The following is a 60,948-nucleotide window of genomic DNA, read 5'->3' as shown; positions in this document are numbered from 1 at the left end:
CATCCGAAGGGAACGCTCACTGTGGAGTGGTTTGGAGACAACGTGGATGTTAAAATGTGCAGAGGAGGGAGAGTGCACATGCTGAAGGAAGGATACTGAAGATGGAGCTGCCAGTCAGGAGGAAAACAGGAAAACCACAAAGGTGCAGAGCAGGAGGACATGCAGAGGTGTGCTGTGGCAGAAGAGGACACTAGGTAGAGGCACGCAGTGGCGACCCCTACAGGAAACAGCTGGAAGGAGAATTTCATCCTTTTTGAGCATAGAGCAGGAATCGACCTGATAACTTCCCCAGTTTTTCATTTTTCATTTCATGATTGCTAGCAGCAATAACAGGGAGACTTTTTGTCTTCACTTAAACAAACGGTTTTTCTTCCTATTAATTATTTGACTTCATAAGCTTAAAGTTATTCAGGGTTTCTTCCATAAGAACTTCTCAGAGAATATTGGAGAATTTTTTCTGTAAATCTACAACTTTAGTTCAAGAAATGTTCATTTTTTTCTCAGTGTCCTTTTCACACCTGCTGCCCTACTGAAACTCATGGCGCTCGTCTTAAATGACTGTAATGTGCTAAAGCTGTGGTTTGGTATTGAATTGGTTTGAAATATTATCAGACGGATATTCGTGCCACCCTCTTATTCAAAACCCTACCAGTTTTGAATATTCTCCCACCTCTGAGCTGAGCTAAGCGTGCGTTACTGTTGTTTATGTCATCAGAATGACTGCAGAGGAGGCCGTTCATGACCACAGAAACCTGCTCTGGCCTGAAAATGGGCACATTGTGCGGACAGGGTCTGTGACCTCAGAGCGGTCTGCATACACAATGACACGGGCTGTTTGTCAGGACTGACAAAGCCAATCGCTCATGTCGCTCGCACTGTGGCCGCGCTCTGAGCCTTTAAAGGACAGGAATCAGCAGCGCTGCCAACATCGACTTCTAAAATGAAAGCTGCCTCTATTAATCTTGTTTATGTTTGCCGTCCTGAAATTAAAAAAACTCCCACACAGACGAGTCTAAAAGTCAGACGATAAATTTATTAACAGTTTATCATGAAAAACAATAGAAAAATCCCAAAATTAAGTGCTCAGTCAGTTCAGTAAAATAAATACATAAATATAAAAATGGTAATAAAAACAGTTAGAAATAAGTCATTTTGCAGACTTAGTGTCACAATGCTCCCCGCCATTACCAAAGGCTTACGCGCCACATCTGTGTTCAGTAGATGAGGCAGAAGAGCCACACAGATCAGCTGAACCTGTTTCCACTGGTTTTTTAAATTAGATGTCAGTCCTGTGATCCGTAGTTGTTCTGGTAACCAGGACTAAATCTGCTCAGTGCTTCCACAGACACAAACGTAACGCAAGCTTAATACACATCAACACAAAAACAGAGAACCAATCAGCGTGTGAGGAGTGTTAGGAAGGCCAGCTGGTTGGTGCAGTCTGGTGCTCCAAGAACGACAAAAACGACAAAACCTACGTGTAACACGTTATCCAGTGTAGAGTGCGCTCACTAAATTCAAGGCTGTTTTATGTCTGCAATGACAACACGTGGCGCTGACTTGGCTGTATCGGTGATTTAGGCACAGTACCGGTGGAGGCACAAGGGAGCAACGCTTCACTGTACACTGGATGAACTTATCAAAGTGGAAACCTGCTCTAAAAGGGCAAACGATGGAAAGAAAACTGTGTTAGCAGTTGGCACATGACATTTTCCCAAGCTATATTTCTCTCTCTCTTTTTAACAATACACCTCTTGTTAATTTGAATTTATTCAAAGATCAAAATACGCTACATGTTATCCAGGAGTTAATTCCTGCACTGTCGCAGCTCTGCTGCCACCGCCATTCGACCACAAAGCAGCAGTGCCGCCCATCTAAAGCTGTGCTGTACACAAACCAAGACAGTGTTCCTGCTTTAAAAAACAGACACCGGGAGGAGATTCTCCTTCTTCCAGGGATGGTTAGGTTGCTGTCACGATGGCAGGGACCCGGATGGTGCTCGGAGCTGCCTGATTTTCATTCTCCACCTGATAGGTGACATCAGGGCGAGCGGTCGCCGCCTCCTCCTCCACGCGGTCGGGCACAGTGATCGGCTCGTCCACCTCTTCCCGGGATCGTAGCTGTTCGAAGGATCTCTCAGCTTCTTCTGACAGACGGTTTTCCTCTTTCTCTTCCTCCCTCTGACCAAATGACACAAACATGTTTTTAAATTACACAGAATAATCATGAACATCGTCTCTGAATTAGACAGCTTCCTACCTCTTTCTTTATCCTGTAGTACTCATCAATGGCGTACTGATATTTGGCTGATGTTATCCCAAACAGGGAGGCCATCCTCTCCCCGAGGTAGTCGCAAGCTGTGGAAACAAAAGGAATACGTGGTTATAAAATACAAGCTGATCAAGTCACGCAGCAGTGAGTCAGGCAAGTGTTAGCCAGCTTTGGTCGGCCATTCACAGCTGGCTGTCAGCTTCGTCAAGCGGTGACCTCGAGCTGGCACGTCGCGCAGTTTGCAGCTGAGTGCAAATTGGCTAAGATGAGAATTAGCACCTCCGAGTCAGAGGTCACGGTCCTGTCAAACTGCCCGACGACAGCCGCCTCAAGTGAAAGAGTTCAAGAACCTCACAAGCAGGGGGTGGAGGGATGAAAAAGAGGATTGGCAGGTTGATGGTGATGCTGACGCCGTACCTGTCCGTTGTGATAAAGCTGGACTGTGTTAGACCCGCCCCTCCTATATCACTGGACAGTGTTGTGACAGGAGCTTGTCTGTGTTCGCTCTTCAGTCGTGAATCTGGTTTCTCCTACAGCAGAACGCAAAGCAAGCTTCTTTAATTTATCACTGCGTAGTACTGCCATATTTTGCACGCGTATAGTATTGATAGAGGAGCACCAAATACAGATATCTTATTAAATAAATGTCAATACTACGAAGAACACCACCATCCTGACATAATGTTAGCCGAGCCACTGAAACACCACAAAGCTACCTGCTGATTCAGAGCTCTGTCTCTCGCTGTCTGTTCATTTTCTGACATTCTGCAGCCGACTGCAACTTTTAAATGATTAAATGATTGGCCACAGTTTGAAGGTGTTGCTTTTGATGACAAGGCGAGGTAACTGCTGTATTATGATAAACATTTCACTGCCAACTTGACACCATAAATCACAGCGTGATAGCAGACTGACTCCATCGTATGGCAACATTTATGGCAGGTGTAGCGACAGTGCTGGCCTGCTTGACAATCTCATTCTGTAGCGAAAGAAAAAAAAAAACAAACTGGAGCAAAAGATACAGGCGACTGACAAATGACGTGATGGGTAATATAACAGAAGGTTACCCAATATCCACTAACAGTCAGATGCTAGCCACAGCGTCATCTGAAATAAGCGAGTGGCATCATGTGTGCAGAAACTGAGGCCGAGCCAGTGCATGTTGTAGAGATTAAGCTCTCAGCCAGGTTAGGAAGGCCTCGGTGTCCCGCCTGGAATACTGGATGTGGGGGAAGACTGCTAAATAAAACGGATCTTGGTTTAGAAACTGATGGCTTGTTGCTTGTTCTGTAACACTGTGGAGCTGAAACACATCTATAATGACCTGCGACTGGGTGAAAATGATGACATCCAAATATAAAATAACCGAGGACACTGCAGTAAATTTTATTTTTTATCAAGACTTCTTCTTCATTAAAACTTTAAATTGTGGCAGAACATCCATAATTGACTATTAGGACTAAAATTTCACATTTATGAATAAGCAAGTTAAGTAACTGCATCCTGGAGGTGATCTGAACCTGTGCAAAACCAATAATCTCCTAAAATTAAAAGATATATGCAAATCACTGCTTTTTTTATTATTTCTGTGAGAAATAAGAGGTAAATATTATCAGCAATATTACCGCTTTTCCAGTTTCTATTAAACCTCTGCAACATTTCCTAAAATAAGAGCCTAAGTGATGCGATGCATAGTAAAACTAAGATGACATATGCAGTTCCAAATATATATGAAGTCAGAAGTGTCCTAAAGAGTTTAATAAAGCATATGTAAAATAAATGTTGCTACACAAACCTGAGATGGTGGACGTAGCCGCTCTCCACATATGGAACCAGAAGTAAGGCCCCCAGGTCATCTTTGACTGCAGCACGAATCAAATGTAACAGTTACTTAAGAACAAAAAGAGACGACACAGTTTCTGTTATCAAATCTACTGTCCGCTCACTGGTCCTCACCCTCACCGCATCGACCGGGGAGGACAGCAGGTCCTTCCTCTCCTGCTCCTTCTCCTCTCCATCCTCCTCCTCGTCGGTGCTGTACTCCTCCATCGTCTCACCGCTGGAAAAATGGATGATCCGCCGGGGTGCCTTCTCCTTCTGCTGCACTCCTTTATCCAGCTCCTCCAGCTCCACACTCTCAAAGTCGTTGGGAGGGTTTGGACTGTGATTCTGGGGAGACATAGCAAGGAAGCAGAGATATTCAGACTAAACAGCCGGTCAGTGAAATAAGAGAAACCAGGAGCTGGAAGGTGCCTTTGTGAACAAACACACATCACAAACAAACAAAAACGACAAATATCTAATAGTAACATCTTCACCAAGGAGAACAACCATGACACAGCTGACAAGTGACAACAAGCTACACTTTCATCGTTAGCAAGGCTGCTATCACCTCGCTAACGGCGGTAATTATGGAGGCGAGACTACCGACCGGCCGCACGTCCATGTTCCGTCCTATCGACACATTAACGTTGGTGAGATAGAGGGATATATCGGCCATTGTTGCGTCTTCTTTGTATCTCGGGATGCTGCGCCCACAGCAACGTCGCGCCTCCGTACGGCCCGGCCCGGAAGTGCCGTCACGCGCCTCGTGCGCGTAACGGTCACGACGCTTTTCACGACAAATATCAAAATAAAACATAAAAAATACATAAAAAGAAAATAAAAGGCGTCTTTACTGTTTGACAAACAGATATGTAAATATTCTGAAATCTTTCTGTAAATTATTGTCAGACTTGTTATGTATTTGTTGTGATTTATTTTATTTATATTGAATGTTTATTGTTAGATTTCATTTATAGTTTCGGTGTAACATTATAAAAAATATACATTACAACTACACATGTTATTGTGTTATTTTAACAAGGCTTTCCCCGCTGCTACATCCAGCAGCAGCAGCAGCAGCAGCAGAGAAATCACAGGATTCAAATACAGGCGACTGTGATGAAGTTTCAGGGTCCTGGTTTTGTGCTCAGTGTCACGGAAACCAGAAAAGTGCGGACCTGCCATTAAACTGGGATATCCGTGGATCAACCTAAATATCTAGGGGACATGTCAAGCAGGAAGGCTTTTTAAATATTTTATTTTATTTCAGACAAATATTGTACGGTATGTGTCAATATCACATTTGCACTGTACTATAGTAGGTTTGCATTATTTACAGTTATACATAAATACATACATTTGATCTCCTATTTAAATTTCTGCTGACTGTGTGTCCTCACAAACACAGTGTTTATCAGCCACGCTGGTGGGACATCTGTGCTCACAGGCAGAGACACGTGCCCATGATGGCCATATTAAGGATATTCACTCCCACTGACATTATCGAGCCAAGAGTAGAAGAAACAGTCTGAGAATTTAGATCACGCTGGGTTTTAGGCTCACAGGCATACACTGACCTCTTACACTGTTTATGACATAAAAGAGACAAACGAAAAGCATAATTGGTCCCCTTTGAACTCACATTTAAAGCCTTGACGCGATAGTGTTCTTTTTTCCAATCCTGGAATCAAAAGAATTAGTTCATGTAATCACAGACAGTGGAAGAAGAGAACATGTCCATAATATAGGACTAAATCTCAGCTATAGTTAAGAGAAAAAGAACATTAAAAAAGCTTTAAACTAATGTTAACCCACGGTTTAACCATGAATGAATTATTGAACAGCCTGCTGGAATATTACAAGAGGCAAAGAAATCTGTTGAAGTGGCTGTAACATTTCATTTTGAACCTTATTTCATGTATAAGTACATTATTATGGCCTATTATTATAAATTATCTATATTATTACCCTGCTGTGCAAAAGTCCCAGACCAACTGTATTTAAAACAAATGTTTTGCTGGGAACATAAGAACCAGCTACAGTGATTTATTGAAATTGGTTTGTACAATTCTAAAAAGCTTGAAAGTCAATAGTTGGTAAGACCACCTTTATTCTTCAGCCTGAACTCTCTTAGTCAAGCTTTCGTGTAATGTATTTAGGTAGTCTTCAGGACTAGTTCTCCAGGCTTCTTGAAGGACATTCAAAGATCTTCTTTGGGTGCTGCTGCCCTTTGTTTTGTTTTCTGTCGAGGATCCCACGCTGCTTCAGTAATGATAAGATCTGAGTTCTGAGGAGGCCGATCCATGACTGATAGTTTTCCATTGTGTGGATTTTCTATCCTGATATGATTTTACTGCATTGACAGTGTGTTTGAGATCATTGTCATGATACAAAATGAAGCCACCTGCAATCAGATGCTCTCCTGATGGTGCTGCATGATGGATCAAAATCTGACTGTACCTTTCTGGGATCATACGTCCATCAGTCTCAAACCATGACAGAGCCTATACTGTGGTTTACAGATGGCTGTAGGCACTCAGTGTTGTACCTCTCGGCTGACCTCCTCTGGACATACTGATGACAATTTGAACCAAAAATGTCAAATTTGGATTCATCACTGCATTGTCACTCATTTTCAGTCTAGTTTTTGTGTATCTTGACATACACTCACCCCTTTGTCCCAGTTAACAATGGCCTCTTGACAGCCACCTTTCCACTGAGCCCATAAGGCTTCAGTGAACAGTAGATGGATAAAGTCTGCTGTAGATCGTTTTCTTTAGGCCTGACACTTCTGCTTTCGTCCCCCACCTGCCCTCCACACCATGCAGAGATGTTTCAAGTTGTCAGTTAATAGCTCTTTGACTGTGGGAAAAATACTATCTTATGTCTGTCAAACAGTTTTATCTTTGGCATTTTTCAATGACTTTGGAAAAAATGAAAACCAATGACATGTTTTTGTTACAGTAACATAGCGACAATTTAAAATTCTTCACTAAGTTATCTTTCATGTGTAGAAACAATGCTGGTTCATTCCTTGAGTTAGGCCCCTTTTTTATGCTTGAATGATTCACAGGTCAGTGGCAGTGGCTTACAAACAAAAAGACATTCCTCTGAAAATGATCGCGTACCAGGAGTGGCCTGAAATGTGTTAAAAAACAGCCGATATCCAAAGAAAAACTTTGAAAGACCTTCAGGAAGCCTCAAGAACTATTTACCACGAGCACTTTAACCCAAAAGTCTGTGTCTTTGCAAGAAAAATATAAAGACATGACTGGTGGCTTCTGCACAGCACTTTACACTGATGGCACTTTGAATATGTTTAACAGCTGATAGAACTCTGACTGCATCACCTCTGCTTGTGATTGGTCCCACTCATGAAATTACATTTTTAACCAGTAGATGTCAGTAGACATTCATCCAACTCTCTGAGGCAGCTGTGCAATTGAATCGGTGGTGAATTATTTGGGTCTGGGTGCCAATTTATACAAATCACGAGCAGGAACCTGAATATCTGCACATCGAATAATCACTCATCCTGTTTAGTCACGAATTCTCTCCCTGGGTAGCTGAAAAAAGAAATCACTTCAACAGGAAGGATTTGCTCAGGGGGCCAGCAGCCACTAACTCTCACAGCTATGATGTCATGAGATCTAAAAGCTAAAGTCACCCCATAAAAAATCCCTGTCTGCCTCATTTTGTGACTTCACAAAAATGTTTGCTTGAGGTCGGAAATCAGCTTCATTTAAAAACTGTTTTATTAGTTCTGAGCCAAACTAGACTACCTCATATCTAGAAAGTCCCTCGATCCTCTCACGCTAAGGTTCTTTTAACATCCTCCTCCTTTTCTGTGGATATTGCTTTTGCCCTCTCGCGGGATTCACAGCTTTACCTCTTCCCACCTAGTTTGCTTGAAATAGAGCAAATCATAAATTGTCTCGCTGTTTTTCATTTGTTCAGTCTTGTTTCCCATTAACAGCGGACAATAGCACTTAAACAGGCCATTTGTAATCTGTCACACGATTACTCAGGTCGGCTGCTGGAAATCAGATAAAACATTGTGGAAAATTATGGAAAAGGTCACTGCTGTTAGAAGTTGTTACATATTGTTTCACTGCAGATCCAAGAATCTGCTACCACACTAAGGATTTTTGTATTATACCTGCTCCAATAAAGCACTAATTAACAGAGGTGGGGGGATCAGTCCAAATATCGATAGCACTGATACCTACGCTGATACTAGCAGAATAGGATACTTTGTTTCTGTCCTTTAAGTTCAGTAAACAGCACAGTGAACTGTGCTAAATTATTCTTACTGTTGGAAATGAAAAATGACAACATAAACATGCAGCATGGAACATGTCGAACCTTTTTGTGTTGACTGTCATGTTTATTTTATTTATAGCTTATAGCACATTTGAACAACAGAAGCTGCGTTAGACACATTTACATTCCAGGGCTCCAAAAAACCCAGTTTCAAAATTAACAAAGGTGTGTTTAACTAATGTTAAATAAACTAAATGTGTCCAGAATTTCCAAATTAATGATGATTCATCTCGTGACCCTCATCTCCCTACATAAGCTGTATGAGCTCTTTAAAGACGGGATCTGTGTTTATAGCAAAATTTGCATTACTGCACAGCACTACTTATTAAATAAGTAGGTACAGTTTAAAAGTTATTTTCATTTTTTTTTTACTTTGTCTTTAAAACTTGAGAGAGATCGAGGCTTTGGATTTTCTACAGAGAGAGCACTTAAAAAATGGTTTTTTTTTGACTGGATCCTCACCTTAAATTGTCCTCTCCAGGATTCAGTTGGAAGTGGCATGAAATCACCTGTGTCGGGCTGGCTGGGGAGCTGTTGTTTCATGCTGATCTGATTTGATTGGCTCGTGCTCCACTCCTGCCGGGAGCCAACACCGAGAGGGTAAACAGTCCCGGATTTGATTCAGCTGCACCAAATAAGGTGTTAAAAAAACAGCAGCCAAATAACAACCTGCGTTTGTGGATGTGTTCACCTTTTCTGGCTTTGAGAGAAGCTGTTCGCGCTTTAAATAAGGACTCACTGATTTGACTTCCCGGACTGGATAAGAGCATATTTATGAAATCAGTTCCAGTATAATCGCAGATATTAGGACTGCGCCGAGCTATTATTCCTAAACCCTGAGCAAAGTTTATTCAGGTGTTCCGAGCAAACTCTGTGGAAATGATGTGTGTGTGCAGGACAATCCTGTGCTCTGCGCTGCACGGTATGTGTGCTCCTCGCTAAGGAGTGCATTGTCTCAGCTTTTCATGATGGCATCCATATTATGGCATGCTCTCTCTCAGCGATGTCCCTTTTACACCCGGAGTGATATGAGCTCTGCTGTCGAGATGAATCATCCCTCTCGCTGGCCCATTGCTTCCAGATAGTTATAGCTTTATACGGCCTCGCGTATACCTTTCATTGAGGTTGTAGGAGTGCCGTTAACGGCTCTGCAAAACACGGGAACAGACAAGGGAGATCTTGAGAGGTGATAATTCAACCAAGACAGCTGAAATAAAAATACGCTGTCTGACACATGGTTACGTGGCAGAAATGGCTTAAATCCACATGCAGAGTCTGGCTCACTGCTGGGACTCTCCAAACTCTGGCGTTAACAGCACATTCAGACTCTAACTTTTAGATTACTTAGACTTCTTTTATTCACTAATCGCATAAACTCCACAGTCCGTGTACCAAGGAGTGAGTGGCCAGGCTCACACTTACACATGTCAGGCCCAAAGTGTCTATTAAAGCTCCCCTACCATCTAAAAATGGAAGTAAATGAAACGGCACCTGTAAGCCTCAGAAATACATTTGGAAACCATTCTTTATTTAACACAGTTGCACTTTTTAAAACTGATATCTGAATTATTCCATAATTTAACCTCCGCAACACAAATGGATCTCCTTTTAACCCCCTTCTGTTTTCTAGCTTTTTGCACAGTGACACTATAAATACCCCCACGCTGCAATCATCTGCGCTCCCCTGGTTTGAAAATCAGAAAAGGGAAATGGTACATTTTTGTAGGAGTGACTTTGATTTTGTTTGGAAAATTATTTGCACTATATTATATAAACCAGCCAATAATAATCATAATACATAATGTAGGAGCTCAGTAGGATCCTAACAACAGCCTCATTAATATGGCTCCTTTTTGGTTTTTTGTAGTAAGTTGCAGCAGTTTTAAAGGTTGATCTCCAAACTTCTACACGGTGACAAATGTAAGGACGAGTTTAAAGCTTCACTCGACTGAGACAGAACTGTTGTTTCATGTGAATTTATGATCAGTTAAAATGTTACTGCATGACCTGAACTGGAAGTTAAAACACCATTTTTATATATAAAAAAGTCATAAATATAGTTTTCTTTTTGGGCTCCTGAACCCTCGAATATCTGTATGTGAGACTATAATAATATCACTTTGTCATTGTTGATGTTTAGTATATGAGGCAGGCGGTGGAAGGGTAGCTAAGCTGTTTCCATGTTCTCAAGATTTAAAGATATAAACAGAACATTATTAGGAAATTATGAATTGTTCTTGCTTAGCATATATATCATGTTTCATAATAATAAAACCAACCTTTATACGCCCTGTTGTCTTAACAACAGGGCGTATAAAGTATAAGGGCTCAATAAGCTGCTTATGTATACAGGACCACTTTGTGTCTCCCTCTTATATTTTATATTCCCCTTGCTATAAGAGCTGTGTAGCACCGAAATTTCTCATCTGTGGGATAATAAAGGTTTATTCTATTCTATTCTATTCTATTCTATTCTATACATGCGCCTGCACTACTAGACTGTTCATTTTGGATGTTTCAGATCATTTTTCAGATTTTTTTGACATTATTTAAAGACCAGCACACGTGAGTTTAGGAAGGGATGTGATCGTCCTCACAGCTTTGAATGTTACGCTGTGATTTCAATAAGAAAACCAGGCTGTGGTTTCTGACAGTGAAAAGTATGAGTAGCAGGTCTGATGCTTTTTTAATTTTATTTCTGCCATCATCTCATGTTAACTTGTTATTCGTCAGCTTAGCATGAGGATTCATATTTAGAAATGTGATGAGCTGCCACAGTCATCACCCATGTGGTTTGTAGCCGCCAGCGCGAGGCTAACCTTTCAGCATCTTTTAGCACTAAAGTAGAAGGTACATGAGCAGCTCACATTTTAGATCAGATGCATTTGTCCATTTGCATTTGCTGTGAAGCATTATATGATGATTTTTTTCTTTTTTTAGTTTAGAAGTCTTATTACGTCACAAAAAGCTCTTTTTGATATTTATCTGCCATTGTGGAAAGTTTTCTGGGGCTCAGTGAGGCAGCAACTGACCAGTGTTGCTTTCTCCATCAGTTCTGGTTATATGCTTATAGAGGCACTGCAGCAGAAACGTAGCCACCTTCTGAAAGGAAAAATATTTCATGAGTCTTTTCAGTCTGCTTTGACGCTCCATTCCCTTCACTAATGACAGTCACAGTAGTCAGCCAGCGAATGAATCACTCACTTTTCTTCAGCTCGCATTAACTCCTCGCTCATTGTCACACTTTAACAAATGTCTTAGCACCTCCCCGGCAGTTATTGTGCTCTGCCCGTATTTCAGCTCAAGGTTAGCCACACTGAAAGGCTGAAGTAGTGAACGGTGACATTCCCCGTCATACAGCCGAACTACTCCTTCCCACTGGATATAATACTAATCAACCACCAGAGTTATGTCCAAGAAATAATCCCTTCTTCTCTGTGAAAAAGGGAATTAAAAGATGTACTCAAAACTTCTGTAGCCATACGAGACAGACAGTCCAACTCAAGCATGCATTAAGCTTAATTCTGTGTGACCGCAATGCAGTGTTCAGTTAAGATTTATGAATAGTGCTGTCGCCTCTGTCGAGCTTCTTATTCCTGCTTACAGCAGTTTATTGTGACACATTTATTTGAAGGTTTGTTATCATTTCTGAAACACAATCAGTCATAAAAATATTTGCACAGCACGATCGTTAGCACAGTTTCCTCACAGCAAGAAGGTCCTGGGTTCAAATCCACCATCTGGCTTTTCTGTGGGAAATTTGCATGTTCTCCAGGTACTATGGCTTCAAAGACATGCAGTTACTGGGGTTAGGTTAATTGGTGAATCCAAGAATGTGAATATGAATGGTGGTCTGTCTCTGTGTTAGTCCTGCAATGGCCTGGTGACCTGTGCAGGGTGTACCCTCCCTCTCAGGTAGTTGGGATAGCCTGTAGCCCCGCCCATGACCCTGCAATGGATACGCACAAGAAGATGGAAGCTAAATATCGTAGGGAGAAAAGAAATGTTATGAAATTAAAAAAACAACAACAAAAGTTTATATTATAGAGTTTTTAAGAAGTAAAAATGGGAAGTTCACCAATCTGCAATTAACTCCACCTGGAAATTGTTGAACAACTTCAGAGTAACATTCCTCAATTTTAAATTATGAAAACTTTAATCTATAAAACATCATTCAGAGTCTGAGAATGTGGAGAAATCTCTGTGGGAAAAACACACAGCTTCTCTGGACCAAATCTAATTTAATATGGACCAAAGAGAAGTGGAAAACTGCTCTGTGGGCAGATAAATCCACATTTTAAGTTCTTTTTGGGAAGAGTGGACAGCACATTCAGTGCCTATGGAACTGGCAGCTTGCAAAAGGCACCAGTAATGCTGACAGTTATATACAGGTGTTACAGGAACATCTGTTCCCATTCAGATGATGTCTTTTTTCATGGAAGGCCTTGGCTTTGTAGTAGGAAAGTCCAGGTGCTGAACTGACCTGCCTGCAGTGCAGCGCATTCACCAATTCAAAGCATTTGGATCATCATGAAACAAAATATGCAACAAAGACGACCCTGGACTGTAGAGCAGCTTAGAACAGCGATAAGAGTGGGACAATATTCCTCTCCCAGAAATTCACCAAATCCCGTTTGCAGACTGTTAAATAAGGGGGATGCTACACTGTGGTGTTAGTAATGTTTTTCATACAACGGTCCATTATATGAAGTTTAAACATGTTTTCTATGCTCTATTCTGAATAAAATACAGATTTACAATATTTATTGCTTTTCATTTTTATTCCCATTTTTCACAGCATCTCAACTATTTTGGAATTGGGACGTATGTTAGGTATGATAAATTTAAGCAAAGCACCATGCTGGTACTAAAATACTGTTACCAGCTTACCAAATGACGAAACAGCATATGACTAAGGCACCAAATGCTCCCAAGGCACCTGGAATGCTATTCGGAGCATTTTATGCTTTGTGGTGTGTTGTTTCACATCATGCATTTGGGGCAAATGACATTCCCAGCCCTATTCTGAACCCTTGCATGTCATGTAACACTATGAAAAGTGATAAATGTGCAGATATAAGACACAAAAAACACTGGAGGAGGTGCAAAATTTGCTGACATCACATGGATCCCATAAGCCTATATCATCCACCGAATAACGGACTACAAAACTGTCTGATGACGCGCCAAAAAGTAGTCCACCCAGACCATCTTCCATTGTGTCCTGGATGTTTTGTGGTCTAGAGAAAAATAAGAGGCCAAGTGAGCTGAGTGCGCTCACAGAAATGCTTTCCTTCTGCTCAGCCTGAGTAACATTATTAAAAATAAAAGCAAACAATTATTTAAACATCAGCTGGAATCGCATACGACAGCTGCTTATTAAACATTTGCAGCTTTGATCACACTGGGGCTCCTGCTAAAAACGGCTATTTTTTAAAATGTATTTATTTTTGCTTTAATGGGATCATTTACAGCAAATATGTTACAGATTTGTACTTCATAGCACAGTCACATCTGCAGTTTGCGTCATGCTTTTGTAGGCGGATACAGTTCCACCAAAGTTATAAATGAACTCAGGTACACGCAGATGTGTGTTTAAAACATGTGTTTAACCGTAGAGATAGATTAAGGATATCGTGGCCGTCCATAAATAGCATTGTTGAGGAGTCTATGGCATAAAATACAATGAGATAATTAGAAAGATAATAGAAAATAATTCTGATAATTCTGGGCGTGAAATGTCTCCACAGCTGCCTGCACTTCTTTCCTATTTACTAGATTATGTATCATAGTAAATATGAGTGATATAGCACATATAGCACATGAGTGATTGAAGTGGGAGGACAGTGTGAGCGCAGCCACACACCCGTTCGTCTGGTAATCATCAGGAAGAAAGTTTGTGTGATTTTCAAATCAGGAATTTAAAATAGAAAAACTACAAATGACACGTGCACAACTTGCACATTGGTCACATTTAACATAATCATTATACGAAGAAAAAAAACATGTTTAAATAGCATCTCCTGATCATTTAATCAATGCAGGGCCCCGTACTATTCAGCTGCAGCTTCAGTACTGCTTTCAGGCTGTACGTGTTGCTCGTCTGCTTCTAAATGTTAAAAAACAAAAGGACGATTTCTAACTGACATGTAACACTAACACGCGGCTCGTGGTGAGGGCTAGCTGGCAGCAGCTTTCAGACAGCTTACCATCTCTGCTGCGATGCCACTTGGCAACTCGCAAGTTCTGTATTTTGAATGTGTGGCTTCGGGCTTCCTCCCATCCTACCAGCATGTGCGCACCACAGGTATCCACGCCCGCTCATCAGAACTAAACACACCGGTGGGGCGCTCAAGTGGATGGCGTTTAGCTACATTAACATGATCACTACCTTAGATGAGCACCTAAATGTCCTTAAAGCTACTTAGGAACAAGGACACTTGTTCACTCAAGAACTTGCTTGAGAATGAGCAATTTAGCAATTAGCAGTTTTTCCAAATGTGAATGTAGTTGATAGCACTTGGCTAGCTCGTCCAAATATAAAGAAATGTTGCCTGAAAAAGGTCCCGCAGCTATATCACGATACACAGGGCAATATTTAACTCCCTGCTTTATGTTAGAGGCAAACAAGCATAGCTATTAGAATCAGCATAAAGCTCGACAGTGCACATTATCATAACAGTACGCTAATAGGACCTTTAAAAGAGCTTACATCAGAGTAGCATATGACAAGCAGCAGGTAGGCGCAGGCAGGTCTGACTTTCTGTAATACAAGAGCACAAAGGAAATGAGGCAGCATCTCCTCAGTGAAAGAGGGGGAGAGAATATTAAATACTATTTCACGGGATATTTGGGCACCAGCTGTGCTGATAAAAAAAAAGGCTTTCATTGCTTACTCTGCTTTTGTGTGGATTTTGCAAGCAGTGAAACCACAGCAGAATGAAAAGCTAGAAAGAGTGTCACCGGGTTTATGTGCCTTTTACATTTTGGTGGCATTCGTGCTGCGGTAGATGCATTTGAATTGTTAATAGAGCGCAACCTATGATGCAAACCCTCCCAAAACATCCAACCAAGACACACAGGCGTGTTTCTTCCATCTCTAGGTGTCTGTAATGACCAAGCTTGGCTTAATCAACAACACCTCATCTAAAGGAGGAAAAAAATAAGGCAGCATTTGTGTGTCCTAATCACTGCCTCTGACTCTGAGGTGTTTATCAGCTCTGATCCATCTTCCTCTGAGGGAAACTGCCTATCACAGAAATTCATTTTCCCATGTTTGCATTCTGAGTCCACACATCAAAACATCCAGTTAACTCAGGGCCTCGCTGTTTGCATGGGCATATTAATGCAGCTCATTACATCTGAATCAACAGAGCAAAAGGCAAGGATATAAGATTATTCGCTAAAAGCAGAATAAAAAAAAAAAGTACTCAGAGGGAAGAAACTTATTTGTGAGCTAAGGCACTCTGATTCATCTTTATGCATTTGAAATATTTCCTAGTTCAAACACCTTAACTCAAAATACCTTTCAGGGCAAGCTCGAATACGTTTCATCTGTGCCCCAGGTGCTGATCGAGTTGCTGGCATTACAGACATCAAGTGATAAATGTGAAACGTGCAATATGTTAAAAAGACATCACTGTCTGGTTGGAATGATTTGCAGCTTTAGAAAAGATCCAGACGCCATAAATATGAAAACAAAGCACGACAGTGAAGGGGAGTATGAATCTGTTCTAGCATGTTTTAGTGCGCAGTCAGCCAGACACATTTAGGAAGAGTCGATTTAGCCATGTAGACATGGCCAAGATGACCTGCTGAAGTTCAGAGCATCAGAACGAGGAAGAAAGGTGACTTTAGGGACTTTGAATGTGAAGCGATCTGCTGGGATTTTCTCTCACAAACACCTCGAGGGTTTACAGAGGAAATATCCAGTGAGCATTTTTCCGGTGCCAGGTCAAGGGAGAGTGGCTTGAATGCTGATAAGAGGGCAACAGTAACTCAAATAACCACTTGCTACATCCAAGGTATGCAGAACAGCAACTCTGAATGCACAGCACATGTCAAATCTTTAAACAGATGGGCTACAGCAGCAGAAGACACTGGGCTGTCACTCCTGTCAGCTAGGAACAAGAAACCGAGGCTACAATTCACACTGACTCACCGAAACTGCTGAAAAGAAGATTGGAAAAATGTTTCCTAGTCTGACGAGTCTCGATTTCTGCTGCTGGTGTGATAGCGTGGGGGGAGAGTTTCTTGGCACACTTCGGGCACCTTAGTATCAACTGAACATTGTTTAAATGTCGCACCCGACTCGATAATTGTTGCTGACCATGTTCATCCCTTTAGACCGCTGTACCCATCTGCTGATGCCTGCTTCTAGCAGGATAACGCACAATGCCACAAAGCTCAAATCACCTCAAACTGCTTCCACAGTCACAGATCTCAAACCAACAGAGCACCTGTGGGATGTGGGTGTGAAGTAGTCAGACTTGAATGTCAAGGAAGGTGGTAGGGAAGCAGACATTTCAGGTTTCCACAGTGGACTCCATCATACGTGAAACTTAACAAAACTCCCCCCAAAGTACCTTAATCAACAAAACTCAAAAGTACATGGATGCGGTAACACAGCTCACCCCCTCCCCCTCATCTGTATCTGGCAGAGACTGGTTATATATAGGCCCATCAATTTCCCTTCAATGAGTGCAGCCAGTACCACTCACTTGAACTGAGGGACCTAAAACTCTACACAGATGACAAAAAATGACAAAAATCTGCTCTCACTTCTAATTAGCACATTTACACAACTAAACGGCTCTTTTTACAAAAAAAGGTTTAACAAATCCCTTTAGACCTTGAAACAAACAAAAGGAAGCATTTCTATGGTAGAACAAACCCCTCCTCCTGGTTCCACCTGCTGATGTCATGTTTGACAAATCAGGAAATGCTAGGCGGGCTTTCCCTCACGCCTGACCTACATGAAGACTGAAAAGAAAGAACAAAGGAAGTATGAACACATGTCAAAATCGGCAACAAAATATAAAGAAACATGTAACTGAGTATTTGCCTTCGTTTGCAGAATGTTTGTTTTTGCCAGCAACAGAATGTTTACACAAACAAACCCGGGATAGTTAGAGCATGTTACTTTGTTACTTTGTTACTTTGTTACGTTGTTACTTTGTTACTTTGTTACTTTAAATATAGAGACAGAATAATGTGCATAATATGCAAAAACAAGTCAACACATCTGGGACACGTGGAGAGCATTACAACTGCTCATCCACTTTGCCACAGTGGGAGCAGATTTGTATGATGGAAGTACAGCCAACAAATCTGCAGCAACAAATATTTCCAGCACCTTTCTGAACCTTATTGAAGAATTAACACAGTTCTGAGGGTGTACGGAGGTTTATCCCGATATTATCAATCTAGTGTCCAGTGAGTGTTTGTATTATGTAAAAATGTCTCTTATCATGTTAAAGCAGTGTACAAAATACATGGAAAGCAAACTGCATCATAATTTGTCTATTTTAATCAAAGAGATGACGCGGCGTTAAAATTCCAAGCTTAAACACAGCTGTCACACGGGGACCAGTTGGGCTGTTTGTGTCCAGATGTACTCTCAGATCAGTTCACATGGTTGAGCTTCTGATATATTTATCTTGTGAGTTGTTGTCAGGGGAAGCAGAAAGCGCATCGTGTTGGAATTCATGAAATAAAGAAGATGAAGCAGTGACAGTGCGGCAGCTGAAAGCGATCGTGACGTCCATCGTGGAGTGAATTACACGGCCTCATGCAGCTCTCGGCAGTCGCCGTCTGCAGGTAAATCTATACTTTGCTTTAGAATGTTTCAGTAGCACCGGCTTACACTCACAAATCTCTGTTTTTGTACCATTTGTGTTCATGTGATGGTCAAAATTCAAGATTCTTTATTTGTCACGTGCACGGTTATACAGGTATAACACACAGTGAAATGTGACCTGACACGTCGACAGCTGTTACAGTCTCCAGTGTTCTTACAGAGACATATCATAGAGACATATTAATGTTTATACAGTAGAGGTATTGATCAATAGTGTAGGATTGATACTTTGTTTCTATCCTCTGAGTTCAGTATGCAGCTCCCTGGATTGTGATAAATGAATTATCTTTCTTGTCTGAACATTTTGACCCTCACAACTATTATTTTAATAGAAAATATCTCATTTAAACAACAGAATGTGCTGTGAGACACATTTACATTGTTACTTGTACTGGTATTAGTACTGGTAATATTAGTATTGGTATCTTGCCCTGTAGTTACTTGGTGTAGTACAGAAATCTGTAGTATTGCAGGGCTCTATTATAAAGTGTCTACAGTGCTTATGTTGAAATATTCCATTGTAACAAATCAGAGTTTTTCAGGTATTTTCTGCTTGATCAGCAGATCTCAGGATGTCATTAGTTTAATCAGTTTGTAAAGAAGACATTCTCCTTTGTTGCTCTGTCTTCATTGAATACATTACAAAGGGATTTACGGGTCTCGACATGCAGTATTAAAAAGACATATAAATGATTTTGTGAAATCATCACTGGGAAACTGTAAAGCTTTGAAAATTTTAGCTATTTTATTGTTTCTTTTTTATTGTTGAGATTTTATTAAGCTGACTGGAACAAGTTTCTCTTGTAAATGAGACAATGGGATTAATGGGATAAAAAAGGTTAAATAAAATAAAAGTAAACAGTTCAGCTGCATTTACATCTGGGTACCCTCATTACAGGCACCACTGAGGGTAGGGCTGCAGTGACTTAACTAACCTGCCAGGAGCATAGCTGGTGCCATGAAGTCGACTGTTAGCAATGCATCATGAAAATCCAGCTCAAAAAATACTTTTCACTCAGAAAATGTGCATTTAAAATGAATTAAGTGAGCGTCACAATCTAAAACTCCAAATAACCTTTGTTTTTATAAAAACCTAAATAATAAGAGCTGTACTATTGATTTTATTTTTTATTCCATTCTTGTGTTTTGGGAGCTAACAGGAAGTCAGCCTGTTTGGCCAGTGGAGGCCTCCATCATTGTGTTCAGCTTAAAAATGACTTTAGTGTGAATCCTCTGGGGGCCAAGAGCCAAGAGTGACCACAGCTGAATGATGTTATTGACTTGGTGTATATCACGGGTGGATGTGACTGAGCTCCTGTGGACATTAGTCACACCCGTGTGGTAGCGACTCATCATTGATGGTTTCAAGCATATGACCTGTGAGCACAGACAAATCACAACAAAGGATCTGATACAGCCGCCTGTGTAGCTTTGCTAATTATTAAACTATATTAAAATTAAAATACTAATAAGTTCTAATAAGAGTGAAGCCCTTTGCTGGAGTACACATTTTGTGGGCTTTTGACTGTATTTTGCACCACAGTGTGTTGCAGATTGTTCAGAACAGATTGTGTCATTAGAGCGGTTGGTCATCATTAGCAATGAGATTGTTTACAGAATGTACTTGAATGAAATGTGATGATTAAATGTCTGTATTTAGGTTTATTGGTGTAACCCAGTAGAGATCAAATTGGGCTAAAATGAGTTAATTAATGCTAAACTAGAACATAATTTAACAATATTAATGTCACATGTACACAGGAAGACTTGAGAGCTCCCTCTAGTGGTCCCTAAAAAGGTTTAAGGCAATTCTGCTTTCTCTTCCCTTTTCAGACCTACAGCTTATGTCCATGTATTTTCTACACGCTGCTGTGTCCCTCGCTGGATTGCCAAGAGCCAAAAAAAGAGAAAAACTAGGTAGACCCAAGAATAATTGATCCAAAATGCAGTGACGGCGCACTAACCTAAGCCTCAAGATTAATTTGGTCAATTAACAAGCAGCCTCTGCGGAAAAGAGCAGCAATGTAGTACAGATAATCTCGTAAAGTCATGCACCAACAACCTAAAACTGTTATTAATGAGAGAGGGTGATTCCCCAGCGCTCAGGTTTATTCAGATTCACGTTTTTACGGACTTACTGATACGCTCAGGCGCTGAAACAGCAAAAAGACACCCCACCGGCTCCAAACGTCCCCAGAAACAGTTTAAACTGCGAGGACCTTTTTCTGACACCATTCTGCATTAATACATATGGACAGACCCTTTTTCCTTGTAGGGCCCAACCACGATTGTTGCTGTGTCTAGACAACCCACACAGTTTAATCAGTTTTAAGCAGTTTTGGCCCTTCAGGCATTATGATACGATATTAGATGTTAGTCACCTGTGTTTGACAGCGCCTAGGGAGCAGTGAAAGCAGTATAAACTGTGTTGCAAGGCAGCCGTGTCTGTTTAGACAGCTGCTTTGGCTGAAATATATACATGATGGGCCTGATACCATAAATGAAACCAACACTGAAGTGACAAAAATTCCAATTCTTATAATGTTCAGTTGTTCACACCTGCAGCAAATCAATGCCAATTAGACTCCTAAATCAAAATGACCAACTTCACAGTGTTATAGTATGTTTACGGCTGGTACAACAACTGGCCTTTCATCAGCTTCCATGAATAGTTGAGCCCTTCATAACAACTACAGGGGTGTGGCTGCTTTGATTGACAGGTGTCCTAAGACAGCTGTAGGTGATCAGTACTCGCTGTTCTTGGCGTCACACTTTGTAAACAGCAGATATGTTTAGGAACTTTTAGGAGCTGATATTTTAGATAGCTTAGATAGACAACCTGTTCAAATATGCAAGTTTCAAGCTCCACAAATCTATAATAGAACGTCCGCACACATTCAGTTACAGCATTTCGTTCTGTGTGACCTTTGTCGGGTACAGAGACTATTTTCCCCAAAACTGTTTTCCTCTATGCACCTATCATTGGTTCAGATGTGCAGTTTCCTAAAAAATGAAAAATATATACATTAAATATGCTGTTCCGACCATCTTTTATATACAGATGTCTACAGATAGGACTGTGTGGTGCTTTCAACACAATTTATTTAGATTTTTTACTTTCTTATTGTTTCGTTACCACAAACACTGATTGGTGGCACGCTGCCATGCTTTATCACATTTCAGCCACAGCTAGCACAGGTAATCTTTCCTTTAGAGACTTTGGGTTTTTAAACCATTCACTTATTCACTCATCATTCTTTCATTTGCAAATCTGCTTCCCACTGTGTCAATATTTGCGCTTGGCATTAATGCGCTGCAGCTGCATGCTCAAGTATTAAACAGAGGATGGAAGTAGAGACAGAGAGGAAGAAATTCACAAACCACTCGCTGTTCTGCTTTCTGACATCTGCGCCTTCTGAGCTCTTCACAAATCAGAACAGGCTGCCTCCTCTTCCTCAGACAGGTCTGAAGATGATGCGCTGTCAGAACATCTATCAATAAAACACATTTCGCACACACGCACACAACCTGACATAAAGATGAACGGCACACATCAGTGTTTCCATCTTCTGCTCCGTATGGGACCCTACGGAGGGGCCTCCGCTGCAAAGACGAGCCAAGTTCAGCTCACGCTGCTCTGTCATGACCATAAAAATTATTGATAATAACTTATATGACATGTCTGCGCTCAGAGGAGGAGTTCTGAGAGATGCTGGAAATTTGGTGAGAAAAATGCAAAAGAAAACTCAAAGCAGGTGAAAGCAGCGGTTTTATGGCTCGCGCCCTGAAGTAGGCATCCAAGGTTAAGACCGCCGTCTCCCAACATCCTTGAGATGCTGGGAGTGTGTCTGAACAGAAAGCAGAACACAACACACACACACATGCGCAGAAGTGTACATACTCAAAATCGGAGGATTATTTTCATTTCAACTCCACACAGACCTTATTACTCGTGAGCCCCTGATGTGTGACTGGCAAATAAAACAGGAAGCTGCAAAGAATGATGGGATCATGGGGCTGAAGGCTGACACACCAGATCCAGATTCACTGTGGCTAAGCCCAGGATTAGTTTGTTGCAGCACAGCCTTGGTATTTGTGTGGGAGACTGAAAAAACCCAACTTTTTAGCTGTGATTTGTTTGTCTGACTGTTTTTTAATGTATTTAATTTAATTTTCTTTAAAAAAAAAAGTAATTTGAGATAAAAAAAAAAAGCGAACAAAAATAGGCAAAAATAACTCAGTTATTAATTATTCACGAATGATGAATAGAAATGTCTAATTTTATTTATTTGTCTTCAGGAAAAGTCCCAATTTATATAAAAAGCTTTTATCTTTCGTAATAAATAATACAAAATCCCATTATCGTCCTGGTGACTGTCAAAGCTAAAGGCACAATTCTCCTCATGGAGCTCAGTTCTGTGCACAAAAAAGCAAAGTGAACCGGGCTCCAGGTGAACTCTGGCAACCTTGGCATGCAAGAGCAGGCTGCACTTAAGTCCAGTGAGATGTTTACTTCTCCAAACTGGGTTCAACCTCGACAAATCTCCAAACCAGGGGTTACAGGAGGATACAAACAAAGACCGCAGAGTTCAAGGGCCTCAGATTGAGGCCAGAGAAATGTTTCTGTCACTGACCAACCACAGCAGTGCAGTTAGCCGTGTCATTTTGCTGTCCTGTCCTCTTGATAGATGGGTAGTGAACCTCAGAGGACTCACACACATGCACACACACTCACAAATCACACGAAAGCCTGAGTCAGCCTGCGGATGCCTCTCAGCACATGTGCGTTTAAATGAATGTGTGGGCACGCCGCGTTGCTCCGGAGGCAGGATGCCGTTTCCACATCCTTCTCTGCCTATAATTAGCTGTCCCGATAAAACACCGGTTTGCTGGCGCTTGCAGGATCAAACAGTGATGAGCAGGCACCTCTCTTCACAGCACACTGCAGACGCCAGGTGGCTGTCCTTGACTTGAGTGCTGGGCTATATGCAGTACGCATCTGGAGGGCAATTAATCAGAAAAGGCAATTGTGATATTATATGATGCCACTCTTGCAATCACATTACTGGAAAGACAGGCCTAGTGATTGGATGTAAGCTTTGATTTGTGGTATTAAGGAGATGTGTAATTGTTTAGGGGGTTGATTCCAGTTTTATATTTTCACCGTCTCATCTCATTAAAATGCCCTCAACAGGCAAAGACTGACTCTATTACAGCGGCTGCTTCGCTTTCCTGCATCTGTCATCGTGCAAATGCTGAAAGTGTCGCACGTGCCTGCGTACACAAACTGTAAATTACAAGCAGGCGAGGGACTGTACGACAATGCGCTCTTATTGTTTTAGAGGAAGGCGAAGAGAGGGCCATTAAACCTCTTCAATCCTCTCTAGGTGCTGCACTGTCAGATACTCCACTTCTTAAATCAAGACTGAACTATAGATAGCTGGTTGGAGGGGTTTGTATGTCCCAGTCATCATGGGGGCTACAGTGGCTTTTGCCCCTTGTAGAGTCTCCTAAGGTGAATTGGTACTGTGTGATGGGCCAGACGAAGAGCCTGCCTCAATGAAAGGAAATAAATGAAGGGGCCAGTTTATGCAGCCCAGGATTGGGTCCGGTGCTGAGCTTCAGCTCATGGCACAGCCCGAAGAGAAGACATGGTCCCATCCTGGTGTAGGCCCACCACCCGCAGGACGCTCAATGTGTGTCAACGGCAGTCTAGGACAGAGGCACTGGCATCTGATCTGTCGCTACCGAGGCTGGCTCAAAATATGTACCCGGTTTAAATTGGTCTGTTAGGTTCATCTGTTGCAGACATTCATCTCTCACAGGGCTTCTGCTACATTTGGATCACACCTTGGAAATTCAGTTCCGACCACTTGGAAGTGAGCATCGTGCACTGAGTCTCCTCCACTGTGTCAGAATAAGAGCGTTTAGCTCTGGTTTTATTTTGGGTAAATGGGTGCGACTGCAAAGGAGTCAGATCTGGTGCAGATTGTATTGTTAGTGTTTGGCAGACATCCTCCCTCCCTGCTGACATTTTTTGGGGGGGAGGTGAGGAAGGCAAATATGGAAATGACTGGAAAAAAAAGAAGTTCCACTCTCTAATATTTAGTTGGACCACCTTTAGCACACATGCACAATGGCAGTGTGACAACAATGGTTTTTGCGTTCATTTTTCACAAAGATGCACTGATGGAAGGAGACTTGAACTACTGTTTAAAATCTCTCTGACATACTAAATACTCTCAGCTGAGTTAAGGTCTGAACTCTGTGGTGGGGAATCCATGAGTGAAAATGATATCTCTGTCACAGTTTGATCCCGATGCAGTCTCTGTTCACGGAAGAACAACATCCACTGATGGAAAAACCTAACCGTTATATTTAGGTGACCTCATGTTTGTGTGGATATAACATAGCAGAACCTGAACCAAACCAAATGAAGCCAGATCACAGCTCTGTGAGCAGTCTGATGGGAGTGTTGTTCTTAAGCCTGCACAGCTTTTTTATTAGTCTTTGCATTGTGTGTTTGGAAATTCTCTTATTCTCACTTATATGTTTTTTGACTTTTTTATGATTTCACCAAATGTCTTCATTGAAGATGTTTCACCTCCACCTTCCATGTTTTACTAAAGCACTGGATATTTCTTAACCCAGTTTAAGAAGTTTCATCCATCTTTAGCCAAATGAAAGAAGTTGTTTTCTTTTTAATTTGGCTGAATCCGAGCAGGTGAGTGTCGCCCTGTACGCTTCATTTCACCCAGCCACTATCAGCAGCACATCAACAGTAAATGCAAGTGGAGCAGATCCACCGCTGGTCAAATACAGTTAGGTCCATAAATATTTGGACAGAGACACCTTTTGTCCCAGCTTTGGTTGTCTACAGCTTTAATTCAGTCAGTTGAGCAAAAACGTTGCATAAACATGTGAGCATGTTTAACACAATCCCTTCATTTCAGGGGCTCAAAAGTAATTGGACACTTGGTTGAAAACCATTAGCTGCCAATGACGGTCTGAAATGTTGAACTCGTGGGCAACATGTTTACTTTATGCCAACCTCCCTGAGAATGGTTTGGACTTGACTAGAAGTTGTGAAGGAGTTTTTTCATTATAACTTCTTCATGCATGCTAGTTGTCTCCGATCGTCTTTTGGGCCTTTTGGTTTTGCTGAGCTGGCCTTTGCAGTCATTCTATGTAAGAATCCAAACATTTTTCCGTCCGTTCAGTTCAACTCAGTTTTATTTATATAGTGCCAAATCACAACAGCAGTCACCTCGAGGTGCTTTTTATTGTAAGCGAAAAACACCATCTGCATAATTTTACAGAGAAAAAGCCAACAATCAAACGACCCCTATGAACAAGCACTTGGCGACAGTGGAAAGGAAAAACTCCCTCTGAACAGGAAGCAGCCTATGGCAGAACCAGGTTCGGGGAAAGGCAGCCAACTGAAACATGGGACAGAAAATGGGGGATTGTGTATAAAAAGTACCGTAATTCCTAAACAGTTAATACTTCTGTTGAAAACTAAGCTTCATTCACGTCTTGATTACTTGATTTAAAATTCACTGCAGATGCAAAATAACAAAAATTCTGTCACTGTCCAAAAATGTGTTTTTTCTTTATTTATGACTTTGTGTTTACCGTTAATTGCTCACAACAGTGTGATTGACTGTGAGCATGCTGGCATTAACATGAGCATTCATATGTTGGGCACAGTCTTACAGCACATCTGGGAATTGTGGAGATTAGAGAAATTATTTTACTGCTATGGTTCATAATCATCATCATTACCATTGCATTAATAATACAGTTTACAGTATTGATATTGTATTCAGATGTTTAAACATATTGGTACCCAATTAGCCTTTATCACAGGTGCAGTTATAACCATTTTAAACTGTTGAGTTAAATCAATAATCTTAAATGCTTTTGAATGCTTGTTATAATCTTAAATGTGTATGTGCTGATTCTGATAAAAGAAAGGCCTAACTCTGAGTACACTCTGTGCCAAAGTGGACAGGAAGCGCAGGCTTTTGCAGAGCATGTTTTGCATCCAGGAAGTATACTTCTAAAATGTCTTTGTTCCCTCTGTAGAGTGTGCATTTTGGTTGTCATTTTGAGGAGCTGTTTGAATGATGCTATTTGAATAACCAGGTTATTCAAATTGTCTTTTATACTTTTATATTCTTTGATTAAGCTTTTAGTAGAGGTTCTTGATTAAACCATTTATTCAATATATTACACATATAGTTGCAGTTGTGTACGTGCTGGCCTTCTGTCTGGTGGAAAAGGTTACAAGGTTCAGCTGGTGAGGTGAGAGGGGAAACTGAGTGCATTTCATGCTGACACCCACACACACACAGTAGATAGACTCATTTATAGGTGAGAGGTTAATCATGTTTGCTTGCAACTGCAAAATTGTCTTTGCAAAAAGACCAGTTTCTTGCAGAATGAGGGCCGGATGTTCCAGACGAGAAGCAAGAGTCAGAAGATGGACAGGAAGCACCTGCTGTGGAGACGGAGACAATGTTCTTTTCAAACTGTGTTAAAAGTCGTTGTGGTTTTGATTTGACGTATGCATGTGTTGTATCTGATGACGCATGAGGGGGCGTTAACCCTGACGAATCAAAAGCAATCTGAAGTGTCTTTTTGGGCGGAGATCTACAGCTGATGTTTTGCAGTGTACATCTCACCACGCTGCGTGTGTTCATTAAAATCAGTTGTTTGACCGAGCTCTTCTGGACCATGGTTGTTTTTACTCTCCTCCTCAACATTTGAACCCTTAACAGAATCCTGTTTGTATTTCCCACCGTGAGGTGCTGGGGACGCTGTTGCAGTTTGAATATCTGACATGATTAGCACAGAGCAGCGTATTTTTATGAATTAACTTCAAGCATCTGTCCCCACCCCAGTCATTTTTAAACAGTCCCTTAGTGGCACAGTGTGAATCTGCCGTGTCAGTGCCTGTTAGACTGCCGCTCCAACAACCTGAGAAGAGACGAGAACATTTTTCATGCTAAAAAGGTAAAAGTGGGTTACCGGCAGGAGGCTGCATGGATTTTGAGCCTTGACTACACGCTGTACTTAAATGTCAAGATATCCCTTTGGAAAGATTCAAGGTCACAGTGTTCCAGAATATTTTAACCTGACATGGTGAAAGTTCAGATAATGTAACAGGAGCTTTTACATTGACTTTTTCTTCAGAATCACTTTGAAAATGTCGGGAATCTTAAAACGAACTGTCAAAAACAATATCTGAAATAATGTTGATCAGACTGGGTTTTATTATAATTCTGAACCATATTGTTACTTTACTCCACTTTTGCTTTTTCTTGCTTAAGCCTTTACTTTAAACTGTCGTCACTGCAGCTCTGCAATGACAATGAAACTCATTTACAGCCTGCAGTGGCCAAGTGCCTGAGGCTTAAAGCTGCTGTGTTAAATTGACACTTTTGGCTTTGTCTGGCGGAAGCTTTTGTGATAAAGAGAAACTCTCATTGTAAACTGTCATTAAAGAGGCAACACTTTACTTACACTTTGAAATCCCGTCTACTGCACCAACACAAATAGTGAAAAAGAGGTTATAATTGGCCATCATGCAATGATAATGGCTGTCGTGTCAGCCCCTCACAATGGGCTGTTTCGCCTCTCCCTTTATCCGCCTGATTCTGTCTCCCTCACGCTGTCTGCTATCTTTTGAGAAATAGAAAAAGACGTCAGCGAGACACAAAGATACTGACAAGTGGGGAGAGAGAGCGACTGAGTCAAATAAGAAGGAGAGGCACTAATCTGACATGATCAGACTGGCAGTGTGTCCGTTGACTTCAGGGTCAAGGAAAAGCCTCATGTGAACTGTGTGGGGTGGAGGTTGGGGCCCACACTGCAGGATGTGTGAGGGCAGGGGAGGTGAGAGGCGAGGAGGAGGATGGGGAGGCAGGAAAGGGTAGAGGTGGCAGGAGACCCAAGGTAGAGAGTACAGAGAGCAGCGAGCTTTGTGGCTGCTGAATTGATTATGTGCGCGCAGTATTTGCCTCTTTTACCACACGCAACCAGCACACGGTAGGACGGTCAGAGTTTTCCTATTAAATCTATAATCTGTTGCAATATCATTAATGATTATATTGAACTAAACATGCGTTTAATTCATACACATGGATCAGGATGTACTGACATAAGACTGCGCTGCAGGTTTGGGACAGACTAATTAATGGTAGCAGGTAAAGATTGTTGCTTCCTGGATGGATCTTTGAATGTTCTCCTACCAACAGGCTTGATTTCATCTTTCTGTGGAAACAAAACAAAATTGAATGTAAACCAGTGAAACACGGAACGTCTGTTTGAAAGGCCAGATCGATCCATACACTGACCGCTTCAATAACAGCGCCGGTGTCAGATCGATACAGACGCGATAGGTCGACGTGTTGGCTGTCGCGTCAAATTTCAAAAGTTTCACATGAAAAGTGTGTTTTACTGTGGTAACCTGTTGTGGAAAGAACAGATCAGACTCATTTAATGGTCAGAATTGGCAAATTAATTATTATTGGTCTCCACAGAAGCTCCAGAGCAGTGGTTCCCAACCTTTTGGAGCCACGGCACAAAATTAGAAAAATCACGCGGCACACCACCAAACGAAAATGTCACAAAAAGCATATTGATCATTTCCCCCTGAGCACCAGGTATAGCGGATTTGGCTCGGTTTGTGCCCAGTGTACCTTTGTTGCTTTCTTCTGACCACTGCTCATGCTCGGCCTTCATCTGGGTCCGAAGCTTCTGCAGGACTCAGGTCAGACTGACTACTTTTCAAATATTTATCTATTGCCATTACGTGCTGCGGCGTCTCACAGATTATTATGTAACTTCTTCATTTTCTTCTGTTTTACTGACATTGGCAGAGACACAAATCTGTGCTTCACATAGCAAGATACTAACTGAGAATATAGACCTCGGTATTAACACAGAACCCAAAAGATTTCCATTGATAATGAGCCTTAATTGCATATATTAAACACAAAGCATCAATGAATGAACCACAAACAGAAGCTGTAGCTTTAGAGGCTTTGGTTGTTCTGAGCCTCGGGGCATGCGCCTCCTAATCTCATGAACTTTTATCAGTGAGTGTTAAGTAGAGCTTTAGTGTGAGATCAGCTATGCAAGCATTTTATAGTTCCTCTCGTGTACTTGCATCATTTTCCAGCCTTTTCGCTGTGTTCTGTGAGTGACCAGAGACATGCAGCAACTTCAGTAAAGCCTCCTTCAGTATCCTCCTCACATGCATCCAGTAATCAGAGTTTGCGTGCCCAGAGAGAACCAAAACAAAGACTCGAGTTTTCCCATTTGCTCTCAGTGGGAAATCTGTAATGTGAGGGCAAAGGGCTCAGTGGGCTCCTGTCTGATAAGTCAGGGCATTCGGTGTTAGTTGCATTGATGAAAGAAAATCCTTTAAAGGGTTTAACTTTTCACGCTGCTGAAGCCAATACGGATTTTCTATTGGGTGCCGGGACAGTTTCAGCCCTCTCACTCTTTTCATTTTCCTCTGTCTTTGTTTCTCTCCCGGTAATTCATCCTCCCTGTGAAATTCTTTCTCTTTCTATCTCTCAGAGTATCCTTTGGGTTATTTCTTGGGTTACTCTCCCTTGTTTTCACATATTGTACCTTTGCTGTGGGGCATCAATACCAGTCCAGAGTGGACAATTTATTGCGACAGGAGGGGGATGAAAATACCTGCCTGACAATCAATTCTCCTCGAGACGATGTCTCGAATCAAAATGTATCTCCATTGTTGATTTCATCTCACACCTTACAGACGTGTCTGTGCTTCTCTCAATCAATGACGAACATTTCTTTTTATTTTATGTCCTTGTCCGACCTGAACCCCGGTCTCATGTTTCAGATGTAACATCAACACAAGAAGGGAACAGTGCATAGCAGAGGATTTGCAAATGCACGTGGAAGTCAAATAAAAGTGGAGACATTGTTACTGTGAGAGGTGGTTTTGTTCACAGGGTTCGCTTCGTCGTAACAGGAAAAACTCCACTAAAGGACAAGATAATGATTACATTGAGCTCAGCTCAAAGATGTAAGGAGGCAGAGAAGAGCTGCGGGCATGTTGTGCCCATTTTCACAGCAGTTTCTGAAATGATTTCTATAACTTGTGGCGTTATGTGAAACGAAGTGGGATGTATACCACGCGTACTAAATTCATGCTTTGTGCTCAAAACATCAGGGACTCAATGAAAAGCCTTTTTTACCTCTAATGTGTTGTTTGCATCTTGCCACTGTCGTCTCAAGCAATTTGTGTTTGTGGTTGTGTCAGTTTTGATGGACGTGTGGAACCAAAGTGCTCACTTTATCGTCCTCCGTTTTGACAATAAGAGAAAGTCAAACAAGCTATTTGCAGGGTGTCAGTGTTGCACTAAGCCCTGCAGCAAAGACTTCTACCTGCTGCCTAATCTTTTTAGCATGAGGGAAGCATGCAGGTTTCCAGCCATTAGCACAAGATTAATCTAATTTGGTTGCGTTAACTAGCTAAAGGCTGAAATGCTATTCTGTAGACTGGCCTCAGAGTTGTCCGGCTAACCCCCACACCACATGCCCGCTGGACCTGGTAGCCGCTCCTTCCTCGCCAAACCGCCGTTACAAGCTAAGGTAGGGCTGTTGTAGCTTATAGTGTAAACAATTCAAATGCCAACACTAAAAGCAAATCTGCATTTAACAGCAACTTCTGGTATGCTAACTATAGATTTATTAAAACTCTTTGTGTAAAGGTTTAAATATCAGCTATTATCGACTATTTTTACATCTTTTGCTGGAGTGTCATGTTTGCTGTTAATTATAATAGAATAAAATACACTGCGGATGTTCAATAATATGTTTTAAAATAATTTAAACCGATTTGTAGCATACATAAACTGAATGGTGATTATTATTTCTACACCCATGTATAAAACAGGCTAACTGTAATGTTGGTATGCAAGTGTAATATGTCCAAGGTACTGTACTGCAGGCAGAAACTGTACATCCAGTGTGCCACATAATTATAATCCTTTGTTCTCCTGGAAACCTTGTGCTCGAGTGGCATCGCCTAAGTGTTGTTTGAAGGACAACCAAGAGCTATTGTCTTTACATGTCAGCAAATTCAGACTTTCTTACCTCGAATAGAATTTTATGACCAAATTGAATAAAACAAAGTTTGACATTTTTGAAGGTGACTTTGACTGATGAATGTAAAAAGTTAACGTTATATAAGATGCAAAGCTACAAAGCATGCACAACCCAGAGTCACATACAGAAGCTAATCCGAACAGCAAAAGCTACCAAATATGAGAAGAAATAAAACAGATATCTCCGCCTGGTGTACCGAGGAGTAAACAACATCGCCCCACTCATTGCTTTTGTCTGATATATATTCCTGACCATATGTTATCTTTAACAGGGAGCATGTGAGTGTGGAGTGAGAAGTCCCCCCTGAGGGTATCAACAAACAGGCAGCACTCTGACCCCCACTTAGAATAAGGGCTTTCCATCTTGCCCTTGGAAGATCTCTGCTGTCACTTAAACGGCTAATGCCTCCCATTCCCCCTGATGCAAAAAAATTAGGGGGTCTAATATAACAAAGTGGTCTGGCTTTTGGTGTTTTGGGGATAACAGATTGTTTCCAAAGTAGTGGAAGGGGGCACGCTCATCGTGAAGATGCCTCATCAATCATCATTTAACAGCTTTTAAATGGGTGTGTGCCTCCCTAAGGGATTTTACGATTGAACTGCCAAAGATATAAAGGGCAAGCCTACTGTGTGTTTTCCAGCCCAAGCAGTTTTTAAAGTAACTCTGTGCTCAACTCATCCTCAGACTGAGGGGGGGTGTTGGAAAATTCCCCTACAAACTCCACATACTTGCTAAATAGTTCGAGCAATCAGGCCAACTTGCAGTATAAATGAGTTCCTGCTGACACGCGATGGACACTCCTCAGCGAGAGCCGGCATTAGGCTACTTTATAAATGGTTTCAGTGTAAATGGGGAGGGGAGAATGCTGATGAAGACGTGAAGAGGGGTTTTTATGCCCTCTTCATCAAAAAACAATTACATGCAATTTCTGCAATCCACATCTCCTGCAGTAAACATTTCAGGGAAATCAGAAAAGCTGCACATCAGTCAGTTAATTGCTAGACGTGAAATATGCAGACATACATACGCATGCCTGAAATCTGTGCTTAGAATCCGATTCATCACATTTATTTGTTTTTTTTGCTTAACTGAACAGATGTTTTGCTCACAGTCACGCAGAGATACTTTTCACCTCGCCCCTCCCACAAAGGTTTGTACCACTGCTATATGTTTGTGCGCAGCCGCGTGCTGTAGCTTTGTATAAGCAGAACAATGTCACCTCCATGGCCGTCTTTGCAGGCTTTTTTATGTTAACCAAGCTAACCAAGTGCTCCTTCTATCTGACAAAACCACAAGAAGGATGTTTAACATTTCAACTGAGTGTCAATGAGAAAGACAGCGGGAGTGTCAAGCAATGCCTCTGAACAGCAAACCAAATATCTGCGTCTCACATATTTCCTCCTATTTAAATGCTTGACTTTGGACACAAACCTCTCATTTCCACTTAAGTGAAATGAAAGCACGTTGAATCGTTTGAACCTCACCCTTCAAACTGAAAAGCTACTCAACTTAGATAATTGTGGTGCTATTTCCCTTTCTTACCTCGATTTTCCAGGTTTGTTTTTGCATTTAGTGCTAAAGAGCCTTCTGAGATACCCAAAGCAGCTAACAGTATGACGATTATGTGAAGTGGGACAGCAGGCAGGGTTGTGGGGAAGACCAAATGCCAGTTTGTAAAATGGGTTTTGAGGAAATTTCTTAAATTGTCTTTGGGTTTCAACATTTCAGGAGAGCGTTTCACGGAGCTGGAGCCCCGACACGGAAGGCTTTTGGTCCACGGAAAGGTCTGAAGAACAAAGATTACAGGAGGGTGTGTAGAGACGAGGAACACAAGAGGGGCACGGAGGAGGAAGACTTGGAGGAGAATCTTGTAAATAATGCAGGACTATACCGGGAACCAGTGTGCGTTAATGAGAGTACCTACCAGGATTTAGCCATAGTTATGAACCGCTTGTTCATTACCTGTCTCCAGGTGAGTGTAGGCCAAAGATAAGGTGGCATCTAGGATGATGTCCAGGCTGTGGACAGTTGTGGTTGGGCAGCTATGAAAGCTTTTGATGGCATCACCACGTCCACCTAAAACAATCTTCCCTGTTGACAGGACAATGCCAGAGGTGGCAGTTTGGCTCTATTCTGAGGCAAAAGCAGACCAGCAGTGATGTACGAGGAGAAGTCTTGCTCAGTGACAGCTTGATGTGAGCCTCTGAATACAGAAGAGGCGAAAATTATTAAAACAGCTTCCAGCACATTTTACTCACACCGCAGTCAGTCATGTGCTGCACTTCATTGCTGTCCTAAAGACATTTCTCTTAAACTCGTCAACTGAAGTTAGTTTTTTAAAAGGAAATAAAGCATTTTCTTCTTTTTTTTAGTGCTACCAGCAATTTTACAGCAGAAAGGGCTTTTTCATGAACTGAATACGCCGTCATAATAACTCTTGATCGGGAGGATGAAATCTCCAATGTTTATTCACCGCACACGATGATGAATGGCTGCTCTGATGGTCTCCAGTGTCAATCAGTCAGGTTGACTCATTAGGTCAGCAGAGTCTGAGCCACAGGGGGATAGTTATTCAAATTTCTAAAAATATGCAGAGACAGTGAAAAACACCTTGCCCATGAATAACAATAGCCCCATACCACAACAGCTTCCTGTGTAGAATACAGTGGCTGTAATTCGCAGAATATCAGTGAGACTCAGAGGCAGCTGCGAGGGGACTTTGACCCTTGCGGTAAATAAAAACACATTATACACTGCGTATTAAAATCGGGAGCACGAGAACAAAAACATGAAATGCCAGTCATGAGCAAACGCAGTGCACACCGACATGCACCTGCACGGTGCCACACGCCGTCAGACGCAACACCGCAAACCTCCAGAATGCCGTTAATGCGAAAGTTACACCAAAGTACAAATAGGGCAGCAACGCGCTGGCTCCGAGGAGAAATCGATGGTTGCCGAATGATTGGATTGAATTGTTTTCACGTTCGATGACTCAGAGATTGAGTGTGCAACCTCAGGGCAACCACTTTCGATCGCAAGCTGATTGCACAGGTTCCCCCTCTCGAATCCTCTCAGTCTCTGACACGACTGGTAAAGGTTAGCAAATAATTACTCTCTAATCTATCTTTATAGACGCAGACAGATTGTTGCATTTTATGAAAGAGGAGGTCCCAATAAGTGTTCTCCTGTTCAGGTACAGTATGTACTCACTATGGAGTGTAAGGGTCAACTTACACATATACTTGATATACTTTACGCAGAATAAACTACGACTAAACATGTTGCAATAACTCATCTAATAGGAGGCTCGACTCATCTGGCTGTATCCTCCTTACAGTCTTACTGAAAAGTGCGGCCTGTGGCTTCTGCAGTTTGGCGCCCTGCAGAATCTGCATCACTGTATCTATGAGGTTCTGGTCAGTGTAAGCAGTTAATCTGAATTTCTTTTTTAATATGAATTTCTATGTATGCAGATTTGGAATAGACAACAACATATGTTTGATTTTTGTTGATTTATCACAGTTAATTACCCTGTTATTACACAGTTTGCATGCAATTCCCAACTTTATCCTGTTTAAAAAAAGCTGATTGCAGACTGATACCACAGTTACTCTGTAGACAGCAACCTTCCCGTCCTGATGCAAACATTTCACTGAAAATTAGATCAAGTATGTTGCATAATAATAACAATAATTTGGTTATGCTGTGATCTCCAGCCACTGTTTTAGCAGAATAAAATAGAATAGCCCTTTATTGTCATTGTCCATGTACAACAAAATTATTCCCCAGTGAGACTGTAGCATTAGTCCTTACTTAATCATATTAGTAATAAGCATTATTCGAAAATAAACTATTTTGTACAGTATGCTATTTTGTATCCAAACAATATGGTAAATGGTCTGTATTTGTATAGCGCTTTATTTAGTCCCTAAGGACCCCAAAGCACTTTACACTACATTCAGTCACACACACCACACACATTCACACACTGGTGATGGCAGCTACATTGTAGCCACAGCCACCCTGGGGCGCACTGACAGAGGCGAGGCTGCCGGACACTGGCGCCACCGGGCGCCAGGTGCCACATTTCCAGCTCAGTTATGGCACTGGTAAATGTGGTGCGAGCCAGTTGTGGCACAAAAGTGGACCTAACTTGGGCTATGGCGAGTGCAGCCTGGCCAGCTGTGGTGCAAGCGTCACATCACATCTGGCCCACACTAGGTGGACCTGCGGCTCAGTCGAGGCACCAAAATTCATGAGCCTCACCATATGAGATATCTTCATCAAATAAGGTTTAGCAGCTTTAACAGAGAAATGTGCAGATGTGTCATCCACTGATCATTTCACTCCCAGTCTTTGTACCTCTGCCTCTGCATGCATTGTTCAGGGCCTTCCCTCCTCAGCAGATATCTGCTTTCAAGAGTCAGCCAGACAGTGAAAACCGGGAGGGGAGGGGAACAGAGGGGCGAGACCATAAACTCTGAGGATGTGCCAGCACTGTTATTTTCTTCATCACAGAACCCGCCTTGACACAAATAATGGAATGCACTGGCAGTCTTTCAGAAAGCCAGTGAGGGGAAAGTGGGCCACTGCCAACCTTAGGCTATGCAAATCCATCCGCAGCCGTTTGAGTTTAGAAATCTAATGATAAGACTGAACACAAATGCATTCCATCCTCTCTTTTCAATCTCTGACTTTTCTCTCATTTCCTCTCTCGATTTCTCATTCCTACTTGCCATTTTTTTCCTCTCCAACAGCTCTGTTACTGGCTCTGCCATCTGGTGTTGGTGCCCATGAGATGGACTCGGCTCTGGTTTGCAACCAGGGGAGCTTAAAGTGGGAGCCTGGCACGGCTGCTGCTGATTCCAGAATAATCTATGCTGCGCTGCTGTGACTCATTTTGCCTCTGATGGGCACCGTGACCACTCGAGCATGTGCCTGCAATTAAGCGTTCTGTTAAGTAAAAACTGCAATTTGCAAAGGCAAGCATGAAGGTGCACTTCACTAGAACAAAGTAAATTGAAGGAGTGGAGGAGGGATAGTGGGGGCTCATACGGATAAACCGATCTCTCCACCCCGAAGTTTTGATTTAGGCTTTTGCTGTTGTTTTGTGGACCAAGGTGCACACTGAAAATACTCTGATGACAGTAGAGATGTAGACTTTTGTAACACCAACATGGGGAACTCATAAAAATAACGTAATTTTCTGGGAATACAGAACAGAAGACGAGCTGCATTTGAATTTGAAAAACAACAATAGGAAATTTGCAGTTTTGGTAGATTCATTCAAAAACAAAGCGCCGATCTGAATCCGTCTTTGCAGCAGTGGTTTGTCCATTGTTTGCTGCTGCTGCTCAAAATGTTTTAATTTCTTTCACCACACAAAAGCTCTTCGCGAGCTGCTGTCACGAGCTGATGTGACACATTACTGTATTTAGCACATATTTCGACGTCCGCTTGGAGTTTTAACGACGGGCTGTTACGATTTCACTTGGAAGTCTTCTCTTATTTTTATTTTTTTAATCCTGTCAACAGCGTCCACTTAATGTCACGTCCAGCTGGGTGTAGGACGAGCAGACGATTTCTGCATTTGCGCAGCGTGTCCTCGCTGAGTGGGAGGAACTGTTTTTGTGGACGTGCTGGAAGAAAACGTCTTTTTTCTATGATTTCGATGAGATGACTGATACGGTCACCTTTTTAAAAATACAGCTGTAGGTCAGGAGACTTTAAAGTTCACAAACTGTAGCTCAAAGGCTGAAATCAATGTTGCTTTTTTTCTGCTGGGGGAGGAGCTGAGCTGAGCAAAACTTTTAAAGGTCACAAATTCACTTGTTTGTAGTTGATTTTGTCATTACTAGAAGCCACAAAGTGACAGAAAAAACCAAGTGGCCCCTCATGTAAAAGAGTCAGTGGTAAAATCCACTGGATACAGCAGAGGCGCATTCATTAACATGATAAATGAGTAGAAACAACCTCAGTAAAAGTACATCAGAGACAACAAAGAAGAAGTAGAAAAGCCAGGCCAGTCAAATGTATTTGTATTCAGACGCGAGGAATTCAAACTGCAGGATAACCAACTTTCTAATTTTGCTAGAAAATGTATCTATGTTTAGAAAAATAGTTATTTCAAGTATTTTAATGATTACAACCTGTTACTTTATGGACAAAACAAATGCAAAATAAACTCAGAGTATCTTTTGCTAGCATCTTCTTAGCAGTCTGAAAAATCTGTTGTTGCTAAAAAAAAAAGTACAACTTTAAAGAAATGTGTCCTGGATGACGGTTGGAGTGACAGACGTGCAGCATGTGTGTGTGTGAATGTATTGTGCTGACATTAAGTCTGCTATAAGGCTTTTTGTTGGTTTTCAACCGACCATGACCCCACTCTGCACCTCTGCAAAGTTTTATTAGAATCCATTCAAACCAATGAATCCAAACTTTTCAAGCCATTAATGCAAATGCTACAAAAAACATAACTTCCTTGGTGGAGGTGAAAATGATGCAGATACTTGTGAAACCCTGTTTTGTGATGAGGGACACAGCACCCACGCACCCACACTAAGCATCAGTATTTTCTGTGCTGGCTTTAGTTATCAGATCTGGAAACAACACACACCCCAAGCATATAACAGAGCTGTTCTTCTCCTCATACACCCCTCGGAGAATAAATAAACATCTTTTCTGTTACTGTTTAAGATTAGAATTTAAATGCTCCAAATATTCAATCTAATACACAAATCTTAGAGAAGTAGAAGCAAATTGCTTGAAGCGCAAGTGTGCAAGCCTTTCAGTGAGATTCAATATACAGCATAGACTGGAAAGGTAAAGAAAAGCTAAAAACACTGTGAGAGCGACTTAAAATATGCTATTGTATTTACAATCAACTGTTTCCATCCACAGTTAGATAACTGCGCTGATTAACCTGAAAAAAATATCAGGGATGCCAATTATGGCAGTAAATGAGAGAAAATGACAAATAATATGAGCACATAATATGTAATGATTACGTGCTGTTGGAAAAGCTAAAAATGGCTCATCCAGCAGGAGGATCACCCGAGGAAAAGAAAAGGAGATGTTAAAACTGGTTCAGTGCATTTTTCACCTTGCAGAGTAAACTCAAGGGCACAGAAGAAGACGACAAAACAAATGCTGGTTTCAAACTCACGAGCACACCGCGGCCTTAGCGGGCACGTGTCTGCGTTTGTTCTAGACGGGGTCACGTACGTTACAGCTTCTGTGAAATCCACGGCTCATCTGACTCAAGGGAACGCGTCAGAGCAACTTGAGGTCTTGCTTATTGCAGCCTTGAAAAATGGCAGAAGCCTGGATTCTACAACATGTTGGTAATTTATTTTAAATATTGCTTTTTGTGATTTCCATTTTGTATTTCTCCTCACATGGTCAGCTGGAGGCGTAGCATGTGAATTCATATCTATTGTGTAAAAGTGGCTATGAAGGATTTATGAATAAATCATCTGAAAAACGGATGATTTATGGAGACCTGCGTACATGAAGCTTGTGTCAACACAGGACAGCTGCAATGCAAACACACAACTGCACAGGATGAAAGAAATCTTCAGTCACTCCACAGACGTGTCTGCTTCATTTATGTTTTCATCTAACCAAAAATGTCTGACACACACACACACACACACACACACACACACACACACACACACACACACACACACACACACACACACACAGCAGGCTTACCAAGCTGCACAAACACACTTTCTTTATTCCCTCCTTCATAAATTGCTAATGAGTGACAAACATTTACAGCAGTCCTATTACAGCAATTTTCAGCTCCACATTTCTATTCTTCTACTTGACTAAATAAGCTTGGCGTGGGTCACAGTTCAAAATCATCTTTATTTATCTTACATGTCACTGGTATAACCCCTCATCTCACCTACTGTCTTCACTGTTTTAGCTTCTTCCTCCTTCCTTTAAAGTCAGCTTTCCTCTGCCTCTAAGTGACTTTGGCCATGTTCAGTAGGAGAATCTACCATTGTAGTACAGTACACACACACACACACACACACACACACACACACACACACACACACACACATATATATATATATACAGTATATGTATCACATTCACTCCTATAACCAATGAACCTAACATTACTAACTGCATCTTTAAACTGCAGAGTCTCTGACGGGGGAAACATGCGAGCTTATTTCTCTTTGCTGGTGACTTTTATGTGCAGGCAAAATACACGTAACGTGACACGAGAAACAAACGCAAACAGAGAGTATAACTATGCATTTACAGGGAGGATGATGAGATAAATATAATATATAATACGTAAGTAAGTAGTTTATTTATTAAGCGCTTTTCATAGACAGGCAGCCGCAAAGCGCTGTACACGAAGGTTCAAATAAACTGAATGTTAAGTAATAAAAAAGACAATTTAAACAATACAAAGGTTTAAATGTAAAAATAAATAAATAAATTTTTAATTTAATAAGGAAATTAAAAGCTATTAGAAGCTATTAAAGCCATTAAGGAAGAGCTAGATTTCATCCACATCATTATAGTGAAATTATTATTATTGTCAGTAGTAATCGTAGTAACAGTAGTGATATATGTACCATCACACCAACACTGCAGCAGGTGAAGAACCTGGTTTGAACGGTTTGGAGTTGGACGCTACAAACTAAGCTGCTCAGGGAAGCAACTCATGCAGAACTCTGCCAGTTTCAAGGCTGTCAGTCTGGATGTGACTGTGTTTACCTGAGCGTATGTGAACCGGACTTTATGAGAGGCGTAGTGCTCTGTGGTGTGCTGACAGCAAGAATCATCTCCCAACATAAATCTCAGGCTTTTTAAGAGACTTGCTGCATGTTTTGCTGAGATTTGTGTCCACAGACAGATTTCATTTAAACATTGATATGCAGACATGTTTCATAGGACCAGGCATTTGTTGTTTTCCTTGTCACGTGTAGATCATATGCTGTTCGGACTTTATGTAATTAATTCTAACTCAAAAACAACCTGTTTTAATTTCACTTTTCACACAGTTACATTTCGACTGTGTTGTCTTGAGCTCTTGAGCTAATGTTAAAGTAGTGATTGACACTATGATTTTGTAAAATTACGACTCTGCTCCAACATCGATATCCAAATTCAGTCAGTGATCTGATGAAATGTCTTAAAGCTACAAATAGAAATGCAAAAAGCCTCACATTAAGCTTCAAACCACTTGGAGACAATAGAGAGTTACGGGTTAAATAGGTTCAACGTAATTCGATTTTCCGCTGTAAACCTCATCTGAGGAACACCAGCAAAACTGGGGCTGACATTTAAAAGTGAGTGACAAAACCCAGCGATAAAAAAAGGCGGCAGACAATGAAACTAATTTGTCTTTAATTGCCAATTAGATTGAGATTTTGGCTCAGAGTATTATATTTACATCTAGTGTCACTGCGTGTGTTGCATACAGGGGCTGATATTTTGTTTCCTTGCCACCCAAAGAGAAGAGAATTGTCCCCTCTGTAGACTTTGATGTAACTGTACGGTGATGGAAGCCAAATAACCACTCACTGTGCTTTTAGCTCCATTACAGGATGTATTTTAAAATCCACTTTCTTTCTCAAATTTTTGCAATGACAAAGAAAAGGTACAGGCAAAAAGGGCACCGAGTCTGCATAGGGCTGCACATGAAATATTACTGAAACAAAATAATTTTGTGTTTTTAATACTTAATATTTGAAAAAACAACAACAACTATTTGCCATCAGCATCATCGGAAATTAAGAAAAATAATTAAATGTGTATTTAGTATTAGTTTGAATTGTTAGTGAAAATATTTTGTAGCAATAACACATCAATATGATAGTTATGCATTTGTAATACAGCACAGGAACATCATTACACAAAAATATAGATATTTATGACCTATTTAAATTGACTGCTGGTTGTACATTTATGCATAAAGGTTATTATTATTAACGCCTGACCACTCAGATGCTCTGAGAACATCCTTTCCAAAATGCAGTCAACACAGGCGTCTGAGAAGAAGCCGCTTATTTTGCTGCTGTGTGGTTTGAATTATTCGTTGTCAAAAATCACGATCCTTGACTTCATTTCTGCACCAACATTTTTAGCAGGCCTGACACTCATTCATTCCTGAAGCATTAAAATACTGAAGTCCGGGACATTGTGAGCCCGGAGGCTTTAAAGTGCACTGTGAGGTTTTAAAAGCTTGGCTTTTGGATGAGCAGTGCTAATGAAAAGGTGTACTGGGGCAGAATGGCAACTGAATATTATTTTTGTGCCTGAAAACCAAGATACAGCGCGGCGTACACACTGACACAATCATCATGCAGACTAAACAATGTCACTGCTGGAAAAGGAGAAAAGTCCCATGAAAAAAAAGATTACCCTGAGCTTACACTACATGCACAACATAAACACTATTTCCAAGTCATGTGATGTATATTTGTCCCGTCAAAGTAAAAGCCTCTTTATAACTACACTATTACGTGCAGATGCTGTATTGCAGCCCTTTGAATGCACTGACATAAAGTAATTGTTATTATGCAGTACAGGGTCATAGAAAAGTCTGAAATGTAAACAAGAAATAATTTGATAAGAAATGTAATTATATATAATAGAACAAAATTATATGAAGAAATTAAATATTAAAACAGTCATTTTCCACTGTGGTGACTGGATGGTATTTTGGATGTTTCCTTAGCAGAGCAAGTCTCCGAGCAGAGTGTTTTAGTAAGATGCCAATATCTGATCGCGCTCCACTTGCCAAATCCATATTGTTTGATATGTGACATGTAACCCCAATATGTGAGGAATTATTGTTTCATCTTTGGGCTGCTGAGGATGGCAGGGCGGGACGGTTCAGGAGCCCCGAGGGAGAGAGAGACTGAGAGAGTGAATCTGTGTTCTGGGAACCAAGACAGCTTTTGTACGGCGGTTTTGATCAGCCCTCAGGCTGGATAGAGCCCGAGATGTTAGTGTGTGTGTGTGTGCGGACCGAGAAAGTGTATTTGAGGAAATGAGCAGGTGGTGGGCAGGTGTGTGCCCCCCCCCCCCCACCACTCAGTGCTTACATTTACATCTAGGCTTATTTAAGCCATATGTGTGTGTGGACTTCATACTTCATCTGTGGAGCAGGCAGGTTGTGTGAGGTGCTGTTTGCATGTTGTGAGAGGCTCCCGAAAAGGAAATGGGCTTGTCTGAACGCTCACTTGAAGGTGACAGCCTGTAGAGAGGGAGCGTGTCACCGCCGCGTTTGCACAACCAGGGTCAGACTGCGGTTATAGACACAGGAGAATTAACGCATCGAGTTCAAAGGTTCAGACATGCCCAGTGGTGCTCAGAGCCAAGAAGCCAACACAGACACGGGAAATTGAATTTTACGACGCAAAATGTAGTTTGATGTATTCATTTTCCCCCAGTGCCGTATAAACACAGTTATGTGCAAAATCTTATAACAGGAAGAGGCAGCTCGGGGCCCACAGGTTAGGTTATCAGTTCTTTCCTCATCTGCATCACAGTTAGTTATTTCATGAAGGAGCTCCTAAAGCAGCAAAGTTACAAAAGAAAAGAGATATTTAGTAACAAAAGAAACTTTAATTTAGGTCATAAAAAAGAGACAATTTAACCATCTTAAGAATATATTTTAGCATAATTTAAAGAGGTTATAAAAATATGCAAAAAGAAAAATGCATGAAAGTACATCTGTCTGATGCATTAATTACATATAATGGCATCTAGGAGCTATTTTAAAAAATCCCAACTAAGTAATTCTAATGTGCAGGTAATCCCCGGTAGCACCATGATGCTTTCCAGCCATTCATTTGTTCACATCTAATTGCCTTTAAAATCCAATTTAAATGTCTCAGTTCCCTAATGAGTGAATGAGCAGATAAATTAACTGAATATTTGGGTGACGCATTCAGTTTTGTGGCTGTTTAACAAAACCCAGCAAACTCTGTCGCCCTTATTTCTCACCCAGCCATGTGATGTCTACAATAAATATAGACCCACTGTTAGTGCCCTTTTACTCGGCCCACACACGAGTCTTTTAAAGCCTTCCCTGCATTTGCCATTACAGACAGAAAGATCCGTTGTTTGACCAAACACAAACAGCGATCAGTCACTTGTGAAGCGGCTATAAAGGTGACAGCATCATAGCCTGTATGAAGGCTAAAGTAACCGGCGCCATGCTGGGCTGGTCATTCTCTGGATGTGGACCAGCGCCCATTAACGCAGCAGGAGACAAACAAAGAGCCAGGGCACCGTCTGATAATCTTCTGGCAGCTCCTTTATATGAGAACACTCTCTGCTCATCAGATTTGTTGAATATTAGTTAAGAATAAATTCTGTTTTAACCATTAAGGATTTTTACACGCAACGATGTTGGCTATTGATCTGAAAGCTCATTATTTTGTAGAGCCTTTATTTTAATGGCTCCTTGCTTGCCATTTTAATTTAGGCTCAAAGACGGCAGAGTTTTGCTAAGTGGCGCCTTGAGACAGAGAGTGTTTGAAGATGTTGCAGTGGAAAATTCATTTAACACCTTTTTATACTTTGGTGAACTTTGGGCTTCAAATACTTTGAGTCTGAGCAAATCCGCTGGTGATGCAGAGACACGCACGGGGTGCTGTTTGGCATCGGGCCTTGATGTGCCGGCTGTGGCTGTACTGGATTGCAACAGATCGTAGTTCTAATTTGAAAAGCAAGAGTTACACTGGAACTTTCTGACACCTGTGACAGTTTTATTTTAGCATGATCAGTCTCATCAGTGATGTTTCAGGCAGCAGGCACCTGTGTCCAAGGTAAAAACATGAATATAGGATCAGGGCTGCCGATGCTCCGATATGCTGTTTATGTACAAATGCATCAGCCATAACTGCTTCTATGCCAAGGAGTTGTTTAGAGCATTTCTGTGCTGGAACAAAGGAGAGAGAAAGAAATGGTTTAAACATCGATACTGAGACAAATCAAATATCTTGCAAACGGCATTGGGCAAACATACTAAAAGTAAACATGTCACAGTTTTTTTGATTTCTTATTTCTTTGTATCAAATGTCACTGCAGATTGCTGCAATAGTAGACGAGCAGGTATACGTGGTTCAGGGACGCTTAGCAGACTTAATAATTTTGCAAAAGTTTGAAGTGTCCAATGCAGCTTAAGGTGGCTGCATTCAGGTTTGCCGAATGCGCGAGTTTCAAATGAAATCTACTAGAAGACATTTTAGCTGCGAGTTTGTGTCTCGGACGTGTAGCACTTATCCACGATGATGAATCAGTTTTATATTCCCACCGTCAAAGCAATCGCTTCACGGGCTCGGATCCCACTGACGTCTACTGTTGGCTATATTTATTATTAATGTAACGGGGAATCTTATGGGATCCATTCAGTTCGCACGGGCTTTAAATCTGCTTCTCCGTCTCACTCTGGTCTCTACTCGATGCGTTGCCTTTTTAAATCTCTGTGCTTTCAAGTGTAAACAGTATATATGCGATTTGAGATTTGTATCCAGCTGATCAATACATCACAGTAACAGAGAGAGGATACATTTAAAGTAAATGACTGAAAATCTCGATAATGCACAGACGATTGATTTAAGGACACGGGCTGACTGCCTTTTTCATCTGCCGTGGGTATATTACGAGACTACTCTGAGTGCTCCAAAAAGGACGTTCAGAAAGGCTGTAAACAATTACAGAAGCTGCAACATATTTCCCAACAATCAGACCTCAAATTCAGGCAATTTGACACGTCTCGACTGCCATGTCGCGCTGATGAATGGAAAGGATCTCGCCGAATAGCCGAGAACAGGAAAGCTTCACTTACTGTTCTGATTATTAGAGGGCTCCTGATCAAATTTATGACTGTAATTTTGTCTGGACATGCTTGTGTTTTCCATTTACATATGGTTTATAGAGCTGTGATTTCATTTGCATAATAGCAGCTCAAAGTGATATGCTGATGAAAGCAGAAGGGAGGGCTCTCAGTAAAGTTTTTATGGGCTGCAGTTAAAAGGGGAGAAAGCAAATACCACGCTTCACATTGAAGGTGTGCATGTGTATCGTTCTATTTTCTTCTTCTAATAAACACAGTACGCGTGCACACAGACACACGTATGATGGGGAATAAATATCAGGATTCTAGGTTCTGTAGTCACCTTCAGTCTCTGTGAACAGTGAGAATCATTTTCCTCCAAACAGCAAAGAAAACAGCCATGAGCTGATATGTTCTCTATGCACAGCCGACGCTAAAAAACAGGCTAAAGAACAAAAATGACTGCCTCATATCTGAGACATTTAAAAAAAAAATGCTATATTAATGAACTTAGTTAACTTGAAGTGGGCCCATCATGGCCTGTTTTCCTTATTTACTCCCATATATATCTATATCTATATATCTATATCTATATCTATATCGATCAATCACAGCAAGCTTCAGTGAATGATGTCAGCACATGTACAAGCTATCCTGAGCCAAAAGCTCAAAGCCCCCAAAAAACAAAACACTGAAAACAGTCTAAAACTTCTGTAACGTCACAGAGAGCAGCTGTAAGCTAAGAAGCCCCGCCCATCTGCAGTTCAAACCTTCTGTTTGTGACTGGCAGCCAATCAGAAGAAAACCTGATTAAAGGAACTGCAGTAAGATGAACTCACGGGCTTCGCCAAAGCCCAGTAATAAAGTATGAACTGTGTCTTGGGCAAAGCTACAACTCTAGAGAATAGAAATATGGAGCTGGAATAGAGAATGAATAATAGGTGCCCTTTAAAGTAGGTACTGAGGACATTTTGCTGATGCATCTGTAAAACCTGAACATAAAGTATGCAGTTCCAGAGTGAGGCTACAAGGGTATATACTCCCAGCATCAAATACAATAAAACCACCAATAACCACAGCATATGAAACCCTGCACAATTTGCTTAATGTGGATGCTGCTCTGCTTGATCAATTCTGAGAGTAACCTTAGTACGGAGATTAACTGGATCATCAGCTGGGAAGCCTCAGTCTAATAGCTTTCATTGCTCTTCTTGCTGTATACAATGCACAATTAATAGCTTTTTCTCAAAGCAAGCTTTCAATTAAAATCTGTCATTTTCTTTCCTAGACGGTGTCCAAAGTCACAGGTCTTGCAGGTGAATCATGCATTCATTTGATGTTATAGGTGGCAGGAGCTCTGGGAACATTGCACCTGGGTAAAAGAGTGAAAGGTGCATTTGTGACCTGCAGCTTTAGATCAAACAGGCAAAAATTGAACACCGAGGTCAATGCATGTGTTTCATGTAACGGCGTGGTATGAAGTACTTTTGAACCCCCACTAAGTGATTAACAATGCAGGTTTTTTTCTTCTTTCACAGATATTTATTGAAAGATGAAGTTTGCCGTTGTCAGAGTTCTGAAAGTTCAGACTGCAAAACAAATCATCTCATCACACGATAGTTGATGCTTTCATGTGTGGCTTGGTTTTGATCTGCTGCTGCCTCGGGGCTCCGACAGGGGGGGAGACGCTCCCCACCGATGTGTGGTTTCTTCAACCATTTCCCCTTTCTATTCTGCATGAATTTCATAATTCATTACATGTGGTTTAACTTTTAAAACACAATTTTAATAATGTAAAAAAAAATGATAAAAGGATAATTTAGTCAGGATAAGCCGCACTGAGACAGAAGATGTGCCTTCATGGATATGTGACTTTCTGAAGAAGCTCAGTGCAGACATGTGAAGAGGAAAGCGCTGCATTGGTCTTCTTCAACCTTCACTTCTCCCCTTACTCTTTTTAAAGGCGCCCTCAAAGCACAGACTGCTACAGTGGAGTTGCATTGTGGGTAACGTGGTTAATCTATTTTTGAACTCTAGAAAAAACAAAAACAACTGTGTGTTGTGAGTGGAAAGTAGTGCAAAGCTAACAGGATACTCTTACAAAGCCACAGTGGCAATTTACCTATAGAACAGATATTTCTGCTTAAACTACATGCACTTGTTATTGTTTTTGACTTGCATGCCTGAGATAATTGGTGAGAAGTTTTGCAGACCAGCATCTCCTCCCTGGATCTACTCCATCATTAGCTGGAAAACAACTTATTCAAAGGGCTCGGGTAGGGGGAAGCCTCTCTCGTCCAAACAGGGCATGAAGAAGAAGGAGCTGCTTTCGAGCTAGCCCAGTGATAGAACAGAAATGATAAATGATGCTCTGCATTGTGCGTGCATAATTAGGAACAGTAGCAGCTGAAAGAGTGTGTTCAACTGACAGTTGATGGGGTTGTAGATTAGGCAAACCTTGTCTAATGTCACTGCAGCATTACATGCTCCTCTGAGGGGGAGAGCTGCAGCATGTAAAGAGTGATGCCGCCCCTCTTCCCTTCCACCAGTATCTCTCTCCATCTCTGGTATCTTGCCGGTTGTCCATGGCCATCCATCTGCACCAGTGATCAGGGGGTTTCAAACCATGGCTTCGACAAGCAGGTGTGGCTCTTTCAAGGTGCTTTTTGTGTAATGTTGGAGAAGGGGGCAGGAGGTTGAGAGAAGAGCACGTGTATATGTGTATATACGTGTATCCCTGTGTGCAGCAGCGAATATTGTTGCCAAGTTTGCCCTTCCCTGGAGTGCTTTGGGTCCAGACTGTCTGCTGTCTCTCAAGCGCGCTTGTAGTCTGCCAAGTGCGGCTGGTGAGGTTACGTGTTTTGACCCTCCTGCAAAGTGTGATTAGAAGTGACAGCCTTCCAAATACTGACCCTTTATGTCTCATAAAAAGTTATTTTTTTTTACTAAAGCCTCTGTCGTGGATCAGTGGTGAAAGAATCCAGTGTTATGTGATCTACATGCAGCTGAACATTAACATTCATATGATTACGCACAGTTTCAGTTCATTTGGAGCTTTTATGCCACGATAAACTGTATTACAACATTAGGACATAAGATTTATATACTGTTCATTAGATCATTTCTGTCATAATTGCAGGCAATTTAACTTTAAGATATTTATCTGCAGTTTTGGCAGAGCAAACTATTCCACAGATCACTGAGAAAATTATCTCACTGACAGCTGCTTTAGGATAATGTTTCCTAATGTACGCCGTCATATTTTTCTCGAGCACCTTTCCTATTAGTGAGTGACAGTTTCTCAGACCTTCTGTGTATACTACTCGTCCCTGGTATTTACCCACGAACAAAGCAGAACCAGTAGCCTTGCTTGGGCTTTTTTAATGATCACTGATTGTGCGAACTCCTCACATGGTTGATGATTGAATGGGACTTGCACAACAGTGAGCGGCAATAAATGAAGAAAAACAGATTTTCAATTAAAATATTAAATGTTTCTGCAATAGGAACAATAAATGGATTCAATTACCAAGGATATCTTGTAGAACGACACATGAAACATTCTGTGAAATTGTTGAAATACCAGAAGCTCCTTTGTGTCCACTTTGTGTAACACATACACAAACTCTTAAACATCGACATGTAACCGAGTCAAAGAACTAAAGCGGTGACAGAAACAAAACATTTATAATGACGCTAACACGCACTCGGCTACCAGATCACCACATTGTGCAGCTCTTGTACAGTTAAGTTCACAATTTGCTGGACGATAACACATCTTCTCATAATGTGACTGAAGTACAGACTCTCAGCTTTATTCCAAGTTGTCTTACATAATTTCTTGCATTGTTCAGGAATGTATTCACAGTCCTCAGTTTCGGAGGCTAAACATTAATTGGACAAACAAACATAAGTAATCAAACACTTTTAGTACTTGAACGAAATTTTGAAATTTGTATGTCAGCTTGCAGCTTACCTGCGTGTGTGGAATCGCTGGTGTTTGTACTCCTGTTTCCCTCTTAGTAAACCTGTTGAAGGGGCTGCTGATCATAGTTCACTGCTAACCTGCCTGACCCACCTCAGCCCTCCAGCTTTCACTGCTTGTCTGCACAGAACTGGACCTCAGCCCAGGAGACAGAGAGAAGTTTCAGTTACTGTTTGCTAACAGACCTAAAGACATGTACTTGCCTGTCCAAAGATGCTTGCCTTAAAGTTTCTGTGCTGTGACCGTTGCTGTTTTACTGAAGTTTGTGTTTGTTAAATGTTCCAGCCGTGTGCATCTCCACAGTATAGCCTTGCATATTTCAGAATGACATCCTCAACAAACACTAGTGCCTGGTTCCACTTGTCAGGGTCCCTGTGTTTGCCGGCGGCCCCTTGAGTTGACATTTGTTATGGTTGATTTCTCTCCCCCTTGTCGCTCTGCCTGGGCGGCGCTAACTGCGGGCACCTGCCTTTGGCCCACGCACCTGGCTCTAATTGCTCAGCTGATTACGCCATGGCTATTTAAGGCTGGGGCTCGGATCCTGTCGTTGCTGGATGATTGCGTGAGACACGTTAGTGTTAGTTCCTAGCTTTCGTGATATTTCGGGAGCGAGTTTGCCTTTTGAGATTTGTCACTCTTTGTGAACGTTGCCCACTTTCTTGCGTTGGATTACGAGCGTGCTGGTGTGTGGCTTCGTGTGGTGGAGCGCAAGTGTGTGAGAGGACCTTTCCCTTCCCGAATCACCCCTCGACTCCCTGGATTTCCCCCCTACATGTATATATTGGTAGAAATAAACTGTCGTATTGAACTTTGAATTCCAGTCTGTGCCTGAGTCCTCTCCCTACCCGTGACACCACTATTAGCCATAATATCCCCCCCACTGTGCTTTTCCCTTGCCATCATTCTGGTGCTACTGGTTTCATCTGTGTGAGGTTTTCTTTTCCAGATCTGAAAGTGTAATCCGGCCTTCCTGTTCTTCAGTGTAACCAGTGGTTTGCACTTTGTTGTAAACTCTGTATTTCCACTCAGGCGCGTGTATTTTGGTGGGACAATAATAAGCCTACTTCCTTGAGAGTGTACTTCACTTGGTTACATGTTTGGCAGTTTTTAGGGTTTTTTGGGCCACTGTAATTGTCTCATGCAGTCTTTCAGACTTTTGATGTTGAAATTTAAAGAAGAGATATTTTCTTAATCTACTTCTAAAATTTATGCTATCGCTCCGATAGGATCATTTTACATTTTTCACTCAAATGAATGGGTTGCTGTACTTTCACGACCATCACTTTGAACATCGTATTAAAAATTACAGTGAAAACGTATAAAATAAAAATTGACACTTTGACTCAACTTCAGATCGTTTTGCTTCCCAGTTACTGTTCCTGTTATGTTTTTTTTTCTTTAAAAGAAAAAAAGGCTGGTTGAGGAGAGCGCTGACAGAAAAGTAAACTCCTGATCCGTCTTTGTTACTGCCTGAGAAATGGTGAATTTACATAAAATTCCACACGCGTTAAAACTAAAATAAACCAGCAAGAACAGTTTAAGAATATTTCTATTGGTGTCTTCAGTTGTTACCGTTTCTCTGTGCAAGAATGATTTCTTTTTCATATGGGGGAAAGCGGGGGAGTGGTTCAAAGCCCAAGTTTCTGACAGATGGTACGGGCCCGTGCCAACGTAGGCCTGGGCGATAGGCCGCGTACAAGGTGGGCCCAAGTGAGAGACAAACCACACACAGCTAATCTGGCACACCATCAAACCACTTGGCAGCTCTCCGAGGGTAACAATTACCGAAGCAAGGTGCTGTACAGCCACCGCTTTGAAAATGAAATGAAATGAGTTTTTCCCTCCGCAGCTACAACCAGTAAAGAAATGCTGATTACCTTTCAAACACTTTCCTTTGTTCCCACTCCACTGAGAAATTTAAAGCAGATTCAGCAGACAGACATACAGAGAAAGGAGGGCTTTGTGATGCGGCTCAGCACACTGAACATTTACTTACACCAAATCTCTCCCTCAAAGAGGCAACGGTATATTTGGTTCAAGAGCTCGAAGAAAGACAGAAGTGTCCAGTGAAAAACATGGGGAGGGGACAGGCATGGCTGACTGTAATGAGGCATCAAGGGGCCCTGTCAGACTGGAGATAAAAGCCCCCCTCCCTCAACTTCTTCACACTCACAGGGTAGAAGTACAATTCCTCTGTCCTCTCCCTTTGGGCTTGACACTCTGAGTGGCTCCGTTCTACTCTTAGCTACTGATCAATACATCCTGTTCTCCTCTTCTCTGGCCAGCTAGTCACTGAGCCCTTGGGGAAATGTGAAGAAATGGCAGAGATCCATAAAGCAGCTGCGGTCCAGCATCAGCTGCCAGGCACTGCTTCCGAACGTCTGTTTTTGTGGGAGCTGATATCGCCTACGAGGAGGTGACTGAGAACTCGTACGCCAGCGAGGGAACGACAGGAAACCAAGTGCGACTGCTGTGTGAACAGCGGGTATATCTTCATAAGCATGGAGCTCTGTTCAAATTTGGCCTTAAATTCTGTCTCAGCTAATTCATCGAACAATTCATCAAAACAAAAGCACATTTTTCACTCGGAATACTGAAAAACAGGAGAAACTGGATTAATATACACAAGATGTTAAAATCTAATGACTAAAGCTGCACTTGCAGCTTAATTGATTTTTGGCCATGTTAGTGGTGTTGATGTCAGTCTGCTGGTCCTTGGCTTTGGTCCAGGCTGTAATATGTCAATAAGTAGATGCATTAGATGGATTTTACTCCCTTGAGAAGAAATCCTTGTGACTTTCGCGATCCATATTATTTATCAAGCTATTTCATTGAAAATACACAAAAAGGCACAAGAAGGGCCAGGAATTAGCAGCAATCGGCAAACAATTCATTCACACTAGCAAAAGAGCGTTTGTAGAGTTCAGCAAGAGCGACGAAGTTGTGACTTTCAAACGGCTCCTTCGCAGGTCTGCGGACGCTGCCGTCAGTTTGTGATTAAACGCATTACATCCGTCTGTGAGAAATAGCCTCAAATCTGTTTCTGTCTGTTGTCAGTTTGCTGCTGTCTGCATACACAATGTTCACCGATATAAACTGAAACTGATTATTTATATTCAGAGACCAGTCAGCACCTCAGGTTTGAAGCAGAACTTCCCTGATAAACTGACGTAGTTGCTGCAGGAAGACGATTTAAATGAAAAAAGTGCTCAGCAACTTTGCTTTTATGCAGGAATATAATGCAACCAGTTGGCAATGAGGTGAGTCATGTCTCCAACTGCAAAGTGAAGCTTCATAGGTTTATGAATGACAACTTTCACCAGTCAGTCTGAGAGTGGCTGCAGTCGAGTGGGATCTTGACTTTTTGAAGTAATGCTGTCTCCCTCTAATCGCATTGTGATCAAAAGTCGTCACATAACTACTTGCAAGTGGTTTCCAAATCACAGGTTTTTACTAGTTGCAAGGAGGTTGCCGGTGTGACAAACCCAAGGGGAGCCCTGACGGTCAGGCTGTTTTTAATATGTATTTTTACATTTTAGCGCTTCTGCTTGCACCAAACAGCCAATTTGCCAATCACACAAACGTTTGTGCTGCTGGCTGGTTACCAACAAATTAACACTTTTCAGATTGAATTGCACATGTTCTGTGTCTGAAATATTTTTAGACACAGTGCATGCTGTGCTGCCTTGCTTCTTTTTAACTAACTTTGAATGCTTTAACATTGATCTCGTCTTACCTACTGAACCATGTTTAAGGCTGCACTATCTTTACACCATATACAGAAATTACAAAATAAATAATACATAAAAAACATGGTTTAAAACATGGACGTAACGTGACAGAACCTGAGCTTTTAAAGCAGGAAACACACACATAGGGACATAATCTAAATAAAAAGTGTCCCGTAGCACACTACAGGACTGCCTGCTCAACTCTTTCAGTTTTGCTTGTAGTCCCAGACACACTGGGATTCAGTTCATTTGTCTGTGCCAAACAACTGGGACAAGGTTGTGAAGTCTGTACCTGAGGCAAGGTAGCAAACAGCCAGCTGCACAGCCAAGTTTATACATTTCTTTTCTTTTCCTTTTTGCTCTCTTTGCATTGTTTAAAAAAAGAATAGCAAATATTCTCATATACACTTTGGAAATATTCGAGAGTCTGATCAGAATCAAACACGTGGGAACAGAACCGCAGCCACATAACTCATGCATTACTTCTTGACCGTGAAAGCAGAGAAGGACAGTGTTGTTCATCATCATCTCATCTCAGCTGCATCATTCGATCTAATTATCTCACAGCAAGTGAAAAACAAAATGTGCCAGAGGTGTGAGATTTCATTTGTTTCTCTACATAACACAGGACGACATTGCCGTTATATAATGTCATTGTGAAACACAGATGTCAGCACTATACGAAGCTGCATCATTTCCCTGAACACGATAGGATCCCAAGTGAGTCAGTGTGTCATCATTATTATTATATTATTATTATTGTCATCATTATTTTTCTGCATGCTGGTTTTCCCTGATTCAGGTCCACAGTTTAATTCAGTGTAATAATGTTTGTGGTGCTGTCGTTTTGTGCAATCCTTTTTCCTGATAAAAGTTTCCTCTGTTCGTGAAATGTGATGTGTAATTAAAAATTTATTTTAATGGACTTTAGTAGAGAACAATATGGTGGCCCTGCAAGGTCAGATGGAACTCAGGAAATCACCAGCAAGAAGAAAAAATGCTGCAGAAGGACACAAAACACGCGGGAAAAATGAACCGAATGCAAAGGATAAAGACGAACTCGACAACTGAAATTTAAAAATAAATCTTTTTCTTCCTCACAACACGATGAACTTCTTTTAAGTGTGTCTAAGTACAAATTTGCATATTTTGGCTTATGTGGTGCGTTTTTCCTATTTCCCTTGTGTTTTGTGCTTTTGCAGCAATTTTCTATTTGCTCGTCTTTTCTTAAGTTGCAGTCCATTTGACCAATTCCAAAGAAAAAGGGAAAATTATTGTGAAATTTCTTAAGCACCCTGTGATGATGTGCAATTCACTTTGCAAAAGTGGTCTTGAGCATACTTGCCAACCTTGACACCTCAGAATTAAGGAGACATTCAAAAGGGAGGGGGGGCTTTGCTGTCTATGTGGGCCGGGTCCTCCGATAGATGGGAGGCCGGAAGTGAGCGACTGTGACGGTCTAGCCTTCAGAATTATGTCACGAGCTCGCTCAGTGGAGTGAAACTCAGCCGTCTGCTCCTCGCTATCTAAAATACAACAGGACGCTGGAGTAAACTCTCGACCGTCTCACAGTTTTCTGTTTGACGTTTATTCAGCTGTGTGAAAACTAGAACTTTAATCTCAGCCAAACGATTTACTCGGGAACAAATAAAACACTGGAAAAAGTTCAACAATAACATTTTTAAGTTATCTAAGTGACTTACATATCACGTTTAACCTGAGTAGCGAAAGACAGCGTAGGTTTGAAAACGATGTGCCGGGAGTTCGCTGTTCTCGCCGGCTCAGATGTTTGAAGTTTACTCAGCTACATTCTCGCCTGAAAATATGTTAAAAGTTCATTTTGCGACCCAGAAAGAGAAATAAGAGTAATATTAAAACTAAGTAGCTGCTGCCGTTGTTGGAAACTGGAATTGGCTGGGCCGCGCTATGAATTCTGGGATATGGTTTTTCATTTTTGTATGGTCTTCAGTGAAAGTTCTTCAGGATTTCTGAAGTTTTTTTTACAAGTTCCTCTTCGGACATTTGCTGCTTTTCTCACTTTCAGTTGCACATGACCATTTTCAGAGGAATGACTTTTGTTTGTTAAGCCACTTCTTACTAAACACGGGCCGTCGGTTAGTGCAGATCGTGGGTGTATTGGCTTTACACGATGTCCAAACTTGGTCCACAATTGGACAGCAATATGAAGTTCATATGGGTAGTTTTTTGGACGTCTATGGCAGGTGCAGAAAATTTACATGATTATTAAATGTAATATTTTTTCATTTACAAACATCAGTGTTGTTGTTATCAATGCGATACATACAGATTATTTATGAAGTAACACGATTTGTTCAGTATATGTTGTTTTTTTTAATTATTTTACATTTTTGTTACATTTTAAAATTATTTTGGAATTCCTTTTAAATACAATGTATTTCATGCATTTAAAAGAGCGTTTGGACTATATATGATTTATTTTTACAAGCATCCTGTTGTATTGTGAAGAGAGCTGTAGGAGCGAGTGAACGTGGTCGTGATCGGTAGCAGGACTGAGACAAGTTGCGACAGTAAGTACGACAAATTTGTGCAGTTGTGTATGTATGAACTGCAGTATCTGCTCGACAGTCTTTGTCGATGTGCACGTTTTCAAACTGTCTGTGAGAAGCTGGGGAGATTTCTCTGTGCAAAATCCACCGAGCAGCTGCTCACTTTCGTTTTAGCTCAGGAGCCCACAGCATCTTGGAGATGTCAGCTGATCACTCTGCGTTTCTTCACACATAACTGATTCTGTACAGAAAACATTTCCTCCACCCTCTGGAAACATGAGACTACAGGGCCTATAGAAGCAGTATAAAAACAACGTCTGTAACGAGTCGAAGTTTGACATCAGCAACCACACTGTGGCCTGTACACGGAGGTCGCATGGAGGACAACGGCAGACGTTCAGTAGTCACCTGGTGTTACAAAACATCCCCTTCAGTGGAGCGAAATCCGACGTCCAAAGAATGACAAATAAAAGAAGCGACCCCGACGGCACTTTTCAATGGGTTAACCCTGACTTATGAACTGTTCATGCATAAAATGCACCTAATTCAACTCAGTGTTGTGTCTACGTAAGAACTTAGCAATGAACCAGTGTTAAATTGTGTCTTTAGGCACTTTGTCACTGCCATCTGTCGCAAAAACACATCATTTGCTCCCATGAAAATGCCAAATATAACACAAATATATATATTTATATATAGAGAGATATTTATATATATTAACACATTTTAATATTAAAGTCTAGAGTACTACAAGTCCTTCTACTCTGCAGAATTGTTTGTTGACCTGATAGTTCAGGTCATGCAGGTCTTGCAGCAGTGAAGCTCGCCTGAATCGGCATCTGTGTCAACGCCGGTCAAATGTTCCATTTTTGCAGTTCAATGTTAAAGCCTAGCAGGGTCTTTTTCCCCGTCTCACTTTACAGAAAGTGGTAAACCATGAGCCGAGGTAGATCTGGAAAAGAAATAAATAAACGGTCCTGTTGAGAAAGAGCGTTAAAAATACTCCTCTGTCCTCCCTCGGCTGCAGTCAGATGGATATGTGGAGAGAGGAGACACAGGAAGAAGACAGAAGACCTGAAATAGCTGCCTGAAATAGCCTAAAGCAACCAGGGAAAGAGACCTGCCTCCGCCTTCTGCTAATTCCCCTCTGTCCTTGAATGTGTGTGTGTGTGTGTGTGTGTGTGTGTGTGTGTGTGTGTGTGTGTGTGTGTGTGTGGTCATGTGAGATTGTATAGAACTAGATGCATGCGTGTTTACTCTCTCCCATAATTTCTTATCCTTCCATTTCCTCGCTTCCTCCCAATTTGATTTAAATAAAAGCCACCCAGTTAAATTGAAGTGTCAGAATGAAAATCCAAAATGTGTTTAAGTGAAACAGGATTTTTATGAGTAAACATTTTGTCCCCGCACCCTCTCACTCATGTTTATTCATTTATGCCGCTGCTATGAAGTAATGTTTCGTTTTGGTTGCTTGCACTATTCATTAGCCAGCGTATTGCCCGAGGTGTAGCCACTTATAATAGTCGTGGAGCTGTGTTGGCAGCTATGATATTGACAGAAGCATATGGATTTCATTTCGTATTCATCTCGCCAACCCCGGAGAAAAAAGATCCGCGAGAGAGCGTGTCTTCATGGGGCGCTGAGACAAAATCATGTTTCCGTGAGAGAAAGTAAGTAAGAAGGAGGGGAAACAATGAGGTGGAGAGTGTGGAGGTGTGTGCGTCTGCGTCTTAGATCTCTATTCCATCCTATCTGTTTTGTGGGAAATTGTTTCAGAGACAGCACCGTTTCTGGACGCTATCATCACTCAAGCTGCCCAAGGTCTCGGGTGTGAGATGTTGCCATACATCAAGGTATTGTTGATCAATATTGATTGATCTGTGTAACTCCGGGGAATATCGGTGCCCATCTCTGCTTCTCACCCGACTCCGTTTATGTAATTAATATGGAAGACGAGTAGCAAGTCAGCCATAACTTTTTCACCTTGCAGAAAGCCCCAATAAATCACAAGCGGGGGACACGAGACGAAGCGAGCAGGCGGGTTGTTGTAGTCTTGCTCCGAGCTGCGTGAGAACAAGCTCACATTTTCCCAGATCATGTTTGGGTCACGTCAGTCTGTTCACCGCACATTTTTCAAAGCAGGGAGGCCGGCTATGTTTCCATGTGAAGGAATGTGGTCAAGGTCCTGTTTGGTTTGAGGTTCTGGCGAGGATCTCGTCCGCTCGCCATTTGCCATCAGACAAATCAATTATAATCACAATTCTCTCGGTTACACAACTCTGTTTGACTTTGCTCAATATAACCCAACAACAACCAAACCTCGACCTTCCCCACACAATAGCGCTGAGGCTGCCAGTATGCTTTCATCAAAACTGCTTGTCGGATGATGTTGTGTGATGGTGGCAAAGTCAGCAGGGTTTGAACGTACACAACTGTTACACAGCTATTTTGTTTGTACACTTCCTACACACTATTTCACTCAAACTTGAGTGTTCTGGGGCCTGATCCACAGAAGCAATTTACAAACCCTCACAAATTGTGCCAACTTCCAATTCACGAGCGATGCCTCTTGCAGATTGTGGATTAATTCACGAGTTCCTCGCTCAGCTCCTTTTGATCATTTAAAAGTGCCAAAGTTAACACGAGAGAAGGCGATCTCTGTAGCCAAAACCATTCTTTTCCACTCATCTTCGCCCTTAAAGGATGTTGTGCTGCTTATTTTATTATCATTAAGCACAGCTACGAGGCTTCATCTGTAACTATTCTTGTCACGGCTGAGCAGCCGGTGGGTTTGTGGAGCGGACCGCACACAGGAGAGATGAACTGAGGTTTAAACAAAAGCGGCTGATACAAAAAACCCAGAAAGACGAGGCGAGGCGAAATGAAACTAAAGTAAAACCTAAACTGAGACTGAACTAACTTAATTATGAAAAACATGACGTGAGACATAACATGAAAACTTAACAGGAGCATGTACAACCTTGAAAAACTTTAACCTGACATGAACAGTTTAAAGCAAAACCTCTGAGAAGTAAACAGACAGACGACTTAAATACACAGCAGGGTGATGAGAGGAGTGGAAACACCCGGAAACACAGCTGACACGAATGAACCCGACGCCACAGGGGAAGTAAAACTAAACACACTGAACATGGAGACACCAGAACTTTCACAATAAAACAGGAAACATGGAGAGACGTAGACATGACAACACAAGCTGGACAACAGGATGTGAAACAGACAGCCTGTGAACACAAGCAGAGACATGGGAACAGATAAGGGAGTAAAACAAAGACAAGACTTACACAGAAGACAGGAAAGACTCATAAATCAGACTAAAACGACTTCAGACAAACTAATAATAACACTACAACTTAACATTATCTCATAGTAAATCAAAAAATACAAAATAACTCAACTACCCCCTTAACTAAGAATAACACACGAACCTTACATAATTTTAACATAAGAAATCAAAAATAGAGAATAAATAGAAAATAAACTGAAGACGCCCTGACATCTCACACGTTCATGGACAAACACGGTTTTGTTTCCTGCAAATAAAATCAAAATTATTTTGATTTCTTCATAATATGCAAGAAGATGTTATTATCTTCAAGTGGACACGATATAAAACACTACATGTATCAAACATGTACGAGTTTATTATGTTGTATCTCTCCATGCCTTTTACTCAGGTGCAATGAAACTTATATATATTATTGTGAAGTTTGTGGGTGATATAATATTTTTAAAGAATGTCACATTTGGTATGTCCTTGACATGATTTTGACCAAATTTGAATCTGCTGTTTGTGGTATCGACCGTCACAAAGTTTGAACATGATACCTTGACAACGTTGTGGATGCTACACTGCTAACAAACAGGCAGATGCTACATATAAACATGCTGCATTGGTGGGAGAGAATAACTCAGTGGAAACACAAGAAAGCTAAAACTAAAGAGCAGCTTAAGCAGAATTTGCTTTTTGTTTTGCAAGTGATGCAATCAGCTGGCAGAGCGTTTGTCCACGAGATGCGATCAGCATTATTTTACGTAAAAGCTGACTGAGCGGCTCACTCTAGATCCCCGACCTGACGAGGAAAAATTAAACACAGTTCAGCTTGTCGGGGCACCGGGCTCAAATGATGTCTCGTCTCCACGGTCCTCATAAAGTGTCCTAAAACCCCAGCAGCGCGACAACCCAGACCATCTATTTCAGTCCAGCTAGCCAACAATGAACAGAGAAAGAGCGTGTCCTTGGTTTGTAACATAACGCTTGCTGCTGCCCCTGAAACAACTTTGTTGTTTTAGTCATCTTATATTCTACCAAGTTATTTTCTGTCTGCAGTTTGTTAACAAAACCTAATGCAGCAGCATTTCGGCAACTAACCGAGCGAGGTCATATTCAATACTTGGACAAGATGGTGCTGCACATGTTCTAAAAGCTGTAACTTTAAATGCACATTTAAAAAAAATCAATTTAAAATCTTAAAGGAGGGGCAAGAGGTCTAAGCAGGGCGGCACACAGACCTCTGTAGTGACGCAGGTAAAAATCAAAATACCCACAAAATACCCTCATCATCATTATCGCTTCTAAAACAAATTTTTTAGGTATAATGAGACAAAAATAAACAAATACAGAAAAAATAACTGGAAGTACTGTACAGGACTGATCTCACCTTTCACTTTTTAGGAGACCTGAAATTAAAATCTCGTAAAAGTGACGGCCATAACAGTCGGGGGGGGGGAGCAAGGCTCAATTAGTTAGTGTTGTGAAATCCTACGACTTTAATTCGTTAAGTCTGTTGCTGTACTTGTTTTGCTTTTTATTTCTCAAAAAGTCAACAAAGGACATGTCGCCATCCAACATAGGCTCAAGACCACATAATCATAAAAGCTTCATCTCACACATCCAGCCAAACCCTATAACAGCAGCTGTTTATTGACTACAACTCATCAGAGCTTAAAACGTGTTATTTTATAGCAGTTTTAAGCTGGTTGTTTAGCTTAAGTGAAGTTCTCGTAGCAGCTGCTGTGTTTCATCTAAAGAGGTCAGTGACTTGGAACTAAATAGTTTTGGTGTAGAAGATACGTGACCGGTCACAGAAGTGTTATTTCAGGCTATATCTGACCAATATCCTGTTACGTCTTGGACTTCACTTATTGTTGAAGACTTTATAATGGATTAATTAATGGATTAAGACTTTAGCAGAAAGCAAGCATTTTTTAAAACATCATGTATGTACATATGTCATGGACAAATGTGGCTTAAGAGTTGCATTATGGGAAATGTAAGATGCGGGTTTTTAAAAGCTATAGTCTATGAAGGGAAACCTAATATATCTCAGGCTCTCTTGTATTGATTGACTTTTTGCCCCTTGCTCTCTGTGAAGGAGTGATGGCAGTCCTCCTGTGTGTGTGTGTGTGTGTGTGTGCTCCTG

The 60,948-nt window shown here is 41.4% G+C and overlaps 1 protein-coding gene across 5 annotated transcripts; it reads right to left on the bottom strand.

Annotated features, from left to right (window-relative positions):
• Nucleotides 1-1,019: 1,019 nt before the first annotated feature.
• On the bottom strand, nt 1,020-9,000 carry zgc:153383 (uncharacterized protein LOC751751 homolog). Of its 5 annotated transcripts, none has more exons than XM_040017859.1 (5): nt 8,881-9,000; nt 4,228-4,440; nt 4,067-4,133; nt 2,260-2,357; nt 1,020-2,180 (listed from the first exon to the last, which is right to left on the bottom strand). In XM_040017859.1, exons 1-5 carry the CDS (start codon nt 8,959-8,961, stop codon nt 1,962-1,964), a joined length of 678 nt encoding a protein of 225 aa, XP_039873793.1. In that variant the 5' UTR covers nt 8,962-9,000; the 3' UTR covers nt 1,020-1,961. The 5 variants fall into 5 exon arrangements, with proteins under 5 accessions (XP_039873793.1, XP_039873791.1, XP_039873792.1 ...); XM_040017857.1 differs by lacking the exon at nt 8,881-9,000 and adding an exon at nt 4,664-4,844; XM_040017858.1 differs by lacking the exon at nt 8,881-9,000 and adding an exon at nt 4,664-4,844 and having other exon boundaries at nt 4,234-4,440.
• Between the last annotated feature and the right edge of the window lie 51,948 nt (nt 9,001-60,948).

This window comes from Simochromis diagramma, unplaced genomic scaffold (assembly GCF_900408965.1).
Source record: "Simochromis diagramma unplaced genomic scaffold, fSimDia1.1 OVJJ01000802.1, whole genome shotgun sequence".
NCBI lineage: Eukaryota > Metazoa > Chordata > Actinopteri > Cichliformes > Cichlidae > Simochromis > Simochromis diagramma.
Note: the sequence above shows the minus strand (reverse complement) of the source record. Positions and strands in the feature narration are given on the sequence as shown.

Bases quoted from the DNA above. Each gene is read 5' to 3' on its own strand.
- zgc:153383 (XM_040017857.1), bottom strand. From the start codon at position 4,771: ATGGCCGATATATCCCTCTATCTCACCAACGTTAATGTGTCGATAGGA. The intron at 4,441-4,663 runs GTGATAGCAGCC...ATGTCTCCCCAG, and splicing joins TAATTACCGCCGTTAGCGAG to AATCACAGTCCAAACCCTCC. The intron at 2,181-2,259 runs GTAGGAAGCTGT...TCATTTGGTCAG, and splicing joins ACTACAGGATAAAGAAAGAG to AGGGAGGAAGAGAAAGAGGA.